General features: G+C 37.5%; 1 non-coding gene across 1 annotated transcript; it reads right to left on the bottom strand.

Moving 5' to 3' along the window:
* Window positions 1-34,328: 34,328 nt before the first annotated feature.
* On the bottom strand, window positions 34,329-34,435 carry LOC127116274 (small nucleolar RNA R71). The gene has a single exon (XR_007801233.1). It is a non-coding gene; the product is annotated as a small nucleolar RNA R71 (small nucleolar RNA).
* Window positions 34,436-72,089: the final 37,654 nt, after the last annotated feature.

The following is a 72,089-nucleotide window of genomic DNA, read 5'->3' as shown; positions in this document are numbered from 1 at the left end:
CCTTCGACATCTCATATCTAATACCTGAATTTCAAATGTGATTGTTCCTGTGTTCAAGACCTTTGAGCGGGTAGTGATCCAATTTGATAGTAGCAACAGTAACATTGTTAATAGATCGGTATCACTGTTGGTAATATGGTTAGTGGGCCCTGTTCCATATACATCCGATAAAGTTGTACCTTATTAGTATAATGCCACCATGGTGGAGAATGGTCAAGAGATTCCTTTACCCATAGCATATTTCATGGTGAATATAGTTGATATTACAAAGGTGACCAGTAGTGGTCGTGTCTTCCATCCGGTGTTTCTGAAGGAGGTAGAGGATTTTACAACTAATAAGAAGGTGGATATGCCAGTGGTAAATCCAGTTAGTACTCTAGTGTGTCAGTCTGGAATCCAGCAAGATGAAGACTAATGATGATGATGATGAAGTTTTGAGGTTAATAAAGAAGAGTGAGTTCAATGTGGTGGAGCAACTGCTCCAAACCCCGTCAAAGATTTCGGTGTTGTCTCTGCTGATAAGTTCTGAGGCACATAGAGAGGTGTTGCAGAAATTGCTAGAACAAGCTTATGTTGAGCACGATGTTACCGTGGATCAGTTCGACCACATTGTTGCTAACATCACTTCTTACAATAATTTGAGTTTTTGTAATGAAGAGCTTCCTGAGGAAGGTAGAAATCACAATTTGGCGCTCCATATTTCTATGAACTGCAAGGAGGACACTATGTCCCACGTATTGGTCGACACTGCTTCGTCTTTGAATGTGCTTCCGAAGTCAACTTTGTCCAGACTTTCTTATCAAGGCATCCCTATGAGGTACAGTGGTATGATTGTCAAAGCGTTCAATGGTTCTCGTAAAACCGTCATTGGTGAAGTGGACCTTCCAGTTAAGATAGGTTCGAGTGATTTCCAAATTACTTTTCAAGTGATGGATATCAACCCGGCCTTTAGATGCTTATTGGGAAGGCCATGGATTCATGAGGCTGGAGCAGTGACATCTACTTTACACCATAAGCTTAAACTTGTGAAGAACGACAAGCTTGTCAATGTTGGTGGAGAGAAGGCGCTTTTAGTGAGCCATCTGTCATCCTTTTCTTATGTTGAAGCTGATGAGGAGGTTGGAACTCTATTCCAAGCCTTGTCTATTGCTGAAGTGAAGAAAACTGGGGTGCCCATGTTTTCTTTCAAGGATGCTCAAAAAGCTATTGAGACTGGCTGCACTGATCAGTAGTGTCGTGTGATAGAGATTGCTGAAAACAAAAATAGGTCCGGATTGGGATTTCAACTAGGGTCGTTCAAAGTCAAAGTTGAAGATGTTCAACCGAGTTTCCACAGTGGAAGGTTCATTCATGGTAATGATCAATACTCTAAGACCCCAATTTTGACCATAAGATACCTCATGTTATCTCATCATATGCATTGGCATTGGGATCACATCTTGGCATCCTCCTTACCCCTCATTCATTGAGTTTGCATTAGGAGAGATCATCAAGCACCATTTTTATTATATAATACTTTGTATTTTATCATCTTTACTAACCAAAATACCAAAAATATGTCTTTATATGCACTAACTCTGTTTAGGTAGGGCATGTGCTCACCTTTAATTCATCAAGCTCACATCTAGGGTTTAAGACCCTCATTTCAAGGAGCTCAATCAAGAAGTGGTTTATTATGGCTCTAGACATCATATATTAAACCCCATGAGCTTCACATGTTATTTTGATCAAGAGTTCATCAAGAGTTTGGAATTGGTTTGCCTTGGGAACCCTAATTCATCTGGGTATCTTGTGTAACTTCTTCAACAAGCTTCTTCAACAATTGATCAAATAATTCAAGGGATACTTGAAATTTCATTATCTTATGATTATATGATCTTCCATGGCTCCCAAAAGTCAAGAGAATTGCAAGTTAGCAAGTTGGTTAATGGTGGTTGACCAGAGAAATTCATCTGATTAAAGTTGGGTTCCCTAGACCCTGTCTTCTACAATTTTTGTCATATAAAAATGATTATAAGAGAAACATTACTCTAAATGACATTCCAAACAACTTTCATGTTGAGGTCTAGAGCTAGTTTTGCTTGGAAAATCATTTGTTATGGTGAAAGATTATAGGTCATTTTGTCTAAACCCTAATTTGGAGGTCAACTTCCAAGGTCATAACTTGCTCAATTTTTATGATATGAAAGATTTACAAGTTGCAAAATAAAATTCAAGATGTCTACTTCAACCTTTATCTTTGGAGGAAGATCTAATTAAACTTTTATGTGCATGTGATATGAGGATACATTATAGGTCATTTTGGACCAATGCCATTGAACAAGTGATTTTCCACAACTTCAAAAATGCATAACGCCTTCGTATTAAATCCAAATGAGGTCAAACTTGTGACCATTTTGAAGGACTTTTATAGATATACAAGTTTGATGAAGGAACCTTTCTAATTTGAAGCTCACATAAAAAGTTAGCCAAGGTGGAATAAGTGAACATATGGCTTGACACTTAGAAAATGTTTTGACATGTTTGATTTTCCCGACTTCCACCTTATAATTCCTCATGATCCATGCTTCAAATGAAAAAGTGTCCAACATGAAAGTTGTTCCTCTTGATCTAAACTTTCCAAAAAGTATAATTTCATCCATTTTGGACAAGATTTGAATGGGATGTGCATGGCTTGATCATTGGATCATCATTTGGCAAGATTGAACTTTAACATTCCATACACCATTGCCTAGCATTCCAACATGATCTCAGCATTTCTTGTACTCAATTATGGATCAGAAGAAGTGATTTCATGGGCCTGTACACGCCCATGCACCCTTCCAAATACACATTGTTATTTTTGGATTCCATTTCAAGTGTGCAAATATCAATCCATTTGGCTATAAATAGAGCCCTCTATGCTCAGAAATAAGGACCATGTGCGCCAGCTTTGCTTCCAAACGTTCAAACCCTTTCATTTCAGAGGATGATCTTGATAATTTCCATTGGAAATTGGGTTTGAATCTCATTGTTTTGTTATTCAAATCTCCAAGGATCTTGAACCTTTTGATCATTCAATTCTACTCCTCCAAGTGTCCTGAGCAAGATCAAGCACAAGAAAGAGAAAGATCAATCAAATTCAGACCTATATTGAAGGTATTTTCAAGAATTTTTCATCTCTTCGATTCTCACTAAAATCTCCATAATTCTCTTGGATCCTTGGTTGTCTGAAGTCCTACCAATGTTGACAACAAGATTGAGTTGCTTTGAGGTCAAATCAAAGCAACTCAGATCGTGCACCTCAAATTTCAACTCCGTGTATCTCTCAATATTCTTGGAGTTAGGATAAATTGAGGCCAGATTCGAGCTCAGTGGCATTTTTACTTTAAATTCATGTCCTTATTTTTAATTTTGGTGATGGTTGTGACTGAACTAGTCTGGTGAAGCTCACCAGAGAAGGAGACCGGAGCTTTGACTCCGGTGGTGAGTTGGCAGTCATCAGAGCCACATGATCCATTTGAATTAATCTAATCCCGCACGTTGGTTTGGGTTACAACTTGTGTTACACATTAACTCGTGACTATGGTGGAGAGCGCGCTAGCAACCACTTGATCTGCCACCTCAATTAATGAGGGAGATCAAGTGGTCCACGTTTTTTCTATTTTTTGATTTTTCCTTTTATTTGGTCTATTTTCATTAATTCATATTAATTTTAATATTGATCCAAAAAATATGAGAGTTTCACCAAAAAAATTTAAATAAATTCCTCTTTCATTTTCTGAATTAAAATTATGTTTTGGATCATTATTAATGTTTTTCATGATATAATTGATTTGGTGAATATTTTTAATTGTTTAAAAATACTTTTAAGTTTCCAAAAATGATGAAGTTTTTAATCCAAGTTCCTATGACCTTGTTTGTCCTATGATAAATCTCATGGCCATTTCTTTGGTGTTTTGATGAGGTTTTAGGAATTTGACAAACCATAATTTAATTTAATGCATTATTTAATTGAATTTAATTGTTTAATTGCAAAATAACTCATGTTGAGCATTTGATATTGACTTGTTGAGTTTGACTTATGTTGTTGGGCCTTGGTCAAGGTTGATTTGACTTTGTTGAGTTAAAATCATTGGATTTAGGGGATTGGTGAAATGTACATTTCATCTCCCAAAATGAATGAATGGTTTTAATTCGGTAAAAGTCCTCCTTTGACCAATTTGTGTTGATTCCATTTCCCCCTCCCTCTTCATCTTAATCCCATTCTTTTCTCATTCATTTCATGGACCTATGATATCTCTATATCCTAAGGCTAGTTGATTGCAAAATCAACATAAGTATGGATGAGATTAGGTCCACTTTCTTTTGCCTATTCTGTTTGTGTGTGGTATGTTTTAGGAGCATAGTTCACTATACTATGTCTCTAACATGCATTAACACCAAAAAATATATGGCCCGACCTCAAATAGTTGTGACTTCTACATAAGTTCAATTACGATTGCTTAACATAATGCTAAAATTGTGACACAAAAAGGCATAGCCTTCTAGTAAGTGAGATTGTAAGTCTCCCCTCTTTCATGGTATTGTGTGGAAACTTGACATTTTTTCCTTGCTTTGGAAGATATCTTGGTTCAAGGATCCATGATTGTGACAAGTGGGTTGAGTGTTCTCCAAAGAATGACTTAAACAAAACAAAAGAAAAAGCAATACTAATTTCTAATCAACTAACAACTAACATTTGATTTCAAGCCATTTACTTTTATGAACTTTAATTTTGAGCCTTTATTCATTTGCCATTATTCATACCATTTAACTTGTTTACTTTAATGTCATTTTCACTTTGCTTATCTGATCCATATCTTGTGTTTATATTGTGTTTGTATATACTTCTTTGTTTTTGTGGTCTTTTGACCTTAATGTACATAATAACAACAAAAACCCTAAAAGACACTTTGTGTGGACTGTTGGTTTGCTCTGAGACATTGGAGTTAAAATTAGGCAACATTCCCTATGCAAAAAGACTTGGACAATGCAAACTTTCATGGATCCAAGTGCTTTTGAATTGAAACTTCATCTGAAGCAAGTATTATGATCCCATTTGAATTCATCTGCTACATGGTCTTTTAGAGCTGTTACTTTGAACCTGTGCCTAGTGCCCATCTTTGAGTTCACCTGATGCATGGGAAATTATGAAGAAGATCATGAAGTTGCTAAGCTTGGATGTGGCTATCTTTATTTGATGCCTTGCTCTTTATCTTTCTATTTGTGTATTGATATTGCTTGATTCTAATGTCCAAGGGAATTTTGAGTTTCTATATGACATCCTTGTCTATTGGATTGCAGCCCATTGGTCAGATCTTTTCAACTCTTAACTTTCAAATTTGTGCTTAGGATTAGTCTCTTCATCTCCTTACCCATTTATTTAATTGAAAATCTCTCCCTCCTTTTAAAAAATCTTCTTTGCTTGTGTTTCTTTTCTAAACTTAGACCATTTCGCAAATTAGAAACTTTGGCCTTATGCCGTTACATTTTTAAACCCTTTTATTAATCAAACCTGTAAATGAACTTAATCATACTTGACATAAAATTTCAAAATCCAAAAAAGAACTAACACTCATTCAAACCATTTTAGGCCTCTTTTGCCTTTGTTAAACTTGAATTTTTGTTAAAAGCAATGCACTCATTTTGAAATTGTTACCACGAACTACGAGGTTTTGATCCCTGATTTTATGTTGGTACGTAGGCACACGTCCGAAGGTCTTGTTAAATACAAAAATATAATTAATGAATTCTTTTCTCATCCCTCCACTCCATTTATTGCAAACATCATTTTGTAGAAAAACACATATGCACACAAAAAGGGCTCCGTAGGAGTACCTAGGACACTTTGGGTGCTAACACCTTCCCTCTGTGTAACCAACCCCCTTACTTGTAATCTCTGCCATTTTATTACTTTTGATTTGAAAACTTCTTATCTTTTGGGGTTTGTTTGTACTTTTCCCCTTTCCCTTGGAAACAATAAAAGCACGGTGGCAACTCCGGTTTAATTGACGTCTAGCTTATCCATAGCTTGATGGTCATGAATTTACCACTACAGAAATTAAGTGGCGACTCTGCTAGGGAGTAGTCTCCAGTGGGTTTAGCCTACTTTTTTATCTGTATATATTTGTATATTTGATGTATGTATATTTGTTTGTATGATAGAATCTGCTTGTTGTGCTTGGTGATCTTTGAGTGGTGAGATAAGTTCTAACTCGAACTTGAGTGCAATTAAGATAGGAGGATGGTATAGTCATGTTCGACTTGTGTGGAGTAGTCCTGAACAAGTTGGCTTGAGACTCATCTACTCAGTGGAGACCTTTTTGGAGTTATGAATGTTACACAAGTTATTTGTGGTTAGGCATTACTTTCTCTGATTTGGGGTCCGAGAAGTTGAGGATTGTAGAACATTTAACCCCTCTTTTCCTATTTAGGACGTAGTGTGGAGACTGTTCAAGTGTAGACTTGATAACAATTGTTATGCGATATTACACTCAGACGAGTTTCTCTTGAGAATATTATGGGTTGATGAACCAGTCATCCTAACCTATAATATATGATAGATGGAATTAAGACTCTGGGAACTTTTTAGAACATGATCTATAGGTTTTTAACCTTAGTTCACTCCTTTGGAATGGTTCTTACCCAGACTCCATGCTCATGACTCACAACAAACCCTTGATTCTTGGGTGATCCAATCAAGTCTTGTCAATATCAATGGAACTTGGGTGTTAATAAGGTGAAAGCCATAATCCACCAAAATAGATGATTGATCTTGACAATGACTTGATTCATCCCTTGAGCTTTGTGTGTTTGCCTTGTGTGTGATCCCTTATTTGTGATTGTTGCATTCATGCATTCATGCGCATCATAACATTCATCACACCGATTTTTTTTTCAAGGAATTGAGGTCTTATTGGCAAATATTTTCAGACCATAGATTATGGATAAAGGAACACTAAGAAGTACAATTTCAGATGTCCGGACTTGAAAGATTTAAGGAAGCTGTCATCTTTTGTATTAGATCGCTTGGACTTCAAGCATTGTCATGGGAAGCTTCTGTCTATCTTGTCTGCTTATGTGGTTGAAGACTCTTAAGTGTGTTGGTTTAGTTTTATGATCCTCTCTATCGTTGCTTCAGTTTTTTGGATTATCAGCTTGTGCCTACGTTGGAGGAGTATGCCCATCTCTTGGGAATACCTGTTTCTTACAAAGTGCCCTTTAGTGGATTGGAAGAGATTCTCAGATCTCATATCATAGCTGAAGCTCTTCACTTGAATAAGTCTGAGATAGAGGCTCATTGGGTGAAGAAAGGAGGATTGTTTGGATTGACTTTTGAGTTCCTCATCAAAGAAGCTACTGCCTTTGTTAAGGCCGGTATTGTGGATGCTTTCGAAGCTATCTTTGTGTTGCTCATATATGGTTTAGCCTCGTTCCCCAACATTGACGGTTTTATTGATGTTAACACCATTAGAATTTTCTTGATTGGGAATCTTGTGCCTACTTTGTTGGGTGATATGTACTTCTCTTTGCATCTAAGGAATTCTAAAGGTGGTGGAACTATTGTGTAATGTATTCCTCTTCTATACAAGTGGTTTATTTCAAACTTGCCTCAGATGTCTACTTTTGTGAAGAACAAACAATGTCTACGGTGGTATCAGAGACTCATGTCTCTCACTAATGACGATATAGTTTGGTATGATTCTTCATTGAGTAGTTTGGACATTATTGATTGTTATGGTGAATTCTCTAATGTGCCTCTCATTGGTACACAAGGAGGAATCAACTACAGTCCTGCTTTGGCCCGTCGTCAACATGGGTTCCCCTTGAGAGACAAACCTGATAACACTTTGTTAGAAGGTCTTTTTTTATCAAGACGGTAAAGATCCACAATACTTGAAGCAGAAGTTTGTGCATGCTTGGAATAATGTGCGTTGGAAACGAAGATCCGAGCTTGGTCCGTGCAATTGTGTAGCTTTGGAAGCTTACACTTCTTTGATGAAGAAGAGAGCTTTGGAGTTGAAGATGTCGTATGCTTATGTGAGACCTATGTCTATGGTTATGGTTGAGCCATCAACTCCACCTAACCAAGATGTAGAGGAGTTGGAAGACGCGCTCGCCAAGATAAAGCAAGAAAAGGATATGTGGGAAGATCGTTTCCATGCTTTGAGCAGAAAGCATGAGGAGTTGCAGCTTGAGTCTAAGGACAAAGATGCACTTATTGAGATTCTTGAAGACCGAGTAGTGAAGAGACAAGAGAGCCAGATGTTTCATCTTCCTCTAGTATGCCTCAAACTTCCATTGCTTGGAAGAATATTATTGATCAACTTGTCCTCGAGAAGACGCAGATGAAGACTTCTTTTGAGTTCGAGATTCGACGCATCCGAAGGAAGTATGCGCCTGCAGCTAGATCTTCTGACATTGTTATTAGGGATCCTTAAGATGACTAGTCTCCCTTTATCTTGTATTTTTTGTACTTTGGTTTCTGAAATTGTACTCAGTGTAATCCTTCCAATTATATAAATAAAAGTGATTTTTTATGGTCATATAAAATTGTTGAAATTGTTGTTATAAATATATATATATATATATATATATATATATATATATATATATATACATATATATATATATATATATATATATATATATATATATATATATATATATATATATATATATTTGCAAATAAAATTGTAAGTTCCTTAAAAATAAAAACAATCAAGCATTGCATTTCATGCATCATTTGCATACATGTTTCTCTTTTGCCAAATGTCTTATTGGTATTTCTTTTGTGCTTCAGCCAAGCTGACTCATCGATACCATACCCGCGCCAATCACTCAAGAATTATGGAACATCTAGAGCAAGAGAACAAAGATTTTAAGGATGAGATTGCCCCTCTGACTGCCATAATGGAGTCAATGTTAGCTGCTCAGAGTCAATCGTCTCCAACGCATGCAACTCCTCCTCCTCAGAGGACAGTAATTTCAAAGGTTGCTACCTCTACCATTCCTGCTACTACTTCTCACTTCGCGCCTGCCATGCCTGCCAGAATCCCGTGGGGAATGCCGCCTAATTTCATGCCTAAATGTTTTACGCCTACTTTCGCTTCCATGTCGGCATCTAACCTGGTCATGTCTGTGCCACCACCGATTGTTCACACTCTGCCTCGTGCTGAGGACACCATTTATCATTCTGAGCCGTCTAAAGGCCCTGATGTTTATGAGAAGATGGACGAAATGAAAGACCAATTCCTTGAGCTGCGAAAGGAGTTGGAGACCTTAAGGGGAAATGATTTATTCGGTAAGAGTGCTGCGGAACTTTGCTTGGTTCTTAATTTGAAAATCCCGATGAAGTTCAAAGTCCTTGACTTTGAAAAGTATTAGGGGAATACTTGTCCACTCAGTCATCTCGTCATGTATGCTAGAAAGATGTCGATGCAAACTGATAATGATCAGTTATTGATTCATTATTTTCAAGATTGTCTGACTGGTGCCGTTCTGAGGTGGTATATGGGTTTGGATAGTGCGAGTTTTCGCACGTTCAATGATTTGGGTGAAGTATCCGTAAAATCGTACAAATATAATATGGATATGGCGTCGGATAGAGACCAGTTAAGATCATTGTCTCAGAAGGATAAGGAGACGTTTAAAGAATATGCTCAGCGATGGAGAGAATTTGCCACTCATATTAACCCTCCTTTGGAAGAAAAGGAGAAGACCAAGGTTTTTCTCAAGACCCATAGCTCATTTTACTATGAGCGCATGATTTCCATTGCCCCTAGTGATTTTACCAAAATGGTAAACATGGGGATGAGGTTAGAAGAAGGTGTCTGAGAGGGATGATTGTCTAAAGAGGAGGTTTCGTCTAGCAAGAAGTATGGCAGTGGGTTTGCCAGAAAGAAAGAGAAAGAGACCAATGCAATATTTGTTGGGAGGAAGAGGAGGCCTCATGTTAGAAGGAATCCACAACCCCGTCAACATCATCATCAAGTATCATCTGTAATTCCGGTATTTTCTAAGAATCAGTCAACACCAATTCAACAACAACGTCAACAACACCCACCACAAAGAACAAACACCTACAACAACAACAATCCCAACAATCATCAACAACCACAAAATTTTAAGAAGAAGAAGGTCTCTTTTGACCCAGTTCCTATGACTTAGGCTGAATTGTATCCATCTCTGGTTCTCAAGAACCTTTTGCAACCAAGAAATACTCCACAGATTCCTCAACCACTTCCATGGTGGTACAAACCAGAACTTCGCTGTGCCTTTCACCAAGGAGCTCCCGGTCATGATATTGAGAACTGTTACCCCCTGAAGTATGAAGTCCAAAAGTTGATAAAGAGTGGGATGGTGTCCTTTGAGGACCGTGCACCTAATGTCAAAGCTAATCCACTGCCTGCTCATGGTAACCCTTTTGTCAACATGGTAGATGGTTGTCCTGGGGAGTTCAAGGTATTTGATGTCCGATTTATTAGAAGGTCCTTGGGGACGATGCATAAGGATATCTATTTGGTGAGTGATTGTGAGCATGACCATAATGGTTGTGCAATCTGCAGTGTCAACCCCCAAGGTTGTGTGGTTGTGAAGAGAGACATCCAGAGGTTGATGGATGAAGGCATCATCCAAATTCTCTAGTCTTGTCACGTGGATGACAATGTGAATGTAATAGGTCATGTGTTCAAGGCACCTGAGAGAGTGGTGATTCAATTTTGCAGCAGCATCCGTAATAATGTCATCAACAGATTGGTATCGTCGTTGGTAATACAGTTAGCGGGTCCAGTCCCGTATACATTCGATAAAGTTGTTTTGTATCAGTACAATGCAACCATTTTAGAGAATGGTCAAGAGGTTCCTTTATCTACGACTAGTTCTGTTATGAGCATAACTGATGATACAAAGGTGACCCGTAGTGGTCGAGTTTTTGGGCTGGTGTTCCCAAAGAATGTGGAAGACTGTTCAGTTGGTAAGAAGGTGGAAGTGCCTTCTGTAGATCCAACTAGTGCTCCAAAGCATCAGTATGGTGAATCCAGTAGTTTGAAGCCTAGTGATGATGATGAGGTACTCCGATTGATTAAGAAAAGTGAATTCAATATGGTGGAGCAGTTGCTCCAAACTCCTTCAAAAATTTCAGTGTTGTCTCTGCTTATGAACTCTGAAGCGCACAGAGAAGTATTGAAAAAGGTATTGGAGCAAGCATATATTGAGCATGATGTTACGGTGGATCAATTTGATCATATTGTGGCTAACATCACTTCCTGTAACAATTTGAGCTTCTGCGATGAGGAACTTCCTGAGGAAGGTAGAAATCACAATCTAGCATTGCACATTTTAATGAATTGCAAGGAGGATGCTCTGTCGAATGTGTTGGTCGACACTGGCTCTTCATTTAATGTACTTCCAAATCAACTCTGTCAAGATTGTCGTATCAAGGAGCTCCAATAAGATATAGTGGCGTGATCGTCAAAGCATTTGATGGTTCTCGCAAGACCGTGATCGGTGAAGTGGACCTTCTTGTGAAGATAGGTCCGAGTGATTTCCAAATTACTTTCCAGGTAATGGATATCCACCCGGCCTATAGCTGCTTGTTAGGAATACCATGGATACATGAGGCAAGAGTCGTTACTTCAACGTTGCATCAGAAATTAAAGTTTGTCAAGAATGGTAAGCTGGTTATTGTCGGTGGGGAGAAAGATTTATTAGTAAGCCACTTGTCGTCTTTCTCTTATGTAGAAGTTGAGGATGAGATTGGAACTCCGTTCCAGGTCTTATCTATTGCTGAGGAAAAGAGAGATGGGGCACCTATGTCCTCATTCAAGGATGCGCAGAAGATTGTCGAAGATGGTAGTTCTGATCAGTGGGGCCAGATGGTAGAGGTCGCCAACAACAAGAGTAGAGCTGGTTTGGGATTCAACCGAGGTTCATTCATGGTAATGAACAAAACTTAGTTTCTGTTATCGAGGGTGATGAAGATGAAGACTGCACCAATTTTGTGACGTATGGAAAAGCTTGCAACAATTAGACTGCTGTTGATGTCCCCATTATTGTGCATCGATCTAAGTAATTACTTTTATTTGTTTTTGAAAATCCTCCTCATATTCCTAAGGGAGAAGTGAACATTGTTAGGCATTTCAAATTTGATCATCAATAAAATTCAATTCTATTCATCCACGTCTATGATATTTTACTTTTACTTTTTGCTTTTTCTGGAAAATGGTAATCACAAAAAACATAAATCAATAAATAATAATTGTCCATCTGCATAATATTTGGTCATAATTCACTTCTCTAAAATCAAAATATCAAATCATTATGTAGGTTTGTTTCTAAACCCATTTAATACAATGATCTTACTCCTTCTCCAAATTTTGAATTCCTTTTGTTTGAGGCTGAGGAGGAAAGTGATTAAGATGTATCTGATGAATTGTCTCGTCTACTTGAGCACGAGGAAAAATCCATTCAGCCGTTCGAAGAGAAGATTGAGTTAGTCAACTAGGGTTCCGAAGATGATGTGAAGGAAGTTAAGATTGGGTCTCGACTGTGCCCGGAGGTTAAGAAGGAGTTGATTGATCTTCTCCGAGAGTATTCAGATGTGTTTGCTTGGTCCTATCAAGATATGCCTGGTTTGGATTCGGAGATTGTGGAGTATAAATTGCCGTTGAAGCCAGAATGTCCGCCAGTCAAGCAGAAATTGAGGAGAACTCATCCTGATATGGCAGTGAAGATCAAAGAGGAAGTGCAGAAGCAGATTGGTGTTGGTTTCCTTATTACTGCTGAGTATCCGCAGTTGGTGGCCAATATTATGCATGTTCCTAAGAAGGACGGAAAATTCCTTATGTGCGTTGATTATAGAGATTTGAATAAAGCCAGTCCGAAAGATGATTTCCCTCTGCCACACATTGATATGTTGGTACACAATACAACTAAATTCAAAGTCTTTTCTTTTATGGACGGATTTTTCGGATATAATTAGATCAAGATGGCACCCGAGGATATGGAGATGACCACATTCATTACACCCTGGGGAACATTCTATTATAGAGTGATGCCTTTCGGTTTGAAGAATGCTGGTGCAACTTACCAGAGTGCAATGACTACTCTTTTTCAGGATATGATGCATAAAGCGATATAAGTCTATCTTGAAGATATGATTGCCAAATCCATTGATGAAGAGGAACACGTTGATCATTTGTTGAAGTTATTCCAGCGTTTGAGGAAGTATAAACTTCGCTTGAATCCCAATAAGTGTACATTTGGTGTTCGTTTTGGTAAATTGTTGGGCTTTATTGACAGTGAGAAGGGTATTGAAGTTGATCCTGCCAAGGTCAAAGCAATACAAGAGATGCCTGTGCCCAAAACTGAGAAGCAAGTCAGAGGTTTTCTCGGCCGCTTGAATTATATCTCGAGATTCATTTCACACATGAATGCCACATGTGCGCCTATATTCAAGCTTCTTTAGAAAGATCAATCTTATGATTGGACCGAAGATTGCCAGAAAGCTTTTGACAGTATCAAAGAGTATCTGCTTGAGCCTCCGATTTTGTCTCCGCTTGTTGAAGGATGAACGTTAATCATGTATTTGACTATGCTTGAAGAGAGTATGAGCTGTATTCTTTGTCAGCAAGATGAGACTGGAAAGAAATAATTTGCTATTTACTACCTCAGTAAGAAATTCACTGATTGTGAGACTCGGTATTTTATGCTTGAAAAGACTTGTTGTGCATTTGCTGGGGCTGTTAAGTGTCTGCGCCAGTATATGTTGAATCATACTACCTGGTTGATATCCAAAATGGATCCAATCAAGTATATTTTTTTGAGAATCCTACTTTAACAAGAAGGATTTCCCGTTGGTAGATGTTGTTATCAGAGTATGATATTGAATACCAATCTCAAAAAGCAATCAAAGGTAGTGTCTTGGCTGACCCTTTGGCTCACCAACCGAATGAAGATTACTAGTCAGTGCAGTATCATTTTCCTGATGAACAGATTTTGTACTTGAAAATGAAAGATTGTGATGAACCATTGCTTGAAGAAGGGCCAAAACCTGGTTCCCGTTGGGGCATGGTATTTGATGGAGCTATTAATCAATATAGTAATAGAATTGGGGCAGTAATAATTACTCCTCAAGGCACGTATTTTCCGTTTACAACTAGATTGACTTTCAAGTGCACAAATAACATGGCTGAATATGAAGCTTGCATTATGGGGCTTGAAGAGGCCATCGATCTCAGAATCAAGTATCTGGACATCTATAGAGATTCAACTTTGGTTGTGAATCATATCAAAGGTGAATGGCAGACAAATCAACCCGGTTTGATACCATATAAAGATTATGCAAGGAGGATTTCAACTTTCTTTACAAAGATTGAATTTCATCATATCCCTCGAGATGAGAACCGGATGGCAGATGCTCTTGAAACATTGGCTTTAATGATTATGGTGAAGTTTTGGAATGAGGTTCCCAATTTAACTATGATGCGTCTTAATAGGCCAGCTCATGTGTTTGCTGTCGAAGAGGCTAAAATGAGAAGTTGTGGTATTTTGATATCAAGTGTTTCCTCCTAAGTCAGATTTACCCGCCCGGGGCATCTTTGAAAGATAAGAAGACTTTGAGACGATTAGTCGGTAATTTCTACCTAAATGGTGATGTATTGTACAAGAGAAACATCGATATGGTTCTGCTTAGATGTGTGGATAGACACGAGTGTCAAATGTATGCAGATAAGATTCATGTTCCTTCGACACTATTGAACATCACTTCCTGCCCATCGCCCTTCTCCATGTGGGGAATTGATATGATTGGCATGATTGAGCCTAAAGCATCGAATGGACATCGTTTCATTTTCGTGGTAATTAACTACTTCACAAAGTGGGTCGAAGCGGTATCGTACGCGAATGTAACCAAGCAATTTGTTGTGAGGTTCATCAAAAATCAGATCATATGTCGATATGGTGTGCCAAGTAAGATCATTACCGATAATGGATCGAACTTGAATAATAACATGGTGGAAGCTATTTGAAAAGACTTCAAAATTGCACATCATAATTCTTCTCCCTACAGACCTAAAATGAATGGGGCTTTTGAAGGTGAAAACAAGAACATAAAGAAGATCATCCAGAAGATGGTTGTAACGTACAAGGATTGGCATGAGATGCTCCCATTTGCTTTGCATGGGTATCATACATCCATCCGCACTTCAACAGGGCAACTCGTTTCTCACTTGTTTATTGCATGGAAGTTGTGCTCTTAGTAGAGGTGAAGATCCCATCATTGGGTGTGTTGATGGAAGCCAAGTTGGCTGAGGTTGAATGGTGTCAAATCAGGTATGATAAGCTGAATTTAATCAAAGAGAAGAGGTTGATGTAAGAACAAAGCTAGTTCTACAATATATCTCTAAGATTTTGATGATAACAAAGGATGAAACCAAAAATAACACTCTAACAAGAATTTTCTTAGTGTGTAGGACTCTGAACATTTATGCAGGATTCTGACCATACATCAGATACAAAATCACATCGGATATAAAGTATTAAATGATCAGATGCCACTCAGAAAGAAATACATCCAGAAAGGTTCTGATTCTGATCAAAGCAGATACCAGCGCAATAGTAAGAAGTCAGAAGCTCCGACAAAAGACTATTGGATTCAGACTCTGATACTTAAGAAATCTATAGCACTAAGAAGCTTTGATGAAGTCAGACATAATCAGCCTCTGAAGACAAACTCTGGTATATCAAGACTCTGATGCAGACTCACCAGTCCAGAACGCGTAACTGAAAAGAATCTCATTATGGAAAGAAAGTATTTAAAGAAAGGAATAATGAGGCAGACACAATGGTTTTAGAAAGAAACAATAGAAGTAATGACATTAATTATTCTTCAATGACCAAGATTCTGTCATCACTCTAACGGTCCTTCACAACGACTATATAAAGGACGAACTACTTCTCTAGAGAGACACACCTGAGACACACAAAAATATCATTCATTCTCTCTCTTTTTTACGAGCTGCTGCTCTTACTTGAAAAGCTTTTGCTCTCATATTTTCTATAATACTTGCTTGTTAGAAGCACTTTACATTACAATTTACTTTTGCTTAAACTATTTCCTCAAGTGACTCTGCGCAGTCTGAATACTTGAGAGGGCTAAGAGATTGTTCTCTTAGACGATTGGTTGTGTAATCTTTCAAGATTAGTGGATTAAGTCCTTTTTGAAGGCGAAATCACCTTGGCCGGGTGGACTGGAGTAGCTTTGATTTTCAAGTGAACTAGTATAAAATTCTGTGTGTGCTTTGATTACTGAAAAAGTTTTTATTTCCAAAACAATTCAAACCCCTCTTTCTTGTTTTTCTCAACCTTCAGTTGGTATCAGAGCTTCGACTATGTTATTGATTTTATAATCAAACACCTAACAATGTAGAGAGATCCAGCGTGAGAAAAACTATGGCCAACACCAATGAAAGAGATAGTTACAATGCTAAGCCTCCAATCTTTGATGGAGACAAATTTGATTATTGGAAAGATAGAATTGAAAGTTTCTTTCTGGGCTACGATGTTGATCTCTGGGATATTGTCACAATTGGCTACACACCACCTATGACAGACCCTGGAGTTTCTATTCCCAGAAGCAAAATGTCAGATGATCAGAAGCGAGAATTCAAGAACCATCACAAACCTAGAACGACACTACTCAATGTTATTTCCTACAATGAATATGAAAAGATCACCAACAGGGGAACATCTAAAGAAATACTTGACTCCCTGAGGATGACTCACGAAGGAAATTCTCAAGTCAAAGAAACAGAGGCTCTGGCTCTAATCCAGAAATATGAAGCCTTCAAAATGGAGGACGATGAAGCTGTAGAGGTAATGTTTTCTAGATTTCAAACTTTAATTGCATGACTCGAAGTGCTAGATAAAGGATATACAACTGTGGATCATGTCAAAAAGATTGTTAGAAGCTTGCCCAAGAAATGGAGACCTATGGTCACAACCTTAAAGCTATCAAAAGATCTGAACAGTATCAGCCTTGAGGAACTCGTCAGTTCACTCAGAAGCCACGAGATAGAACTGGAGGAAGATGAACCTCAAAAGAAGATCAAATCGGTAGCACTAAAGTCCAAATCTAAAAGACACAAACCAGATAGAAACAAAGCCTTCCAGGCTGAAGAAGAAGACATTGATGAATCTGAAAAGGAAGATTCTGACGACGAAGAAGAATGATCCCTTTTAACCAAAAGAGTAAAACAACTCTGGAGAAAAAAGAATAATAACTTCAGAAGACCAAGACCCAAGGGAGATCGATCAGAATCAACTTCCAGAGATAAATTTAACAAAGATATAACATGTTATGAATGTAAGGAAACAGGTTATTACAGAAACGAATGTCCCAAGTTGAAGAAAGAAAGCTCTAAAAGAGAAAATTTCAAGAAAAGTTCCTTCAGAACCAAAAAGGGACTAATGGCCACCTCAAACCCAACTTCTCAGCATAATTAAGCGGAACAAACAAATGTGTTCAGTGTCAATAATAACAATCAAAGGAATACTATTTATTAATTCTCTGTATTTGCGATTGGCAATAATTTTGGTAAAACTAACTTAGCAGTAACATGTTGAACAAGATATCCTAACATCTGGATCTGATATCTTGTCTGATACATGTCTACTCTTGGTAACAGTTGGTTGATTAACAGATTATTGAATATTCTTGGAATATTAAGTAATCCTATGTGGCGTCCAAGATTTAGGAATCAAATATTCTATTTAAATTTAAAGTTATTCTGTTTTTCTAAATGTTGAGACATTTTATGAAACTCTTGATTGAAGACCTAATTTTATGCAGACTTTTAGAAACTGCCTTGCTGCGCTTTTGAAGCCCAAATCTAGTCCAGACTTTGGTTATAAATAGAATGCAACAAACCTAATTTAAGGGAAGAAACTCTCTGGTATCTGCATACCAGAATTTCAATTGGTATCAGAGCAGGAATCCTACTCTATTTCTGGGTGAGATTCAGGGAAGAAACTCTCTGGTACAATGGACAAGGAAGGAGGATTTGTGAACATACCACCCATTATTGATGGAACCAACTATGACTACTAGAAAGCTCGTATGATGGCCTTTATTAAATCCATGGACAACAACAAGGCTTGGAAATATGTGGTCAAGGGATGGGATCCACCAATGAATAGAGATAAAGATTGTAAGATTACTGATGTGCTGAAGGTTGAGGAAGACTAGGATAATGAAGATGATAAATTAGCTTAGGGAAACTCCAAAGCATTGAATGCCCTGTTCAATGGAATGGACAAGAACATCTTTAGACTGATAAATAACCGTATTGTTGCTAAAGATTCTTGGGAGATCTTGAAGACTGCTCATGAGGGAACCTAAGGTGAAGATGTTAAGCCTTCAACTTCTTACCACCAAGTTTGAGAACTTAAGAATGAAGGAGGATGAGAGCATTCATGACTTTCACATAAATATTAACATAGCCTTTGTTTCTAATTTTTAAGACTTAGAAGATGAATGTGACATGGATACAAATGAAGGGATATCTAATTCTATTGTATTACTTGGAAGCGAAAGACAATTTAACAAAGTGATGAAGAAGATAGACTGGAAGACAAGGCCAAATGTCAAGAACAAGTCATTTGACATCAAACAAAATTAGGATTTTGGGAGAAGGCCTAAAATTGAAGAAAAAACTAACCAAGGAAAAGGAATTCAATGTCATGGATGTGAAAGGTTTGGACACATAAGAGTTGAGTGTCCCACTTATCTCAAGAAGCAGAAAAAGGGTTTGTTTGTGTCATGGTCATAAGATGATTCTGAAAGTGATCCTGAAGTGGAACCTGCCAAACAGGTTACTTCCTTAACTAGAATTTGTGATTCTGATGAAGAATAAGATTGTGAAGAACTCACTTTTGAGGAACTTGTTGATTCTTACAAGGAGTTGTGCCTCAGAAGTGAAGAAGTGTGTCAACTAGGAGAAGATCAAAAGAAAGTCATTGCTCAACTACAAGTTGAAAAACTGGAGCATTTGTCTATCATCTCTGATCTGAAGGATGAAGTTGTATTGCACAACTCAAAACTTGACAATGTCACTAAGTCTGTAAGAATGCTTAACAGTAGTTCTGGTGTGCTAGATGAGATTCTTCAAACTGGTAAGAATGCTGGAAATGTTAAAGGTCTTGGTTATGATAATCAAGTTGTGATGAACAAAGGAAAAGGGTCTGCAATGAATTTTGTTCATCCTAAAAGAAAACAGGAACAAAATATGTCAAACCAAATGTCCCAACATCAGCAAAGACATCAGGATGATTACTCAGAAAGTAAGACCCAACGATGGAAATGTCATCATTGTGGGAGGTTTGGTCCCATAAAACCCTACTGTTACAAACTATATGGCTATCCCAAACCTGCTTCGCAACCTGGAAGAAAACAAACTATTGTTAAAGCAAAGATATAGTGGATTCCCAAAAATGGCACTTCTGGACTCATAGCTCACACCTCCCTCAGAGCCTCTGCTAGAGTGGACTAGTATTTTGATAGTGGTTGTTCTAGACACATGACTGGTGTCAAGAAATTCTTGGTGGATATTAAAATATATTCCACTAGCCATGTCACCTTTGGAGATGGATCAAAAGGAGAAATAAAGGGTGTTGGAAAGCTGGACTATCCTGGACTGTCGAGTCTTGATGATGTATTTTTTTTAAAGGGCTAACGACTAATTTGATAAGTATTAGTCAACTATGTGACCAAGGTCTCAAAGTTAACTTTACTAAATCTGAATTCCTGGTACCAAATGAGAAGAATGAAGTTATTATGAAAGGATCCAGATTAAAAGATAACTTCTATCTGTGGACTCCTCAAGAAACAGATTGTTTGTCCACATGCTTAATGTCAAAAGAAGATGAGGCTAACCTATGGCATCAAAAACTTGGTCACTTACATCTAAAAGGTATGAATAAAGTTTTGTCAAAGGAAGCAGTCAGTGGTATTCCCAAGCTGAAAATTGATGAATGAAGAATTTGTGGTGAATGTCAAATTTGGAAGCAAACAAAGATGTCACATAAGAAACTCCAACATCTGACCACTTCAAAAGTTCTGGAGCTACATCATATGGACTTGATGGGACCTATGCAGGTTGAAAGTCTTGGAGGAAAGTGGTATGCCTATGTTGTTGTTGATGACTTCTCAAGGTTAACTTGGGTGAATTTCATCAAGCAGAAGTCTAAAGTGTTTGAAGTATTTAAAGAACTCTGTCAATTCAAAGAGAGAAGGATTGTGGTATTGCTAGAATTATAAGTAACCGTGAGAAGGAATTTAAAAATAGAAAATTTGAAGAATTCTGCACTTCTGAAGGGATTAGTCATGAGTTCTCTTCACCCATCACCCCTCAACATAATGGTGTGGTTCAACGTAAGAATAGGACTATTCAAGAATGTTCCAGGGTCATGCTTCATGCTAAGAAACTACCATATCATTTTTGGGCTGAAGCCATGAACATTGCCTGCTATATCCTTGATAGAGTAACTATCAGATCTGGTACATTTGCTACACATTATGAACTATGGAAAGGAAGAAAGCTAACTGTGAAGTATTTCCATGTATTTGGAAGTAAATGTTATATTTTGGCCGATCGTGAGCAGAGGAGAAAAATGGATCCTAAAAGTGATGAGGGAATTTTTCTGGGATAATATACAAACAATAGAGCATATAGAGTATTCATCTCCAGAACCAAGGTGATGATGGAATCCATAAATATTGTTGTTGATGACTCAACTAAAGAAGTTGATTTCACAGAGGAGGTTGGAACACTTATGAATGATGTTTCTGAAGATGTTCCAGACTCAAGTGCTAATACTAAACCTATAGAGACTGAGTCAATTGACAAAGGACCTTCCATTAGAATTTAGAAATATCATCCTAAGGAGCTTATAATAGGAAATCTAAATGAAGGGATAATTACTAGATCAAGGGAGGTTTTGTCAAATGCCTGTTTTGTTTCTAAATTTGAACCCAAGAATATCAATGAGGCCTTGACTGATGAGTTCTAGATTAATGCTATGCAAGATAAACTTGGCCAATTCAAAAGAAATGAGGTTTGGGATTTGGTACCAAGACCTGAAGGGAGAAATGTTATTGGTACTAGATGGTTGTATAAGAACAAGTCTGATGAACACGGTGTTGTTACCAGAAACAAAGCCAGACTTGTTGCTCAAGGATACACTCAAATGGAAGGAGTGAACTTTGATGAAACATTTTCTCCTGTGGCTCGCTTGGAATCTATCAGATTGTTACTTGGAATGGCATGTATTTTAAATTCAAGTTGTTCCAAATGGATGTCAAAAATGCCTTTTTAAATGGCTATTTAAATGAAGATGTGTATGTTGAACAACCAAAAGTATTTGTTGATCCTACATTCCCAAATCATGTGTTCAAACTAAAGAAGACATTGTATGGTTTAAAACAAGCTGCAAGAGCTTGGTATGAAAGGTTGACTAAGTTTCTCATCAACCATGGATATAGAAAGGGTGGAATTGATAAGACTCTTTTTGTCAAAGAGAAGGATGGAAAACTTATAATAGCTCAGATCTATGTGGATGATATTGTATTTTGAGGGGTGTTAGATGAGATGGTCCAAGTCAAACAGATGGAAGACTCCATCTTTCTTTGTCAAAGCAAATATGCAAAGAATATTGTAAATAAATATGGATTGGAGAATGTTAGTCACAAAAGAACTCCTACTCCTACTCACTTGAAGTTATCTAAAGATGAAAATGGCATTAGTGTTGATCAAAGTTTATATAGAAGCATGATTGGTAGTCTTCTATACCTTACAACAATGAGACCAAATATAACTTTTGCTATTGGATTTTGTGCTAGATATCAAGTAGAACCCAAAGTAAGTCATATCAATCAAGTAAAAAGGATTTTGAAGTATGTGAATGGTACATGTGATTATGGAATGTTTTATTCTCATTATTCAAATTCCATGTTAGTGGGGCATTGTGATGCTGATTGGGGAAGAATTTTGATTTATTGGTTCATCAAGAAACACAATTGTGCATCCCTTTCTACTACTGAAGTTGAGTACATAATAGCAGATAGCAACTGCTCTCAACTAATGTGGATGAAACATATGTTGACTGAATATAATGTCACACAAGATGTCATGACATTATTCCGTGACAACTTGAGTGCTATTAATATCTCCAAAAATCCTATTAAGCACAGTAGGACTAAACACATTGACATCATGCATCATTTTATTAGAGAACTTGTTGAAGACAAAGTCATAATATTTGAGCATGTTAGCACTGAAAATCAACTTGCTGACATTTGCCTTAGATGTAGTTCAATTTGAAATATTAAGAGGAAAACTTGGGGTTTGTGTTAATGAGCATTTATAGCAATTACTACTATTTAAGTGTGTCAGACAAGTTTTTAACTCTCATCATTACACACGACACGCTTCTCTAAGCCATTACTCCAATGTGTATTCTTTTGGATAAAACCACGCTACCCATTTCATTCAAACACTTCGTTCCTATCCAGAAATATGTGCTCACCTTATCTCACGTGTTTTCCCCATTCTATCTGTGTCAAGTGTTACCTAAGATGTCAAAACAATCTTCACCCAAGCACATACATGTCTCAATTGAAACCAGTGGATCATCATCTCCAACTGCTAGGGTAGATGAACCATTCCAAATGATCAATATGTTTGATATTATATTGGATATTGCTCCCTTATCCATGATTCATTCATTCACTCAAAAGAAAGCAGAGCTATCTGTTACAAAGAATGTCAAGATTTCTGGTAAGTCTTCTATTTTGGAGCCTACAATCCCTATTAAAGATAAGACTATTGTTGAAGAGGGTTCTAGGTCTAAAGGTTATGAGATGAGAAACCCTACTAAGCATATTGGTGTCACTGAGAATCAAACTAAAGCGGAAATGATTGCCATTGATAAGGAACTTCATAAGTTTATTACCTCTGTGTTGAAGGAAGTGGATTCAGATGTTTTGCTAGATGTTAAAACATCTTTGGCAAAAGAAACTAGCCCCGATGGTGATTCTAGTTAAAAGGATGATGAATGTATCCCTGAGCAAGCTGCACATGAAAGAAGGAGTAAGAAGAAGGCTGATGAATGTGTCCTTGAGAAAGCTGCTCATGAAAGAAGGAGTAAGAAGAAGGGTGATCTTATTGTCAATGTTGATGACCTAACAACTGATGAGAAACCTCTTACCAACATCTTGGCTCTTCGAATAGCCAAGAGACTTCAGAGAAGAAAAGGAAAGGCTGTGATGTTTCAAGATTCTCATTCTAAGGAGATAAAAAGAAAATCTGGTGGTATGAAAAGCACTCTCTTTAGAAGTTCCATAGGAAAACTCCTATTGGTCCTGCTAGATCATGGAGTAAAGTTGTTACTCCTACGAGGAAGAGGAAATTTGTCTCTTCAAGTGATTCTAAGTTTGAGGTCGAAGAGGTTGTCGAGGACATCACTCCTGTGAGAAGATTTGCTATAAAGAAGCCTCATGTTGCTGCGCCCGAGGCTCCACTGGACAATGTGTCTTTACATTATGTGAAGAATGATGAAAGATGGAAGTATGTTATTTAAAGAAGGATAACTTTGGAGAGGGAATTGGGTAAGGATGCCCTAAAACGTAAGGAGATTGTGGAGCTTATAAAGGCTGTTGATTTGATGAAGACTGTCACAAAATTTAGTCCTTGCTAAAGTCTAGTCAGGAGTTTATGGTGACCATTCCTGATGGGTGTGATGATGTGAATAGTGTAGACTATAGGAAGGTGTAGGTTAGAGGAAATGTCGTGACACTTTCTCCTGCTATGATCAACAAGTTTCTGGGAAGAACTGAAGAACCTCAGGTTAAGCTAGAGGTTATAAACGACCAAGTGTGCAAGGACATAACTGCCAAACAGGTGAAACACTGGCCAAACATAGGAATGTTGTCAACTGGGAAGCTGAGTGTCAAGTATGCAATCCTTCATAGGATTGGGAATGTTAATTGGGTGCCTACAAATCACATTTCAATCATCTCTATTGGGCTTGGGAAGTTTATATATGCTATTGGAATAAGAAAAGCTTTTGATTTTGGGAAGTACATCTTTGAACAAATTCTGAAGCAGGCCTTGTCAACTGCTGTGAAGATGCCTATTTGCTTTTTCTCACTCATCTATGGGATAATCCTGAACCAACATCCTGGAATCCTATTGCGTATTGATAGTGTGAAGAAAAGGGAATCTCCTTTATCCCTCCACTACAAACTGTTTGCTAAAACACATGTTCCAGATATTGTCATGACTTCTTCTCAGGTACCTGGACCTACCACTTCCAAGAAGAGCATTATTGCATAACTGAAGGAGACATGTAAATAGTTGGATGATTCGGTCCGGTCTAGCACTACTACAAATATAAATATTGAAAAATTAATTAAGGCTTTGATGGATGAAGAGGAAAAGGAAGTTGAACACGGCGATGATAACAATGTTGGAGCAGATGTATAGGACAATGTTGGTGGCAATGATGAAGATAAAGAAGCTAAAGGAGAAGAGTATGATACTGTAGACTCAGATAGTCAGATAGATATCTGAGTGTCATCTTGTTTTTTGTTGGTTTCATTTTGTTTTGTGGTCTTTGACAAGGATTTCTAGCACCTTTGTGTGCACTTTTGTTTGTGATACTTAACTTTTTATGCTATTGTGGTTTCTTTGTTTTGGTTAGCTGCTTACCTTTGTCATATTATGGCTACCAAGGGGGAGTAATGTCTATGTGCTCTAACCACTAACCACTAACTATTGGCTGCTTTTCAGGGGGAGTTCCTGTTCTGAAACATTTGGACTACTGTGAAGAGATGTCAGACAAGATGTCCTAACATCAATTTGTCTGAGTATTTATTTTCTGTGTAAGGCTTATTTTTCTACTGCTGCATATGCCTATGATGTTTGGACTTGGACAAGTTATATTAATTTGGATGTTCCCTTGAGGGGGAATCCCGATTATGTGTGACAGGGGGAGTATATAACATGTTTGTTATATTCTGCATGTTTACCTCTAATGTGTGTGTGTGTGTGTGTGATCTTTTTGTTTTCAAACCTATGTAGTTCTGTTGTAACCTGGATTATGATGCTTGTGTGCAAGGGGTACTTGGTTGTTTTAGCCAAAATTTGCCAAAAGGGGAGATTGTTAATTTTATGTATTTGTGATTGACAGTAATTTTGGTAAAACTAACTTAGTACCAATATGTTGAATAAGATGTCCTAACAGGTGGATCCGACATCTTGTCTGATACAGGTATACTCTTGGTAACAGTTGGTTGATTAATATATTACTGAATATTCTGAGAATATTAAGTAATCCTATGTGGCGTCCAAGATTGAGGAATCAAAGATTGTATTTGAATTTTAAGTTATTTTGTTTTTCTAAATGTTAAGACATTTTAGGAAACTCTTTATTGAAGACCTAATCTTATGCAGACTTTTAGCAGTTGCCTTGCTGTGTTTTTGAAGCCCAAATCCAGTCCAGACTTTGGTTATAAATAGAATGTAACAAACCTAATTTAAGGACGAATCAAATATATGTTTAACTGAGTTGTTAGGGTTTTTGTGTTCATATTAATTGTGAGCCTCTCTAATATCATCTTGATATAAGAGTAGGACTGTCTCTATTGAGTTGTAAGTTCTGTCAATCACTCTTAAGCTTTTAAGCATTGAGTGATTGTGTGTTTTTGAAGTGTAACTTCTGAATCTTTCAATATTGTATTGTTTCATCATTGTTGTGATTGAAAGGGAAGTGAAGGGGTCTCATACCTATGTGTGTCTTAGGTAGAAGTTAAGCACGGGTAGTGATTAGGGAGTAGATTGTAAACTGGAGATAATTTGCTGAAGGTCTACAAACTGATACTATTTAGTGGATTTGCTCCCTGGCCTGGTACCCCCCAGATGTAGGCGTTATTCTACGCCAAACTGGGTTAACAACTCTGTGTGTTTTGTTATTTTCTGTACTCTTAACTGTATGTTATATTGTCATTATGTTTTGATCAGATATCAGTGTCTCGACATCTCTTAGGACATCTGATATCTGCATACCATGATTTCACTATTTATAAAACATGTACCTTAAATCAAACAGTCAACACTAGTAGTCTATATCCCAGACAAATGAAAGACTTTCCCTCCCGACTGTACTTTCTTTGGCTTTTGACAATTGGTACTAATATGACCCTTTTTGCCATAGTTATAAAAAATCGACCCACCATTCCTACAATCTACAACATAGTGACCTGTCTTACCATACTTAAAGCCCCCCAAGACATTTTTCTTGCACCCATTAGCTTGGTGGCCCGAATTTCCACACTTGAAACACTGACAAAAGCGAGAGTCCCTCCTCACTTAATTTTTTCTCATTTGTAGCCCTCTGCTTACCTTTTTCAGCTGGAGTATTGCATGATTTTCCCTTAAACAAATTCTTTCCTTTCCTCTCACTAACACTCTTGTAGTGAGTAGAACGAGCCCTGTAGTCCTCATCATAAACTTACACTTGTTCACTAGAGTAGGAAACCTACGAATCTCCTAGTAGTTAATACTCTGCTTAATCTCAAGTCGCACTCTGTTCTCAAACTTAATGTACTTGGATCCCTCCACAGTTTGCACCATTGTAATAAGAGCAAAACTTCAATAGTTCCCCAAACTTGGCGGCATACTCAGCAACCGTCATGTTTCCTTGCTTAAGTTCAATAAATTCAATATCCTTCTTGCTACACACTTCTTTAGGAAAGTACTTCTCAAGGAATTGCACCCTGAACACAGCCTAAGTGATCTCATCACTAACAACTTCTAGTCTTTGGCGAGTGTTATCCCACCAGTCCTCAGCTTCCTCAAACAACATGTGAGTACCAAGAAATACCTTATATTCTTCAGTACATTCCATTACTCAGAAGATCTTCTCGATGTCTTTGAGCCACACCTGAGAACCCTCCGGAACATACCTTCCCTTGAAATCAATGGGTTATTCCTCTGAAATTTTCTCGAACCACGAAACTCATCACATGCCTGATTCTGCTGTCCATGTATTTCCTGGGCCACTAACTCTAAAGCATCAGCAATAGTGCAATCGTTTCTTCCAGCCATTTTGCATGCCGTCAAATAAGTGTTATAAGAAACAATGCATCGATAATGCACACACACATGTCCCATATTAGGGACTCCACTACATTATAAAACCTGGCCGGACGAGTCGACATGCTCTGATACGACTATGTAACACCCTAAACCACGCATACAATTTAACGCATAATTTAATAAAAATTACAACCACATAGGGTGTCACTCACATCAAACATGTCCTTCTCCGTAACACGGGTTACAAAATGTCACATAAAACTCGTCATCGCATGCTCACCTTCACTTAGGTAATCATCACAACATAATCATAATTAAATCAATTAAACAAAATAATTTCAACTCATGGCGTTTAGTGTCATAAACTTCAACTTTCATAACGCAACAAAAAGAGTTGTATTATTCAACTCGCCAACTTTAAATATGATCAAAACATAAATAGCAACTTCAACAAAACAAAAGAAGTGAAATCAAATGTTCCCAGCCCGATCAGAGCAAGACCATACTAAAGAAAATGACAAAATATTGGAAGGAACTCCAAGAGCTACATTCTACTTACTTCACCAATGCTACTCCTGAGTACCTGCACGATGCCCATGTAAAGGCAACATTCAAACATAAGGGGTGAGAATAACAAACCAATATAAATAGTGTAAAGAATGCTAAGGTAGAGAATACATATCAAGTACACATTCATACACAACTATCAACAACATGTTCTCACACCCAATTCACGACAACATTCACATAATCACATCTAATCATAAATGTCATGTAAAATCAATAACATATGCAATCATACATGCAAATGTACTCCAAATCTGAATCAATATGCATGTAGTACCATTCATGAACACTCAGGTTCATCTCACTCCCGATCCCCGCCATAGGACTAGAGCACACCAAATTGTTACCACAACCATACGTAACACCGATTCCCACTTGAAACCGGCTACTCACTCCCGTTCCCCACCATAGGATCAGAGCACATGAAAAATGGACCGAAGCTCGTACACCATGATGCATGACTCTCAACAACATGCATTATCACCACAAGGTTCACTAAAAGGATCTCTATACACATCTCACCATTTATGCATCACATCATTTATCATGCATAATCATCAATTCATGTTACAACTTCAATAACATCAACAAACAACAACAAATCATCAAACATGATTCCATAGATATTCATTCATGTTATTTCACTAAAACAACAACGCATCATCGTATAAACATAATGATTCGCTAACCAATGATACAAGTCATAACAAACATCTCTACAATAGATAATTGACTATAACTCAAATGTTTCACCAAGCACTACCATGAGGTAGCTCTGTACGTTAGCTTTCTAACACTTCAATTGACATGTTATTTAGACCTACAGATCAAAAGATACAACTAAGATCGCCGGACAACACAAAAAAGGTAAAACAAAATTTTTCACAAAATTGGCCTATGAAAATCAATTTTCATAGGATGACAATCGATTGTTTCCAAAAGGATTTCACTACTAACTTCTTAAAACATGCAAGAAATCGATTGTCAAAAAGGTGCAATCGATTGTAATGTTAATTGTTTTCAAAATTTTAACTAGTGCAATCGATTGTCATATGGTGACAATCGATTGTCATTGAAGCTTTTTCCAAAATTCCCAGTTTTCACACATATTCATCTTTTCCTTCCTCCCTATATCACCACACATGAACCCAACCAATTTTTCCCTAAAATTTATCAACTCCAACACAAATTAAACACTAAAATCATGTTATCACTACCATCAAATGTTACAACACTTATTTGCATCATGATTCATGGTTATCCATCAACAATTTGAACAACAATTTCATCATCAATCATGAACACAGCTCAAGCATTCAAAAATTCATCAATGGTAGAAATTTATACTGGCACGTTCATGATATTTGATACACAGATTCGAACATAGAAACACATATACACACAAGATCAACCAACAAATTTCAAAAATTCATCATGTAACAATTCAGCAAAGGAAAACCTAAAACCCTAATGAGATTAAGGACTTCTCATCACTACTCCATCATGCAATACACCTAATTGGTAGCCCTTTCTCCCTCTTACTTGATTTCTAGCAAAAACACCTTTGATCCTTAGAGTTCTTCCTCAACCTCAAGCCATTGCTTTCCCTCTTTTGCTCCAACTCTCCAAAAATACGTACTGACATTCTCAAGTTCTCCAAATCCCTATTTCATTCCAAAACCTATTTCCTTTCAATTAGGCTTTCCTTTTTTACCCCTAACTTATCCTTGTATTCCCTTCCTATCCTCCATATTTTCCTTAATTCCAACCTTGCCTCAATTTCTCTACACATCTTATTTTCTAATTATTTTATTAATAAATCTAATATTCCTTATTTTTTTATCACCCATGCTATTTTAATCATTCACCTCATAATTCTATTTATTTAGTTAATCCAAATAAAAATACTATTTACTCTAATAATTAATTAAAATTCCAATTAACTTTTAAGCAAGTATGCCCAACTCTTACTCTCTCTATACTTCTACTTCAAGGATACTTACCCCAACAATCACACAACAAATAACTTAAAACACCAATTAATCAAATAAAATTCTAAATAATTAAATAAAATAAATTAATTGAATTCAGGATGTTAAAATAATTGCTTACCATAAGCCACTTTACTTTCAAAGATAAATCATCTAAAGAAGTTATGAAATTATTTTTAATTCTTTCACCTTTAAGTTTTACCTCATGGGTAACTTCATCTTCAATTAAGCATTCGTCTTTGGTGAACTTGATTTTGAAGCCTTTGCGCAAATTTGGCTTATGCTAAGAAGATTTTGCTTTAGTCATTCTACATAAAGAACACCTTCAATAGCTGTGAAAGGTGGTGCTCTAACTTTGCCTATGCCAAGAATTTTTTCTTTGTTGTTGTCCTCGTATGTGACATATCCTTTGTCCTTTATAACTAGAGATGAAAATTTGTTTATATCTCCCGTCATATGCTTAGAATAACCACTATTAAGATACCATGTATTTGTAGTGGTCTTCAAGCAAACCTACAAAATAAATTAAGATTTGTTAGGTACCCAACTTTCCTTGGGTCCTTGATAATTATTTCTTTTCTTGATCCATACATAATAGCCACTAACAACACTAGAATTCCTTACATAACAAGAATTAGGTGTGTGACCTATATTTTACCGTAATAAAAACATGTAGGAACATAATATTTTTTTCTTAACAATTTTTTTCTTAGGGTGATGATGGATATTTTGCACTTTTTTCACTTTGTCTTTATTGGACTGGTCACTCGCTTGGACAAAGATAGTTTTACTATTACTTGGATTATCAAATTTTGAACAACCAAGTCCACTTTTATCATTTGAATATCTTTGTCTACTCAGAATACCTTCCAATTCAATTTTTCATTTTTCATATCTTTCAATAACTCTTTTTTAATTGGACAATTTTGAAAGAGAGTGAACTATACTCATTTCATGTAAAATTATGCTTTTCTTTATCAAAATAATTATGTTTTTCTTTATCAAAGTCTTTTTGCATAGTGTCAATTTTCTCTTAAAGAGATAAAATTTGTTTCTTTTGAGTTGACACAGTTTTGTACAAAATTTTACACTCATTGAGTAATTCGTCTATTGCTCATTGTGCATCATTATCATAAGAAAGTTTTTCATTACTAACCTCTTATTCTTCATCATCGGAATTGTGTGATACCATCAATTCAAGATTAGCACTTTCATCGCTTTTCGAATCAGATGATGAACTCACTCCATTATCATCCCATGCAACATAGGCCTTTTTAGAGTTTGATTCCTTTCTTCCTTTGTGACCATTTTTCTTGGCTAGTTTTGGACAATCCACCTATGTGTCATTCCTTTCCATATTCAAAGCAAGTATAATTTTATTTTGACGTAGAGGCTTATTTCTTCCTGAAAAATTTCTTTCTTTTTGCAAAGTTTATAGATTTATCATTATTGAAAAACTTACCTAGCCTTTTTACAAGAAGCATGAAGTCTCATATTCATCCGGATCATATTATTCTAATTCTTCCATTGAGTCAACTTTTAAAGTAATGCCTTTGGATTTCTTCTCTTGAGACTCATACTTTTCTAGTCTCCAAAGTTCAATTTCACGCTCTTGAAGTTTGTCGAATAAATATGCGGATGACATATTGGATAGACTAATCTTTTTAGAAATTCCCGTTACCTTTGATTTTCATTCCCTGGTTAAAGATATAAGCACTTTAAGATTAAGTTCATCATTAGTAAAAGTCTTACCGAGAGCAATCAAGTGATTGGTCAAGTGTGTAAGACCCTAATTTTTACCCTAAGATCCCCCATGCCATCTCATTAACTTGACATTTGCATTGGGATCACACATTGGTATCCTCCTCACCTATCATTCATTGGGTTTGCATTAGGATGGATCACCAAGCATGTTTGATTGTATCATACTTTATTTTTCTTTGTTTAACTAACTAAAATACCAAAAATATGTCTAGTGTAGTATTATTTCTTTTGTAGGTAGTATGTGCATCCACTTATGCCTCATCAAGATCACATCTAGGGTTTGAGACCCTCAGTGCAAGATATTAATCAAATAAAGGTTCAAATTGGTTCTAAGCATAATATATGGATCCCCATGTTCTTTATTTGTCATTTTGATCAAGATTTCATCAAGAGTTGGAAGCTTGTTGATAACATGAAATAATATCACATTTTTTGACTCGATTTAATTATATTATATTATTATTTGATTCGATTTATTTTATATTATTCGATATTACTTGGTATTTTCCTTCTATTCATTTCAGGTAACATAAACTGAAGCATGTGTGAAAAGGAAAGAAAAGGGGTGCAAAAAGAAGAGTATCTAGGAAAAGCATTTCACCAAGCCCAGCCCACGCCAACTACAAGGGAAATGGCCTGTGACGACCGCCACGCATGTTGTGACGAGCGTCACGCCCCTTTGCTTAGTGTTACGAGCGTAACACATGGTGTGACGGACGTCACACCCCCACTCCTATTTTTCAGCCTTTGACGCGCGTAACAGAAGCGCTTCTCACCTATTTCTCCGCTGGACTCGTTGACGCTTTGAAAAACCTACTGAAGAGACTTTGGAAAAAACGGTTACTTTATGGAGGCATATAAATACACCTCAAGGGATCCAATTGAAGCTTTCCTCTCTTTCCAGATTTCCACGCCGTGCATTATTTTTTACAGCATTATATTTTTTCCTAGCATTCCATATTTTCTTCAGCAGTTTATTCCCTTAGCATTTTTACTTCCTTTTTCTTTGTTAGCTTAATTTTTTTGGCATTCAATTAATTTTCTCACAATAGTTTCTACACCAGAAACTATTGTGTAACTTTCACTGGATCTAACCTTACGTTAGATCATAGTATTTTAATTCTTTGTTTTTATTTTCCTGTCTGCTCAAGAATTGTGAAGAACAAATCCAACCGGTTTGTGGTGGAGTGTTCAAGCATCGAAGCTAGGGAACAACCAAGATTTCTATTAATTTTACAGGTTCATTAATTTATTGTTTTAACTTATATATGCTATGTGCTGCTATTTATCTATATTGTTTGTCCGATAGGGCTGTATTTAAGCATAATAATTGTTTAGGCCTGTTTAGCATGTCCGGCTAATTAATTTAGATATCGGTATGTAAAGTAAGCGGAATAAAGGAATCAAAACTTAGTCGGTTTAAATTTATTTAAAAATATAGTCACTCTTTTTATGGTCTCAATTTACAGAGTTAATACTAAAGTTTTTGTACGAGAGTAAAAGACATAAAGAAGTTGAAATCAATAGAACGACAGTTTGAGCTTTTAACTGGACAGTGTAAATTGGACATTAACTTTAAATCAGGGCGAAAGCAATTTTTAGAGTTAATTAAATTCTAATCATTTTCAAAAAGTATTTTTAAAGGTTAAATGTGAGGACGAGAGTTAAGCATTTAAGTTTAATCATATAATCTAAGTCAACAGAGCGAGAGTTTGAGACGAGGGTGTTTAAAGGGTTAGTATTTTATAAAAAGAGTTTCTATAGATTCTATTGTTTTCAAAAAGTGATTTTAGTTTTAACTAAATAGTGAGAGCGTACGTTAAGGTAAAATCATAGTCTGATTCAACAGAGCGAGAGTTTGAGAAAAGACTTTTAATCAATAGTGTCTACTGAGAAGACTTATTTTAAAACTAAGAAACCAACGAAGATTTGATTCCCTATTACGACGAACTACATACCGATATCCGCGTTATTTGATATTTAATCTAGATCCAATTTTAGTTCTACTTTTCCCCATAATCATCAAAGTATCATCCGCCTTAGCTTTACGAAGTAACCCTAGAAAAACGGTATATCGATTCATTAAGTCCCTGTGGGATCGATATCTTTTAAAACTACGCGATTAGACTATGCACTTGTAGTTAATACCCCAATAGACTCATAAAGTCACGATCAAGTTTTTGGCGCCGTTGTCGGGGACTTTTATTTAGTCGATATCGTAACTCTTCTGTTACGCTGTAGAGACTAAGGCAATTTTTGTTTTTCCTTTTGTCTTTCGTTGATTTGTATTCCACACACTCGTTCACAAGGCGAACCGTATTACTTACGAATCAACGACGTTGAACGATATCTTCAAGTCTTACGACGAATTCGGGAGTATCGTGTTGCAAACAATCTTCCTCCAATCGAAATTCCTGATCTCAAAAATCTTCTTCCTTCGCCGATACCCGAGATGGCAGAACCAGCTCATGCTCTTCGAGATTACGCTGTTCCATCGCAAGATGAGCCGCATTCGAGTATTGCTCCACCCGCAATCGAAGCAAACAACTTCGAACTTAAACCTTCACTGTTGCAGGCAGTGCAACAGAACCAATTTTCTGGAAATCCTATCGAGGATCCAAACCTTCATTTTTCCGTATTTGTTCAATACGCTAATACTGTTAAAGCTAATGGTGTCACTTCAGAGGCAATTTGACTTTGTCTCTTTCCTTTCTCGTTAAGAGATAAAGCTAGAAGATGGCTTCAGTCTCTTCCTTCCAACTCAGTCACCACATGGAATGAGTTGAAGAAAGTCTTTCTTGCCCGACATTTTCCTCCAAGCAAAACAGGTATGTTAAGAGCCCAGATAAATGGATTTAAGCAGAAAGATAACGAGTCTCTCTTCGAAGCATGGGAAAGATACAAAGACATGATCAGACTTTGCCTACACCATGGTTTAGAGGACTGGTTAGTAATTCACACCTTCTATAATGGTCTCTTGTACAACACAAGATTAACAATAGACGCCGCCACAGGTGGTGCGCTTATGGATAAACCTTACGCTGACGCTTATCAAATTATTGAGAGGATGGTCCAAAACCATTATCAGTGGGGAAGCGACCGAACAATGGTAGAAAAACCTCAAACGAAAACTGGCATGTACGAGATAAGTAGCCTTGATCATGTTAATGCAAAAGTGGAGGCTCTTGCCCAGAAAATTAAAAGTTTAAATGTATCACCTCCAGCCACCGTGGTTGCCGTAACTCAAAATTGCGAAGTCTGTGGAATTCAAGGTCACACTCCTACAGATTGTCAACTCCTAACAGGAATCCAAGCAGAGCAGGTGAACTATGCTCAAGGAAATCCTTACTCGCATACCTATAACTCAAACTGGAAGAACCATCCTAATTTTTCATATAAGAGTAACAACGCTTTATAGCACCAGGACAAGCTCCCAGTCAAGCCCCAGCTATACCTCCTGGATATCAAAAGCCGACCCCATCTACACCTAACAATAACGTTCCTAGAAAATCCAATTTGGAAATCATGATGGAGAACTTCATAGCTTCTCAACAGCAAACCAATAAAGAGTTCTTAAACCAGAATGTACACACTAACGAACAAATTAAACAACTAGCAAGTAAAGTAGATGCCCTGGCTACCCATAACAAAATGCTGGAAACACAAATCTCGCAAGTAGCTCAACAACAAGCGCCTACTGCTTCCCCAACTGGTACCTTTCCTGGACAGCCCCAACCAAATCCGAAAAGCCACGCTCATGCAATTATATTAAGAAGTGGAATAGAGGTGGAAGGACCGTCTAACCCAAGGTTTGATAACCAAAACTCTAAAAAGTCAACTGAGGAAGAAAGTAAACCTAAGGAAAAGGAAGAGTGTAATAAGGAAACCGTAGAAAACAAAGAACTTTATGTACCTCCGCCGCCTTACAAACCACCTATCCCTTATCCTCAAAGGCTAATTAAAACCAAAGACGCGGGCCAATTTAAAAAATTTGTTGACCTACTGAAATAATTAAACGTCACCATTCCTTTTACAGAAGCTATTACACAAATGCCTTCATATGCTAAGTTCTTAAAAGAAATTCTATCTAATAAAAGGAAACTTGAAGAGAGCGAAACCGTTACACTCACTGCTGAGTGTAGCGCAATAATCCAGAACATGCCTCCTAAACTTAAAGACCCTGGTAGTTTCTCTATACCCTGTCATATAGGAAAATTTGTTATAGACAAAGCTTTATGCGATTTAGGAGCCGGTATTAGTGTTATGCCCTTGTCCATATGCGAGAGACTTGAAATGGGAGAATTAAGACCAACTAAAATGTCTGTGCAATTAGCAGATCGTTCTGTTAGATATCCCGTAGGAATTCTTGAAAACATTCCCGTGCGCATAGGTCAATTCTACATTCCCACCGATTTTATAATTATGGACATAAGAGAAGATGAAGTTACACCCATTATACTGGGAAGACCCTTCTTAGCAACCGCCGGTGCTATCATAGACATAAAACGAGGACGACTCACTTTCGAAGTAGGAGAAGAGAAGATTGAGTTTATTCTTACCAAATTTTTGAAAGCACCTGCAATAGAAGACACATGTTACTTCATGGATATCATCGATGAATGCATAAAAGAAACAGAATTAGAAAATGACGATTTGCCCGACTATCGTGTAGAAGACAGACTGAATCAATGTTTAGCAATAACATCAGATCCTACGCAATGCCTTAAGAAACCAACCCTCGACCTGAAAACACTTCCCAAAAATCTGAGATATGAATTCCTAGACTTAGAACTTGAACGACCCATAATAGTCAATGCAGACCTAGGAAAACTCGAAACCGAAAAACTCCTACATATCTTAAGAAAATATCCAACCGCACTAGGATACAACATCACCGATCTCAAAGGGATAAGTCCTTCTATTTGTATGCACCGCATCATGCTAGAAGAAGACTGTAAAACTTCTAGGGAACATTAGAGGAGACTAAACCCGATCCTGAGTGAGGTAGTGAAGAAGGAAGTAAGGAAGTTATTAGAGGCAGGTATCATATATCCTATATCCGATAGCAAATGGGTTAGTCCTGTACACGTAGTACCAAAGAAAGGAGGTATAACAGTGATCGAAAATGAAAAAGGAGAAACTATAACCAAACGAATTGAATCGGGATGGAGAATGTGCATTGATTATAGAAAGCTAAACAAAGCAACCCGAAAAGATCATTTTCCTTTACCATTCATAGACCAGATGTTAGAACGATTAGCCAAGCATTCTCATTTCTACTATCTAGACGGTTACTCAGGCTTCTTTCAAATACCAATTCATCCTGATGACCAAGAAAAAACAACGTTCACATGTCCTTTTGGTACCTTCGCTTATCGACGAATGCCGTTTGGCTTGTGCAATGCTCCTGCAACCTTCCAAATGTGCATGATGGCAATATTCGCCGATTTTCTCGAAAACATCATGGAAGTCTTTATGGATGACTTTTCCGTATGCGGACAAAGTTTTGAAGAATGCCTTGAAAACCTAGAAAGAGTTCTAGAACGATGTGTAAAAGTAAACCTAGTACTTAATTGGGAAAATGTCACTTTATGGTACAAGAAGGAATTGTTTTAGGACACATCATATCAAATAGAGGAATTGAAGTAGACAAAGCCAAAATAGAAGTAATCGAAAACCTTCAACCTCCGAAAACTGTGAGAGAAATACGAAGCTTCTTAGGACATGCTGGTTTTTACAGACGATTCATTAAAGATTTCTCTAAAATAACTAAACCTTTAACCGGACTATTAATGAAAGATGTTGAATTCATCTTCGACAATAAATGCTTAGAAGCATTTCAAACACTTAAACAAGCATTGATCTTCGCACCCATAATGCAGACCCCGGATTGGAATGAACCATTCGAAATAATGTGTGACGCAAGTGACTACGCCGTAGGCGCTGTTTTAGGACAACAAAAGTATAAAAAACTTCACGTCATATATTATGCGATTAGAACTCTAGATGAAGCGCAAATGAATTACACCACGACCGAGAAAGAACTTTTAGCAGTAGTATTTGCACTAGATAAATTTCGTTCCTACTTGGTCGGAGCTAAAATAATAGTTTACACTGATCACGCTGCCATTAAGTACCTCTTAACAAAAAAGGACGCTAAACCTAGACTCCTAAGGTGGATTTTGTTGCTACAAGAATTTGATTTGGAAATCAAAGATAAAAAAGGAACTGAAAACGTAGTAGCAGATCACCTCTCTAGACTTGAAAACCTGGAACCGGAAAGAACCTCTATCAACGATGATTTCTCGTACGATAAACTTATAGCTAATTTGGAAGAAAATAGAACTGATGAACAGGTAGAGACCACCTTGGTTATATGCGTTACCCCATGGTACGCTGATTTCGTCAATTATTTAGCTGCCGGAGTGGTTCCACTTGATTTATCATACCAACAAAAGAAACGATTCTTTCATGACATAAAACATTATTATTGGGACGATCCTTTACTTTTCAAAAGAGGCCCCGATGGTATTTTCCGTTGCTGTATACCTGAAGAAGAGGTAGAAAGTATAATCCAACATTGTCATTCCGCTCCTTATGGTGGACGTGCAAGTACATCCAAAACCTGCTCAAAGATCCTACAAGCCGGTCTTTATTGGCCAAGCATATGGAAGGATGTACATACCGCTGTCAGGAAATGCGATAGGTGTCAACGCACAGGAAACATATCTAGACGTGACGAAATGCCATAAAAAGGCATTTTGGAAGTAGAAATTTTTGATGTGTGGGGAATAGATTTCATGGGACCTTTCCCACCTTCTTTTGGTAACAAGTACATACTCGTAGCAGTTGACTACGTATCAAAATGGATTGAAGCTATAGCTTCTCCAACAAATGACACACGAGTAGTAATTAGACTCTTTAAAAATATAATCTTTCCAAGACTTAGTGTCCCAAGAATAGTCGTCAGTGACGGTGGATCGCATTTCATATCTAGGATACTCGAAAAATTATTGTTTAAGTATGGTGTAAAACATCGAGTAGCAACACCTTACCACCCTCAAACTAGTGGACAAGTGGAAGTGTCTAATAGAGAAATTAAACAGATATTGGAAAAAACAGTCCCTACATCAAGAAAAGACTGGTCATCAAAATTACCTGAAGCTTTATGGGCTTATCGAACCGCTTACAAAACTCCCATAGGAACAACCCCATTTAAGCTTATTTATGGTAAATCTTGCCACCTCCCGGTAGAATTAGAACATAAGGCCTATTCGGCTATTAAAAATTTAAATTTAAACTATAAGGCCGCCGGTGAAAAGCGAATTCTTGATATAAACGAATTAGAGGAACTTAGACAAGACGCCTACGAAAATGCCAGAATCTACAAGGAAAGAACGAAAAAATGGCATGATAAACGTAATTCAAGAAAAACTTTCAAACAAGGCGATGTAGTCCTATTGTTTAACTCTAGACTTAAGTTATTCCCAAGAAAGCTATGATCTAGATGGTCAGGCCCTTTCCAAATCACCAATGTCTTTCCCAATGGAGCTGTAGAAATTAAAGGAAAATCTATTGAACCATTTATCGTAAACGGGCAGCGTCTAAAACATTATCATTATGCTGAGAACAATGAAGACTCGCAAGTCCTACACTTAGACGTAATGTCTTCAGAATTTATAGATTAACATTTAATAATTTTATGTCGAGCTTGCGACATTAAACAAAGCGCTTCGTGGGAGACAACCCACAAAATTTTTATTTTTATTTCTTCTTTGATTATTCTTTTTATTTTATTTTATTTAGTTTTCATTCTTCGTATCTTATGGTGAATAACCAAGCAGTCCCAAGCGTTGTTATGCCCAACATTGCCCTTACAGATGTCACTAACCCTCTCCGATTCATCTATGATCTAAATGCTCCCGAACCTACCGAGCCTACACAAGCAAACCCGCCCCCAGACGAGTTTGAGGAAATGGCGCACGGCGATCAAGGTCCTGAACAACATTCGGTCCCACAAAATCCTTCCGATGATGTAACTGGTCCATCCTCCCGACGTCGTCGAAGAAGAAGGCCCGCAACAAATGATGATATCATGGATGCTATTGAACATCAGGCCCAGCGGCTTGATGCCATGCAGGCGCAGAATCTAGAAGTAATGCAACTGATGTGCCAGATGCAAAAACAACAACAAGAGAGGAATGCAATAACCGACCAGCGGTTCACTGACTTACTCCACAGGTTTGATGACTTAGGCGTACGTCAACGATCACCGGGTCCGAGAACAAGAGGCGGAAGGCAGAATTGAGTTTGGGTTCCATTTTCTTTTCCTTTTCTTTTGTTTTTTTTGAAACATTGGGGACAATGTTCCATTTAAGTGTAGGAGGGAAAACTTTGTTTCAGTTATATTTATTTCCCTTTCAAGTATGTTATTTCCCTTCCATATATAAAAAAAATATATATATAAATAATAATAATTTATTTTAAGTCAAGTCCCTAGTGTGAAAATTTTGTATTATCTATTCCCCTCAATTTTCTTGAGCCATAACAAAAATTTAACACTTAACACACTCGATAAGTATAAAGGTTGCTCATTTTATAAAACTTGAGTGAAATTAAGACAAAATTATTACCACCTCAACGCTCTAAAAACCTCAATATCTTAGATCAAGATAAGTACCTATTATACCAATTCCTTGCACTTTTAGTCTTATAGTAACCCCGAGTAGTTTATACGAGAAGTCGGCACCATCTTAATAGCAAACTACGTGGAGAGCCGATGAATATAAGTGAATGATTCCGAAAACAACATAAAAAAATATATCAGGAAATGCACTAATTAAGTTAGGTGATCCTTACCAGATCATTTAATCCAAAGGTTGCGGACCCTACAAAAGCATAATATGAAAGATCCATTATGAGTTGGTTCAACAGGTATCTGGTGCTGAACTTGGTAGGGCGGACTACGGTTCGATCCCCCGCAATTTGCAATGGACTAAATAATGAAGTTATCCAACTTATGTACCAGAGCTTCTAGCTAAAAGGGGATCAGAATCACTAACTGGTTACTCCACTATGTGCGCGAAACGATAAAGGGCTTAATGTAATTTCGCTAGAATGAAAACGGGTGAAATAAGAGTAAAAGAACTAGGCTAGCTATAATAGCATGACTCGAACTGGTTTGCATAAGGCGGGGTTATCTGATGTTGTGACGGTAGTTGCTGATGTTAAGACTAAACTCAGGTTATTTCTAAACAAGATTTACTTGCAACCTAGTACGAATTGATGTGTGTTTTGAAATTTCATCTGGCTAATATTATAAATCGATTTATACATTGTATCTTGCTTGAGGACAAGAAAAAGTCTAAGTATGGGGGAGTTTGATAACATGAAAAAATATCACATTTTTTGACTCGATTTAATTAAATTATATTATTATTTGATTCGATTTATTTTATACTATTCGATATTACTTGGTATTTTCCTTCTATTCATTTCAGGTAACATAAACTGAAGCATGTGTGAAAAGGAAAGAAAAGGGGTGCAAAAAGAAGAGTCTCTAGGAAAAGCATTTCACCAAGCCCAGCCCACGCCAACTACAAGGGAAATGGCCTGTGACAACCGCCACGCATGGTGTGACGAGCATCACGCCCCTTTGCTTAGTGTTACGAGCGTAACACATGGTGTGACGGACGTCACACCCCCACTCCTATTTTTCAGCCTTTGACGCGCGTAACAGAAGCGCTTCTCACCTATTTCTCCGCTGGACTCGTTGACGCTTTGAAAAACCTACTGAAGAGACTTTGGAAAAAACGGTTACTTTATGGAGGCATATAAATACACCTCAAGGGATCCAATTGAAGCTCTCCTCTCTTTTCCAGATTTCCACGCCGTGCATTATTTTTTACAGCATTATATTTTTTCCTAGCATTCCATATTTTCTTCAGCAATTTATTCCCTTAGCATTTTTACTTCCTTTTTCTTTGTTAGCTTAATTTTTTTGGCATTCAATTAATTTTCTCACAATAGTTTCTACACCAGAAACTATTGTGTAACTTTCACTGGATCTAACCTTACGTTAGATCATAGTATTTTAATTCTTTGTTTTTATTTTCCTGTCTGCTCAAGAATTGTGAAGAACAAATCCAACCGGTTTGTGGTGGAGTGTTCATGCATCGAAGCTAGGGAATAACCAAAATTTCTATTAATTTTACAGGTTCATTAATTTATTGTTTTAACTTATATATGCTTTGTGCTGCTGTTTATCTATATTGTTTGTCCGATATGGCTGTATTTAAGCATAATAATTGTTTAGGCCTGTTTAGCATGTCCGGCTAATTAATTTAGATATCGGTATGTAAAGTAAGCGGAATAATGGAATCAAAACTGAGTCGGGTTTAAATTTATTTAAAAATATAATCACTCTTTTTATGGTCTCAATTTACAGAGTTAATACTAAAGTTTTTGTACGAGAGTAAAAGACATAAAGAAGTTGAAATCAATAGAACGACAGTTTGAGCTTTTAACTGGACAGTGTAAATTGGACATTAACTTTAAATCAGGGCGAAAGCAATTTTTAGAGTTAATTAAATTCTAATCATTTTCAAAAAGTATTTTTAAAGGTTAAATGTGAGGACGAGAGTTAAGCATTTAAGTTTAATCATATAATCTAAGTCAACAGAGCGAGAGTTTGAGACGAGGGTGTTTAAAGGGTTAGTATTTTAATAAAAAGAGTTTCTATAGATTCTATTGTTTTCAAAAAGTGATTTTAGTTTTAACTAAATAGTGAGAGCGTACGTTAAGGTAAAATCATAGTCTGATTCAACAGAGCGAGAGTTTGAGAAAAGACTTTTAATCAATAGTGTCTACTGAGAAGACTTATTTTAAAACTAAGAAACTAACGAAGATTTGATTCCCTAATTACGACGAACTACATACCGATATCCGCGTTATTTGATATTTAATCTATATCCAATTTTAGTTCTACTTTTCCCCCTAATCATCAAAGTATCATCCGCCTTAGCTTTACGAAGTAACCCTAGAAAAACGGTATATCGATTCATTAAGTCCCTGTGGGATCAATATCTTTTAAAACTACGCGATTAGACTATGCACTTGCAGTTAATACCCCAATAGACTCATAAAGTCGCGATCACTTGTTTGTCAAGGAAGCCCTAATTCATATGGGTATCTTGTGTGTCTTCCTCAACAAGTTTCTTCAACAAATTGGTCATTATTATCAAGGTATTCTCCATTTTACTTCATCATAAGAATATATGATCCTCCATGAGCCCCAAAGAGCAAAATAACTTCAAGTTTGCAAGTTGGTTCAAGGAGGTTGACTAGAGAAGTCAACTAGTCAAATCTAGGGTTCCCTAGACCCTATCTCCTACAATTTTTGTCATATTAAAATGATTCCAAGATAAACTTTATTCTTTATGACATTACAAACAACTTTCATGTTGGCATAAAGAGCTAATTTGGCTTGGAAAGTCATTTGTTATGGTGAAAGGTTATAAGTTATTTTGTATGTGCCCTAGATAGAAGGTCAACTTCCAAGAACCATAACTTGCTAAATTTTTGTAATATTAAGCTAATCCTAGTTTAATGATCAATTTCAAGATGTCTTATCCAACTTTTTTTCTTTGATAAAGGTCAAATTCCACTTGCAAGGGCATGTGCCAAGAGGAAACATTATAGGTTATTTTGTGCCATCACCATTGAACAAGCATTTTTCCTCAACTTCTAAAATCCATAACTCCATCATGATAAATACAAATGGTGTCACATTTGTGACCAAATTGAATAGGATTTAAATAGATACAACTTTTAAGAAGGAACCAAAGTCATTTGAGGCTCATAGCAAAAGTTATTCAAGGTGGAAAGAGGGGCCATTTGACTTTTAACTTAGAAAATTTTCAACTATGTGTTTGATTCCTCCAACTTCCACACCAAAATTCATCACGACCCAAGCTCCAACAGGAAAAAGTTTCAACAGCAAAGATATTCCCTTTCATGCTAGCTTTCCAAAGAGTTAAAGATCAGAGCATTTGGATCAAAATTGAGGGACTTGCACATGGTTCCTTTGCATGGCCCTATTTGGTATCTTTTGAACTCAATTTTCACACACCTTTGCATAGCTTCATGAAGTGATATGAGCAACCAATGTGCCCGAATTGTGACCTTTTGCAATCATCATTTGGGCTTTAATGCATGCCCATACAACCATGCACATAAGTTGCTATTTTTAGATTTAATTTCAAATGGTGTGAATATCACTTTGCCTCGCCTATATAATGAACTCATTGGCCTCAGAATTAAGGAGGAACCTTGCCCAAGATTTGATCAACAATCCCCAAACCTCCATTGATAGAACAACCTTGAAAATTTCTTTGAAATCGAGTTTTAGTTCAAATTCTGTTTGTGAGCTAAACCTTCAAGGGTTCACATCCATTTTCATTTGAATCATCTCCTGTAAGCAAGTAGAAGAAAGGCCAGGTGAATTGGAATTGAGATCAAGCTCCAACACTCCAAATAGAAGGTGAGATTTCTCAAACTTCCCTTCTTCGATTATCTCTCATTTCTCCACCTTTTTGATTGATTTTTTGGTTGGTTGAAGTCCTACCAATGTAGGAAACAAGATTGAGTTTCTTTGAGGTCAAATCGAAGCGACTCAGTTTGCATACCTTATTTTTCAATTCCATATATCTCTTTGTATAATGAGAATTGGAAGAAATGGAGGTCAGATTCGTGTTCCTTATGATTTTCTCTTTAAAACCATGTGTGGATCTTCCATTTTCATGAAGCTTTTAGTTGGACCAGTCCGGTGAGGATCACCACAGAAGATGACCGGAACTAGGGCTCCGATGATGCGCTGGAATGGTCCAGGCCATCTGATCTGGTCCATGGCTTATAATCCTGGCCTACCATGTTGCGTAGTGACTTTGGCCCACCATGGATTGCATGGGCGTGGCCATCATATTTGCCATCTCAATTAATGAGGGAGATCTGATGGCCCTCCTTTTTTCTGATTTAATTAATTTTCATTTTCATTTTTTAAATCCCCCTTTCTTATTAAATTCATACTAAATTCAATTTTAATCCAAAAAATATGGGACTTTCACCAAAAATCTTTAAATAATTTCCTCTTCCATATTTTGATTTAAATCATTTTTTGGATTAGATTTGATATTTTTTGTGAATTTAATGTTTTTTTACTTGTTTTTGATAAATTTTAAATACTTTCGACTTTCCAAAAATTCTCAAAAGTTTTGTCTAAGGTCCTTTGACCTTATTTGACCTAGGATAAATCCCTTGGCCATTTATTTGGTGATTTGAAGGGATTTGAGGTTTTTCCCCTATTAAAATGCATTTTTATTCATTTAAAAATTGTTTTTAATTGGTTAATTATTTAAAAATTATGTTGAGACATTTGGTTGACCTCGTGACGTTTCATCTTCTGTTTGGCCTTGATCATTGTTGATTTGAACTTCCATTTGATCAATACTATTGGATTTAGGGGGGTGATGTAGTGTGAACGTCATCCCTCAAAATGAATGGATAGTATTGATCAGATGAAATTCCTCCCTTGATCAATTTGGGATTTCATTTTCTATTCCACTTCATCTCTTCATCTTTATCACTCTTCTTCCCCATTCCTTCGTTGACCAATGACTTCTCAGAAAATTAAAGGCTAGTTGACTCATCAATGACCTTGTGTCAGATGAATCAACACGAGCTTAATTGAGATAGGTTCGTCCATTTTAATTTTTTGTGTGTGGTATGCTTTAGGAGCTTGGTTCTTTGTACCATGTCTCTAGCATGCATTAACACCAATATTTTTATTGCCCGACCTCAGATAGTTGTGACTTCTACATAAGTCCAATTACAATTGCTTAACATGGAGCTAAATTTGTCCCAAAGGCATAACATTTTTTGTAAGTGAGATTGTAAGTTTCCCATTCCTCATGGTATTGTGTGAAGACTTAACCTTTTTTCCATTTGTGAGAGCTTGTGGCATACTTGTTGATTTATCCAAGTTGGAGCCCTTCTCATGGATGATGTCTTGGTTTATGTCTTCATGCTTGTGAGTGGATGGTTGAGTGTTCTCCAAATAATGACTTAAGCCATTGTTTTCTTCACTAACATTTGACTAACTTCTCTTTATTACTATTTTACTTTCAATGTCACTTACTTAATGCAATTTAAATTTTAGTACCTTTATCATTCATTGCCATTTACATTTCATGCAAGATGTTTATGTTTTAGTCTTTTTGACTTTGCCCACTTGATCCATATCTTTGTGCTTGTGATTTTGTTCTATTTGTGGTCTTAGGACCTTAAAATACCTAATAACAACAAAAAACCTAAAAAAATATGTTGGTGGACTGTTGGACATCTGCCCTTGACTTATTTTGAACTTTTGGACTTAGAGTAGGCAACATCCTCATGCTTTGAAGGACTTGGCCAATGCCATTATTTGAGACTGAGTTATTGTGGCTAATGCCATTCATCTGATAAAAAGCCTTGAGAACCCCATTGATTTACCTGTTATTTTGTCTTTGTGCTTAAGTTGTTATTTGATCTTATTATTCATATCTGATGATTGTTTCTATGAGTTTGCCACAAGGAATATTTCATCTGATACATTTGAAGACACTGAAGGCTGCTTGCTTGGATGTTGGCTATCTTTGTTTGATGCCATTTGATCTTCATATGAATTGCTTGGATGGTTATGCTTGTTGCTTGCTCAATAGTCCATAAGAAATGGGTTTCTATGTGACATTCTTGTCTTGTGGATTGCAACCCATTGGTCAGATCTTTTCAACTCTAAATTTTTAAAATTTTGTCTAGGATAGTCTCTTCATCTCCTCCCACTTCTTTAATTTCAAAATCTCTCCCTTATTTTAAAACCTTCTTTGTTTGTGTTTTCAACTTAGACTTTTGTTAATGAGTAGAAACCTTGGCCTTATGCCATTCATTTTCAAAAAATTTGTTTTCTTAATCAAACTTGTAAACAAACTTAATTCTATTGACCTTATTTTCAAGAAGACAAAAAGAACTAACAACCTCATCTAATTCTTTTGGCCATTTTATGCCTTTTGCTTTTAACTTTTTAAAAAAGAGAGCATTTAGATTTGAGTTATCTTTGGTTGAGATATAATTCTCCCATTCCATGATATATTGATTACAAGTCTTTCCATTTATTAAGGGCTATTGGCATACTTGTTGATTGAATCCAAGTTGGAGCCCTCCCTTTTAAATGTTGTAAATCTTTCATTATCGGTGGATGTTTGGTTGAGTATTCTCCCATTGATAACAAAAGATCTTTAAGCTTTTGTTAAAATTAATCCACCAATTTCTTTGAAATTTCTACCACGAACTACGGGGTTTTGATCCCTCATTTTTTTATGTTGGTACGTAGGCATGAGACCGAAGGTCTTGCCAAACACAAAAAATATAATTAAATGAATTCTTTTTCTCATCCCCTCATTCTATTTTTTTAGCAAACATCATTTCCAACTAAAACACTTGCACATAAAAAAGGGCTCCCCAGGATTACCTAGGACACTTTGGGTGCTAATACCTTCCCTCTGTGTAACCAACCCCCTCACTTGTAATTTCTGACATTTTATTAGTTTTGATTTGAAAACTTCTTATCTTTGGGTTTTGTTCGTACTTTTCCCTTTTCTTTTGGAAACAATAAAAGCGCGGTGGCGAATCTGGTTTTATTGACGTTGAGTTAACCAATAGCTCAATAGTCATGAATTTACCGCTACAGAAATAAAATGGCGACTCTTCTAGGGAGTAGTCCTTAGTGGGTTTAGCCTACTTTTTTATGTGTGTATTATATTTGTAGATTATTGATGTTCGCGTATTTGTATATATTGTATGTGTGATACTCTCTGTCTGTTGTGCTTGGTGATCTCTCAGTGGTGATATAAGTTCTAACCCGAACTTTAGTGCAATTAAGATCGGAGGATGGTATAGTCATGTTTGACTCATGTGGAGTAGTCCTTAACGAGTTGGCTTGAGATCCATCTACTAAGTAGAGACCCCCTTGGAATTATTGATGTCACACGAGTGAGTCGTGGATTGATATTACTTTTTTCGACCTGAGAGTCCAGGAAGTTGAGGACCGTAGAACATTTAACCCAACTTGGCCTATCTAGGACATAGTGTGGAGACTGTTCAAGTGTAGACTTGATAATAGTTGTTACGCGATACTACACTCAGACGAGTTTCTCTTGAGAATACTATGGGTTGATGAGTCAATCATCCTAACCTATAGTATCTGATATATGGGATCACGACTCTGCGAACTTCTTAGAACATGCTCTGCAGGTTGTTATCCTTAGTCTACTCCTTTGGGATGGGTCTTAACCTGACTCCATGCTAGTGACTCACAATAAACCCATTGATTCTCGGTTGATCCGATCGGTTTCGTCAAAATCAATGGATCTTGGATGCTGATAAGGTGAAAAAACCATAATCCACCAAAATGGATGATTGATCTTGATGATGACTTGATCCATCCTGTGACCTTTGTTTGTGTTTGCCTTGTGTGTGATCCATTGTGTGTGACTGATACGTTCATGCATTCATGTGCATCATAACATTCATCACAGTAATAATTCTCTAGGAACTAAGGTCATATTTGTAAATATTTTCAGACCATGGATTATGGACGAAGGAAGACTAAGAAGTATAGTTTCAGATGTCCTGACTTGAAAATTTTAAGGTAGCTATCATCTTTTGTATTAGATCCCTTGGATTTCAAGCGACATCATAGGAAGCTTCTATCCGTCCTGTCTAGTGAAGTTGTGGAATGACTCTTGAGTGTCTTGGTCCAGTTCTATGATCCTCTTTATCGGTGCTTCACTTTTCCTGATTATCAGCTTGTGCCCATGTTCGAAGAGTATGCCCATCTCTTGGGTATACCTGTGTCTAACAAGGCGCCCTTCAGTGGATTAGAAGAGGTTATGAGGTCTCAAGTCATAGTCGAGGCTCTTCATTTGAAGAAAATCTGAGATTGATGCTAATATGATGAAGAAATGAGGGATTCTAGGGTTGAATTATGAGTTTCTCCTTGGTAAAGCTACTGCTTTTGCTCAAGCTGGTAGCATGGACACTTTTGAAGCCATCTTTGTCTTGCTCATCTATGGTTTGGCTTTGTTCCCTAACATTGATAGCTTCGTTGATGTTAATGTCGTTAGGATATTCTTGATTGGGAATCATATTCCAACTTTGTTACGGGACACGTATTTCTCTTTAAATTTAAGGAATTCTAAAGGTGGCAGAATCATTGTGCGTTGCGTTCCTCTTCTGTACAAGTGGTTTATTTTGCACTTGCCGCAGACACCAGTCTTTTTGGAGAACAAGCAATGTCTATGGTGGTCTCAGAGACTTATGTCTCTCACTAATGATGATATTGTTTGGTATGATTCTGCTTTGGGTGGCTTGGAGATTATTGACGGTTGTGGTGATTTCTCTAATGTGTCTCTCATTGGTACACAAGGGGGAATTCACTATAACCCTACTTTGGCCCATCGTCAGCTTGGGTTCCCCTTGAGAGATAAACCTAATAAAATTTTGTTAGAAGGTCTATTCTATCAAGAGGGTAAAGATCCCCAAAGTTTTAAGAGTAGAATGGTGCGTGCTTGGCATAATGTTCATAGAAATGGAAGAGCCGAGCTTGGTCCATGCAATTGTGTAGCCTTTGAAGCTTACATTACTTGGGTGAAGAAGAGAGCCTTGGAGCTTAAGATGTCGTACGCTTGAGAAAGACCTATGTCTATGGTTATGGATGAGCTATCAACTCTCCCTAACCAAGATATAGAAGAGTTGGAAGATGAAATTACCAAGATGAAGCAAGAGAGGGACCTGTGGAAGAAAGGTTTCTTGCTTTGAACTGAAAGCATGTGGAATTGCAACTTGAGTCGAAAGACAAAGACGCACTCATTGAGGTTCTTGAAGAGCGTGCAGTGAAGAGATAGAGAGAGCCAGGAGATTTATTTTCCTATAGTATTCCTCAGCCTTCCGGTGCTTGGAAGAAGATTGTTGATCGGCTCGTCCTCGAGAAGGCTCAGATGAAGACAACTTTTGAGTCAGAGATCCGATGCGTCCGAAGGAAGTACACACCCTTGGTTAGTTTAGTTGATTCAGTTACTAGGGATCCTTAGGATGATACTTTCCTTTTCTCTTGTATTTGTACTATTTGGTTTCTGAAATTGTACTCAGTGTAATCCTTCCAAAAATTTATGAATAAAAGGATATTTTTATGGTCAAATTGTTATTATTAATTGAAATATTTGCAAATAGGACTTTGTATGTTCATGGAAATTAAAAACAATAAAAAGCATTGCATTTCATGCATCATTTGCATAGCAGGTTTCTTGAGTTCCAGACTTCGGTCAGATGTCTTATGGTTCTTCTTCTTTGTATCAGACAAGCTGACTCATCACTATAATACTCAAGTTAATCTCTAGAGAAGAATGGAGCATCTAGAACAAGAGAACCGAGAGCTCAAGGAAGAGATTGCGAGACTCACTTCTTTGATGGAATTTGTCATTTTTGCTCAGAATCAACCATCTCCGACTCCTGCAACTCCTCCTCAAAGGACTGTTATCTCTGAAGTTGTTTCTTCACCGGTGTCTGTAGTTCCTACTAGCCAATCTGTGCCAGCTATGCCTGCCGGGTTCCCGTGGGGGATGCCTCCAAATTTTGTGCCTGAAGGATATGCTCCAACTTTTTCTCCTCTACGGCATCTAGCCTGGTCATGTTTGTACCTCATCCTGTTGTGCATACTTTGCCCCGTGTTGAGGAAAACATATATCATTCTGAGTCGTCTGAGGTCCCTGATGTTTATGAGAAGATGGACGAGATGAAAGACTAATTTCTTGAGCTGAGAAAGGAATTGAAGACCTTGAGGGATAAAGACCTGTTTGGTAAAAGTGTTGTTGAGTTATGTTTAGTGCCCAACGTTAAAATCCCTGTCAAATTCAAGGTCCCAGACTTCGCGAAGTATAAGGGAAATACCTATCCTCTGAGTTATCTTGTAATGTATGCCTGCAAGATGTCTACTCAGACAGACAATGATCAACTACTAATCCACTACTTCCAAGACAATTTAACTGGTGCTGCACTTCAGTGGTATATGGGTTTGGATAGTGCTAGTGTCCATACTTTAATGACTTGGGCAAGGCTTTCGTCAAGCAATACAAGTACAATGTTGATATGGTTCCCGATCGTGATCAGTTATGGTTAATGTATCAGAAAGATAAGGAGACATTCAAGGAGTACACCCAGAGATAGAGGGAGCTCGCTGCTAAAATCAGCCCACCCTTGGAGGAGAAAGAGATTACCAAGATCTTTTTAAAGACTCTGAGTTCATTTTATTATGAACGCATGATTTCCAGTGCTCCCAATGTTTTCACTAAAATGGTGAACATGGGGACGTGATTAGAGGAAGGTGTCAAAGAAGGTCGATTGTCTAAAGATGAAGCATCTTCAATCAAGAAATATGGTAGTAATTTCTCCAAAAGGAAAGAAGGGGAAACCAATGCAGTGTCTGTAGGGAGGCAGAAGAGGCCTCATGTGAGAAAGAATTCCCAATCTCACCAGCAGCATCATCAGGTATCATCAATTATTCCTGTTTTTACCAATAATTCAGCAAATCAATCGGTTCCCATTCAGAAACAACATCAGCAACAACCATAACAACATACCCACAATAACTACAACAACAATCAGCAAAATTTTGAGAGGAAGAATGTCACTTTTGATCCTATTCCAATGAATTACGCGTAATTATATCCTTCTTTGGTTGTCAATAATCTGATTCAACCAAGAAATCCTCCACATACTCTTGAACCTTTACCATGGTGGTTCAAGCCAGATCTTCATTGTGCCTTTCATCAGGGAGCTCCCGACCATGACATTCAAAATTGTTATCCTCTAAAGCATGAGGTCCAGAAGTTGATCAAGATTGGTATGGTGTCCTTCGAGGACCGCGCGCCTAATGTCAAAGATAATTTGTTGCCCGCTCATGGTAATGCTTCTATGAATATGGTAGTTGTCTGTCCTGGGAATTTCAAGGTTTTAGATGTTCGTCATATTCGCCAATCTTTGGTAGAGATCCATAGAACTCTGTGCTTGATCAGTGATTGTGAACATGACCATGATGGTCGTGTTATCTACAATGTCAAACCTAGAGGATATGTAATTGTCAAGAGGGACATTCATAAATTGATAAATGAATGTGTAATTTAGAGTCAATAATCCAGACATATGGGGAATGATATGAATGTTATTGTACCAGTATTCAAGATTCCGGAGCGAGTAGTTATCCAATATGACAGCAGCAAGATTGACAATACATCGGTATCACCGTTGGTAATACGGTTAGCAGGCCCAGTCCCGTATTCATCCGACAAAGTTATACCTTATATATAATGCTATTATGATTGAGAATGGGCAAGAGGTTCATATTCCTAATGCAAATTCAATAGTCAGCATTGTAGATGTCGTCAAGGTGACCCGTAACAGTCGTGTATTTGGCCCAATATCTCCTAAGGTTGTGGAAGATGGTGGTAAGAAGGAAGATGTTCTTTCTGTTGATATTGTTAACGCTCCAATTTGTCAGTCTGGTGAATCCAGAGGGTTGAAGGTTAAAGATGATGATAATGATGAAGTTTTGAGTTTAATCAAGAAAAGTGAGTTCAACATTGTGGAGCAGCTGCTCCAAACACCATCAAAGATTTATGTGTTATCTTTATTAATAAACTCTAAAGCATATAGAGAGGCTTTGCAGAAAGTGTTAGAGCAGGAATATGTTGAATATGATGTCACAGTAGATCAGTTTGATCATATTGTCGCCAATATCACTTCACGTAACAATTTGAGCTTTTATGATGAAGAGCTTCCCGAGGAAGGTAAAAATCACAACTTGGCACTCTACATATCCATGAATTGCAAAAAGGACGCTCTGTCCAATGTTTTCGGGATACCGGTTCGTCATTGAATATGCTATGGTGGTAAAAGCGTTTGACGATTCCTAAAAAACTGTCATTGGAGAGGTGGACCTTCCAGTCAAGATTGGTCAGAGTGAATTTCAGATTACTTTCCAAGTAATGGACATTCATCTGGCCTACAACTGTTTACTGGGAAGGCCATGGATTCATGAGGCAGGTTTTGTATCATCGACGCTGCATCAGAAGCTGAAATTTGTTAAGAACGAAAAACTCGTCGTTATTGGTGGAGAGAAAGCGCTTTTGGTGAGCCATCTATCATCCTTCACCTATGTGGAAGCTGAAGAAGAAGTTGGAACGTCGTTCCAAGATTTACCTATTGCTGAAGAGGTTTAGAAGACTGGGGCAACAATGTCTTCTCTGAAAGATGCAAGAGAAATTATTCAGGCTGGTGGCACCGACAAGTGGGGTCGCGTTGTAGAAGTCGTCGAGAACAAGAACATAGTTGGTTTGAGATTTCAACAAGGGTCATTAAAAGGCAACGTCAAGGCTATGCAACAAGTTTTCCATAGTGGAGAGTTCATTCATGGATATGAACAACACTCATTTGTAGTTATTGAAGATGACGATGAAGATGAAGCTTGTGCCAAATTTGTAACACATGGCCAAACTTGCACAAATTGGGTTGCTGTAGATGTTCCAGTCATTGTACATCGTTCAAAGTAATTTTATTTATTATTAAAAGAAAAATCCTTCTCCTATGCCTAAGGGAGAAGTGAAACATTGTTGAGCATTTTCAAATTTATCATCAATAAAAATACAATTTTATTCATCCACATCTATGATATTTGTTTTTACTTTTTGCTTTTACTAAAAAATGGTAATCACAAAAACCATAAATGAGTAATAATTATTCCCATATCTGCATAATATTTGTTTGCACTTCATTTCTCTAAAAACAAATCATCAAATCATTATGTAGGTTGCTTCTCAAACCCATTGAATATAATGATTATACTCCCTCTCTAAACTTTGATTTCCCTGTGTTTGAAGTTGAGGAAGAGAATGATGATAAAGAAGTGCCTGATGAGTTATCTTGTTTGCTTGAGCATGAGGAAAGAGCCATTCAACCGTTTGAAGAGCAGATTGAGTTAGTCAACTTAGGTTCTGAAGATGATGTCAAGGAAGTCAAGATTGGGTCGCAGCTTTGTCCAGAGGTTTAGAAGGGGTTGGTTGATCTTCTCTAAGAATATTTTGATGTGCTTGCTTGTTCTTATCAAGATATACAAGGTCTTGATACCGATATTGTGGAGCATATATTTCCATTAAATCCAGAATACCCGTCAGTCAAGCAGAAGTTGAGAAGAACTCATCCTGATATGGCAGTGAATATTAAGGAGGAAGTGCAGAAGCAGATTGATACTGGTTTCCTTGTTACCTCTGAGTATTCACAGTGGGTGGCTAACATTGTGCCTGTTCCTAAGAGGACGAAAAAGTTCGTATGTGTGTTTATTATAGAGATTTAAATAAATCCAGTCCGAAAGATGATTTTCCTCTACCACACATTGATATGTTAGTAGACAATACATCTAAATTCAAAGTCTTCTCTTTTATGGATGGATTTTCCGGTTATGATCAGATCAAGATGGCACCTGAAGATATGGAGAAGACCACGTTCATTATGCCTTGGGGAACATTTTGTTATCGAGTGATGCCCTTCGGTTTAAAGAATGTTGGTGCAACGTACCGGAGAGCCATGACTACTCTTTTCCATGATATGATGCATAAAGAGATTAAGGTCTATGTTGATCATATGATTGCCAAATCGAAGACTGAAGAAGAGCATGTTGAACATTTGTTGAAGCTATTCCGACGTTTGAGGAAGTATAAACTCTGCTTGAATCCCAATAAGTATACATTTGGTGTTCACTCTGGTAAGTTTTGGGCTTTATTGTTAGCAGGAAGGGTATTGAAGTTGATCCTGCCAAGGTCAAAGCAATATAAGAGATGCTTGCACCCAAAACTGAGAAGCAAGTCAGAGTTTTTCTTGTCCGCTTGAACTATATCTCAAGATTTATATCGCATATGACTGCCACATGTGCGCCTATATTTAAGCTCATTCAGAAAGATCAGTCTTGTGATTGGACTGAGGATTGCCAGGATGCTTTTGACAGTATCAAAGAATATCTGCTTGAGCCTCCGATTTTGTGTCTGCCTGTTGAAGGAAGACCGTTGATCATGTATTTGACTATGCTTAATGAGAGTATGGACTGTGTTCTTGGTCAGCAAGATGAATCTGGTAAGAAATAATATGCAATTTACTACCTCAGTAAGAAGTTCACCTATTGTGAGTCTTGGTATTCCGTGCTTGAGAAGACATGACGTGCTTTAACTTGGGCTGCTAAACGTCTGCGCCAGTATATGTTGAATCATACTACTTGGTTGGTATCCAAATTGGATCCAATCAAGTACATTTTTGAGAAGCATGCTTTAACTGGGAGGATTGCCCATTGGTAGATGTTGTTATCTGAGTATGATATTGAATACCGAGCTCAAAAAGCAATTAAAGGTAATGTCTTGGCTGACCATTTGGCTCACCAACCTATTGATGATTATCAGTCAGTGCAGTATGATTTCTTTGACAAAGAGATTTTGTATTTGAAGATGAAAGATTGTGATGAACCATTGCTTGAAGAAGGGTCATAACCTGGTTCCCGTTAGGGCATGGTATTTGATGGAGTTGTTAATTCGTATGGTAATGGCATTGTGGCAGTGATTATTACTCCTCAAGGCACCCATTGTCCATTTACAGCTAGATTGACCTTCAAATGTACAAACAATATGGTTGAGTATGAAGCTTGCATTATAGGGCTCGAAGAAGCCATTGATCTCAGAATCAAATATCTTGACGTCTATGGAGATTAAGCTTTGGTAGTTAATTAGATCAAAGGTGAATGGGAGACAAACCAACCCGGTTTGATACCGTATAGAGATTTCGTGAGGAGGATATCAACTTTCTTTACAAAGGTTGAGTTTCATCGTATTCCTCGAGATGAAAACCGGATGGCAGATGCTCTTGCAACGTTGGCTTCCATGATCATGGTGAAGTTTTGGAATGAAGTTCCCAATCTGGTTGTGATGCATCTTGATAGGCCAGCTCATTTATTCGTTGTTGAAGAAGTCAAGGATGATAAGCCGTGGTATTATGATATCAAATGTTTCCTCCAAAGTCAGATTTACCCACCTGGGGCATCTTTAAAAGATAAGAAGACTTTGAAAAGGTTAGCTGGCAACTTCTACCTGAATGGTGATGTGCTTTATAAGAGGAATTTCGATATGGTTTTGCTTAGATGCGTGGATAGACACGAAGCAAACATATTGATGACTAAATTCCATGAAGGTTCCTTTGGTACTCATTCCGACGGGCATGCTATGGCAAAGAAGATGTTGAGAGCAGGTTACTATTAGCTGATAATGGAATCTGACTGTTGCAAGTTTGTGAAGAAATGCCACAAGTGTCAAATATATGCGGATAAGATTCATGTTCCTCCGACATTGTTGAATGTCATTTCCTCTCCATGGCCCTTCTCCATATGGGGAATTGATATGATTGGCATGATTGAGCCCAAAGCTTCGAACGGACATCGTTTCATTTTGGTGGCTATTGTTTACTTCACAAAGTGGGTTGAAGCGACATCGTATGGAAATGTAACCAAGTAAGTTGTTTTGAGGTTTATCAAGAATCAGATTATATGTCATTATGGTGTGCCAAGTAAGATCGTTACTGATAATAGACCGAACTTGAATAATAATATGGTGGAAGATCTTTGCAAAGACTTCAAGATCGCACATTATAATTCTTCTCCCTACAGACCCAAGATGAATGACGTTGTTGAAGCTGCAAACAAGAATGTCAAGAAGATTATCCAAAAGATGGTTGTGACGTACAGAGATTGGCATGATATGCTCCCATTTGCTTTGCATGGGTATCGTACACCCGTCCTCACTTCCATAGGGGCAACCCTTTTCTCTCTTGTTTATGGCATGGAAATTGTGCTCCCTGTAGAGGTTGAGATCCCGTCAATGTGTATCTTGATGGAAGCCAAGTTGACAGAAGTTGAATGGTGTCAGACTAGGTTTGATCAACTCAATTTGATTGAAGGGAAGAGATTGACTGCCATGTGTCATGGTCAGTTATATCAACGGTGTAAGACCCCAATTTTGGGCCCTAAGATCCCTCATGGCCCATATCATTCATATCATAACCTCAAGGATCAATGCATGCCTTTGCTTTCCCCTTAGTGGATAGATTGCCTTGTGGGTTTGTTTCTTGATCATCAAGCATACTTTGCATTTGTATATTTTTGCTTTTCATATGTTTATCATTCAAAAAGTACAAAAATATTGTCAGTCTAACCTTTTGCTTGCAGTTGAGGTAATCATCAGCAATTAGGTCAAAGTCAGTCATTGATCAGTCAAAGCAATGGATGATGGCCATTCTTGTGGAATTTGGGCATCATGATCAATAATCAAAGGTTCATACATCTTGAGACATCATTTGAAGTCAAGTTCTCAAGGAATTAGGGTTTGGAAATCATCAGAAGAGGATCAGTCAGTCCAAAACCCTAGAAAAGTCAAACTTGGTCAACAGTTGATTTAATCAGAGATTTGATGGATAGAATTGATTTGAAGGAGTTCATTCATGCTTGTATAAGCCTCATCTATCATGTTCAACCTCATCATGGAAGAAAATCAAGCCAATCAGAAAATTTCCAGAAATAGCAAGTGGACCTGTAATTTCAACAGCCAAAAATGGAAACTTCTTGATCTCAAACTTACATCATGATACAAGCTTCAAATGAATTTTTGCCCAACATGAAAGTTGAAGATCTTGTCTTCCCATTTTCAAAAAGTCCAAGAACTCTCAAATCCCATGTGTGGTTGTCAAGATATGATCAAATCATTTTCACCAATTTTTGAACTTCAACAAGCCATATCTCTCAAACCATAAGGCCAAATTTGGTGGGGTTTTTTCCTACAAACCACATTTTTCATCCTCTTTCCAAAAATACAAATTTCATGACCTAAAACCTTACCATTCAAAATGGCATTTTTGGACCTTTTTTCATTTAAAATCAAGTTTGACTCAAGTTTGACTTTTTGAGTTTTTGACTTTTTCTTAAATTGGCCAATTGGGAATTGTTCTAAATCATATTTGAAACTTGCTCCAATCCCAAATTCATGTCCATACCATGTCCATACCCTAATTTTGGCAAAAATGCAAAGTTGGCAAATAAAGCAATTACTTCATTTTGGACAAAACACAGTACAGCAGTACATGAGCAACATCAAATAGCATAAGCAAAGGTCTTTCTGCAGCCTTTTCACAAGCCCACTCGTACAGCATTACACCCTCCATTCCATGTATGGGAAAATTAGCAAAATGCAAATGAGCTCATTACAACTAAACAAGTTTAACATTTGATTAGTAGAGGTAAAGCAGTCATATATAAGCATTTCTTCTGGACATTTGAACCCTAGTTTTTCAGCCTACCACACAGAAAAAAGACATATTCTCTCATTTGCATTTTTGGCTCAAGTGAACTTTTCTGCCAAACCCTTGAAAACCCTCGAATGACCTTGATTCCTCCATCATCTAAACATCATTTGGGATTGTTTTTGCACATCATTTCTCAACTGTAACCCTCTTTCAAGCTCTGCATCTTCAAAGCATCTCCAATGGCAACTTTGAATTTGAGGAGGTCCAAGCAAGTTTGAGCTGAGCAAGCTTCATCACCTTTCATTACCAAGCATAAGCATCACCTGTGTGCACCCCTATCATCAAAAGGATCACTGTTTCAACATTTTCTTCCAAAACAAGTAAGCAATTCGACTTCCTCCTTTTACCATGCCATGATGTGATTTGGATAGTTTGTTTGATGCTGATTCAAATGATTGTTGGCTTGCTTGAAATGGTTATGTCATGGCCAAGAAATCTGGATTTCATGTTGTGTGTCCAAACTTATTTCTGTTCGATTCACCTTGCTTGCTTTGATTCCTTAAAATGTGATGCTATATTATTGTTCCTTGATGGTTAGTGATGCTGTTGGTATGCTAGATTTTGGATTTAGGGCATTTTGAAAATTCGACCTGCTGTAGATTGATGATGTTTTTATGAACATGCTAAAACCCTGCTGTTATGATGAATGCTGCTGTTTTGATCCCTTGTCATGTCCAGAAATCCACCTTGGTTCATGTGCTGTTGTTTGTTGTGCTTGATTTGGTGATGGACATTGGATGATGAATACCTTTGCTGCTGTTAAACTACTTGCTATGCCCAAAAATCTTTTTGTCATGTTTGTGTTGTTTTGGTGTTTATGACATGAAGCACATTGAAGTTTTCTGTTTGCTTGATGCCTACATGTTGATTGCATGATGTTGCTTGGTCGAAATTGGCATGATGTTGACTGCTTGAATGTTGCAAATACCAGGCTGTTGTTGAAACACTAGTGACTTTCCAGCAAACTTGCCCTGTTCACATACTGCTATTGTTGCCTGTTATTGTTGTTTGTATTTGCTGTTATGTTGAATTTCAACTGATTATGATTGATTTCCATGCTCTGCTGTTCAAACCTGACCCTGCCTAGAAAATCTATGTTACATGTTCAATACCATATGGCTGCTGTGTTTAAACCTCAGATTTTACCAAGATTTCGCATGAACTGTTGCTTGATTTGTTGATGAGCTTGTTTTGTTGATGAGCTTGTTTTGTTTTGAACTACCCTTGATTTGTTTGTTTTGCCTTACTACTACCATGTTGGGTTGGATGAATGAGAAACATTAATGTTCAAGGCTATGCTGCTATATGCTTTTGTTTATTGTTGCTGTTGTACTTGGTGATGTTTGGTCAATAACATGATACCATTACTATGCTGTTGTCTGTTTTGTTTGGATGCTAATGAACACATCATACCATGCTGCTAAAGTCCTGCTGCAGTTTTGATAAATATTGAATGATGCTTAACCATGCTGTTAATACCCTGCTGTCATCGCAACCTTGAACATGCTCAGAAATCCATATTGATTCATATTCTGTTTGTGTTAGTATGCCAGCTGAATACTGTTACCTTACTTTTGAAATGTTGGTCGAATGATGATGATTGATGAACATTTATTTGCCCTGCTGTTGTTTGTGTTGGAAGCATGAGAATACATGATACATGTCATTGCTGCATATGCCCTGCTGATGGACAACTTCAAACTTGCTCATAATATCCATGCTGTTGTATGCTGTCATGTACTGTTGTTTGGTTTGATATGATGCTGATGAACACATGCTGTAATACATACCCTGCTGCTGTTTTGCAAAACTACCCTGTCCAGGATTTTTCCCATGTTTATGTGTGGTATGCTGACTGATTACTTGCTGCTACACATTGCCAAATTCGATGCTTACAATGCTGAAACCATGTTGCTGCTTGTTTGAAACTCTAGGAATATGTCCCGAAATCCACCTTGATTCATATTATGTTTGCTTGTGTTGAATGCTGTTTGTTTATTTCATTTGGTTACATGATTGATGATTACACGATGCCATGCCGTTGCCTTGCTGCTGTTTGAAACCTCATGACCATGTGAAGCATTTTGTATGCTGTTGTTTGGTTGCAGTATGAGTATTCCCAATGCCATGTTATTGTGTGATGTTGCTTGAAGTTCGTTTTTATGATGATGAACTCATACCTTTCCCATATTGTCTTGTTGGTTGCTGTTGTTCTATGCTGCATGAATACCACATTTGTGTTACCATGTTGGTCTGTGTGATTTTGCTTGAGGTTTGTTGGCCATGATAATCAATTGAAGATGAGCATTTTGAGCTGCCCTGCTGTATGTTAAACCCTAGGGTTTCTAAAACCAGAAGGCTGAATTTCGATTGGTTGTTGTTGTTGTTTGCCTTGCCTGTGTACTGTTACATTGGAAGCTAGCCAATTAGAACATTTCGCTTGGCCCTTCAAAACTCTGCCGTTTTGTTAAGTGATGCGTGTATTTACACTTATGCCATGCGCTGACTTTAGTTTGACCCATTAGTTCATGTCTTTTGTTCATGTTGCTTCAATTATTCATCAATCTTCACAAATTAATTTCTCATTCATTTTTATTCCAAAAATTGTGAAATTTTTTCCATCATAATCACAATTGAGTCTACTATTTTATGGTGAATTTTAATTATTTTTCCATTGGTTGGTTTTTTAAATGATAATTGATTTTTCAACATGTATGCCAAAATGATATCTCTTACCATTTCAATTGTGAAATTGTCATATTGCATCCAATGAGCTTGAAATTTTTTGTGGTGAAACTAGACACATTGATCTTCATTTCCATATAAAGTTTGTACATTTATCATTTGTGGATTGATAGTTATGATTTTTTGAAGTTGTGTGTTGCATTTGGTGCTATACCATGATCATGCATTTTCTCTAATTTTGTTCACACACTTCCCTACATCCAAATCACTTGAAATTTTGCATGAATGATCCCTTGTATGTCTAGTTGATGTATGAATTTTCTTGGAATTAATCTTGCTGTTTTCCATTTGATTGAGAATTTGCTTCCATATGTGGTCATTTGTTGACTTTTTGTGCTATGCCTTGCCAAATCTTTTGTGAAATTCTCAAATCTTATTGTATGACCATGAAATTTCATATGTGATAACTAGACATCTCAAGCTTTGCATTGGTGTTAATCTCATTCATTTCTCTTCTGTTTTCAAATTGATATGATTTTTTGAAGTTGACCCATGCTTGTTGACTTTCACCATGCTTACTTGAATTTGATTTGAATTCATGATTTTACTTGATTGCCTTCCTCTCATCCAAATGCCATGAAATTTTACATGTATACCATGTTAGATGTTAGGATTGAGTGTGATTTATTTCATGATTTTTGAAAATGTTTGAGTTGACTTTTGAATGAAGTCTTTGCTGTTGACTTTTGTATGCTTCTCTTGCCATGCTTTGCATCCTTTTGCATATGAAATGACCATGATGCATGATATAAGTTTGAATCCAATTGTGTTTGCTTTTTACATGATTGATGTTGACTTTGATTGAATATTGCTTGCTGCCTTGGCCTTTTTCTTTCATCTTTGACCCTAGGCTAGTCCTAGTGGTCTTGTAAGCTTACAATTGAGCTGTTTGTTTCAGGTTGAACACCAATGCCCCAAAGACCTTTCAATTTTGATTGAGTTGGTTTGTTTATCATGTGCTAACATTTGTTTTGTAGGTGACTCATATGCTTGAGTCTTTGTGCTTTGCACAATTGGTCCCTCTGTGGTTGACTTTTGGTTCATTTCTCTTTGTTTTAATTGTTGAACTGTTTACTAATTGGTTTGACTTTTGCAGGTGCTTTAGTTGCTTAAGTTCTTTGAACTTGCTTGCTTGCTTTGCTTTTTAGCATTTGCTTTGAGGTATAAATACTTCTTCATGTAGTCTGGAGACCCGGTCTGTTATTTGACCGGGCAAACTGTCTGAAGTCCTCCTTAAGAGGCAATGCCTGTGTTTGTTTATATTTGTCCTAAGCAGGAAAAGTCCTTCAAGTAAGGCAATTGGTGGAAGGTAGGGATAAGTAATCTATCCCCCACTATTCAGTGTGTCCTCTCTCTGCTCCCATTACATGGTTGAAGCAATGAGATAAATACCCAAGATCTAATCGAGTCAATAATGTGGAGAGAGTTCCTACTTTCTGAACTCCCACACTTTCTTTGATGCTCTCTCTGATATGAGATAGAAGCAATGAGGCATACTCCTCATCTCCTTTTCATCTGCTTCACCTGAGCCCCTCAATGGCCAGGTTAAGAGCGATCTTTACCCATTACAGTGGACTTTTAAAGTCAAACCCTCTTGTGTGAGCCCCATTTGTTTGGCTATAGAGTGTGCTATTTGATATTCATTGCTTGATTGATTGTTTCATATGCACTTGTTTGCCTGTATGCTATGCATTTATCATCATCATCAATTGCCATTAATGCATGATCATCTCATTTGTTTTGTGATGTTATCATTGTTGCTTGCCCATTGAGGACAATTGTAAGTCCATCTCTTTTGGCCTTTGCTCCTGTGATATAGAAGGATAGAGTGTAAGACCTCATTGGTCACTCATATCTTCTGTTATCTGTTTGTATGTGAGGATACAGTTATAAGTCCCTGTAAGTTGGCATCTGTTATCCTGTGATCATAATTTGATCTGTTTGATTTGTATGTGAGGTTGCAGTTATAAGTCCCTGTAAGTTGGCATCTGTTATCCTGTGATCATAATTTGATCTGTTTGATTTGTATGTGAGGTTGCAGTTATAAGTCCCTGTAAGTTGGCATCTGTTATCCTGTGATCATAATTTGATCTGTTTGATTTGTATGTGAGGTTGCAGTTATAAGTCCCTGTAAGTTGGCATCTGCTTTCCTGTGATCATAGTTTGTTTTATCTGTTTGTATGTGAGGTTGCAATTATAAGTCCCTGTAAGTTGGCATTTGCATTCCTGTGATCATATTGTTGCTTCTGTACTTGTATGTGAGGATCCATTGTAAGTCCCTGTGATGTGGCATTGGATTTCCTGTGAGCATACTGTGGAGTTAACCTAAGTCCAGATAGATTGGCAGTTGACTTCCATAGTTCATCTTTATTTTCTTTGCCTGTGGAGATTAGTGTAAGTCCATTGAGTGGCATCTGATATCCCATTTTGTTTTAGGAGATTGGTATAAGACCATTGATTGGCATCCGATATCCGCTTTGGCTTGCTTTGTTTGTCTGTTATTGTTAATCGCTATTCCAAAGGACACTCTTGAATCATCTGCTATATGATTTCAAGAAGTGAACCTTCTAAGAAGTTTTACTATCCATCTCATCCATTCATCATTCATTACGTCTTAGAACCTTTTCACACTTTATCTTTTAAACTTGACATAAGTGTTGTGCAAACATTTTCATGTTTTTCTAACTAAAAACCTGGACTCAAGTCCTTGACCTTTTTTTTCAAACTTCATTTCATAATACTTATTTGAATTGATCTTAATCATACTTTGACTTCATTTCCATAATCATAATCAGTAACTCCACTCATTCACTTGTTTTGGCTTTGTCCATTAATCTTTTCATACATGAGCTATAGGTTTGATTTATCTTAGTGGTTGATGTTAATCTCACCTTCTGTCTTTAGTGATTGAATTGTAAGTCTTCCTCGCCTATTATAGGGTTAACCCCTCTCTGGCCAGTTGAAGCTGTTCTCACATGGTGGACGTTGTTGTCTGTATAAGGTTGAGTTTTCTCCCGTGGATAACGTAAGACCTAGGGTTTGTGTTTAAAATTGAACCTAACCCACTTTTGGAAATCTTTTAGCCGAACTACGGCGTTCTGATCCTTACCTTTGATGGAAGGTACGTAGGCAACGGGTTCATCCGTTCGAACCCAATACCCAATAATAATAAAAACTCGTATATTCTTTTCTCATCATCCCAATCATGTTTGCACAATCTTTATGTCATAACAAATAATAATTTAGCATAACAAGTGTGAAAAGGGCTCCCTAGGAGTACCTAGGACGTAGTGGGTGCCTAACACCTTCCCATTGCGTAATTTACCCCTTACCCCGAATCTCTGATCTTTTTATTAGTTTTCTACGTGTAAAACTTCTTAGGCTTTTGTTCGCTTTTTAGCCAATCCTTTGGATAAATAAAAGTGCGGTGGCGACTCGAAATTTTCAACGTATCTCTTAGCTTATGATTTAATCGATAGATCATATAGCGACGAATACACCGCTACAGAAAAGTGGCGACTCTGCTGGGGAAACATCGAATCCCTGGTGGTATTGCCTACTTTTCGCCCTTGTTGTGCTATATTATTATTTGTTCTCTGACATATTTTTGTACAATTTGGGATGAATGTATTGATTGTAATGTGTGAATTGCTTGATATACATTTGCTTGTGTGCTTTGGTGATCTGTGAGATGAGTTCTGTACCCGAACTCGAGTGCACTCTAGGATAGGAGAATGGCATAGTCTTGTTGACTGGTGTGGAGTAGTCCTTAGCCAGTTGACTTGCGAGTCCATTCACTTGGTGGAGGTCATGTTGAACTAATAATGTCACACAAGTTATTTGTGGTTAGGCATTATTCTTTCAATCATGTGCCGCAGAAGCCAAGGACCTTAGTTTACCAAACCCATCTTGGCCTGTTTTTAGGACCGTAGTGCGGAGGTCGTTCAGATGTCAGTTCTGATACGATTGTTACGCGATACTACACTCATAAGAGTTTCTCTTGAGAATATTCTTGGAATACGAGTATTCGTTCCTCCGAAAATATTCGAAAGATGGAACGATGATTATGGGAACCTCTGATAGAACATGTCTGGCAGGTTTAAACCCTAGTACACTCCCTTTGGGTGGTTCTTAACCGAGACTCCATGCTCGTGATTCTCAACAAACCCTTGATTCGTGGTTGAGTCGTTCAAGCATTGTTAATATCAATGGATCCCGGATCAGGTGTAAAACCTAAATCCATCAAAGCGGCTGGTTGATATTAGGAATGTTTGAGCCGGTTCATGTACCGTTAATATCAATGGAACTTGGGTGTCGATAAGGTGAAAACCTAAATCCACCAAAATGGATGATTGATATTAGGGATACATAGAGCTTTCCCACGACCTTTGTTTGGTGTGCTTTGCTTGATCCTTGAGTGTGTTTGTTGCATTCATGCATTCACGCATTCATCTGCATCCATATCATCAGAGAAAAAGAAAATTTTCAAGGAACTCAAAGGAGTTTATTTGCAAAAAATTTCAAAACATGAAAAAACCGGAAAAAAATTTTCACCTGATATATCTGATGAGATATTCTCATGTATGATCAAAATGCTTAAATCTTTCAAAGTTTGCAAATAAAACCCTCGGGTTCCTTTGATATAAAAACAAGCATATGCACAAACACTTCATGCATCATTTGCATAAGCAGGTGTTTTGTTCCGGTCTCCCGTCCAGTGGTCTGACCCTGCGATCTTCATTTATTTTGAAGACGCATTTTGCCGGTATTATACCAAAGCCACCTCTGCCAGATTGATGGATCATCCTGAGCAAGAGAATTGTAAACTCAGAGGAGGATTTGCCAGCCTTAGTGCTTTTATTGGATTTAGTCCTGTTGATGGATTTATTCCTGTTGATGGATTTATTCCTGTTGATGGATTTATTCCTGGTTAATAGATCCCGGGCTGGCATTGGCTACTGTTCTGGGGCATTCAATGAGCAAGGTTAGTTCACAAGTGGAGGATTCATCCATAACGATCAACCTGAAGAAGAAGCTGCTGCTATCTTGGAAGTATATGCAGAAGATCTGAACAGTTTCATCATTCCTGGTGGTGTCTGCCACAATTGGGTCGCTGTGGATGTTCCTACGGTCATTCATAAATCAGCATGATTTGTTCACTTTGTTTAAAACCCTTCTCCTGTGCCAAAAGGAGAAGTGATAACATTGTTGGCAGCATTTAATACAATGATGTTTTCATTCAATTGAGGCATTGTCAAACATTTGTTTTTCCATTTGTTTTCACTTTTTGCTTTTGCATGAAATCAGTGATCACAAAAAACCGTGAAAAACAATAAAACAGCTTTTTCATCTGCATAAATGATTTGCTTGTTTAAAAATTCAAAAGCTTTTCATTATCCAGAATCATTATGCAGGGATTTCTAAACCCATTGAACATAATGATCTAACGCCATCTCCCAATCTTGAAGTCCTTGTATCTGAGGCAGAGGAAGATGATGTTGAAGGGGATTCCTGATGAGATTACCCGCCTTCTTGAGCACGAAAGAAGCTCATTCAGCTGTATCATGAGAATCAGCAAAACAGTTAAACTGGGGCATTCAAAAAAAATCAAAAAAAAACAAAAAAACAAAAAAAGAAACAAAAAAAAAAGGAAAAAAAAGAGGGTGAAAAAGATGAAAAATCAAAAATCAGCAAAAATTTTTTCAAAATTTTTTCAAAAGAAAAAAGAAAAGTATACCCTCAAGTCCCTAGTTGACTGATGCTGAATGGATTCAGAGTCGATACGACCAGTTGAATTTAATTGAAGAAAAGCGTTTAACTGCCATGTGTCATGGTCAGTTGTATCAACAGAGAATGAAGAAAGCATTCGACAAGAAGGTCAAGCCTCGTGTGTTCCGAGAAGGTGACCTCGTGCTCAAGAAAGTTTTGTCTTTCGCGCCCGATTCCAGGGGCAAGTGGACTCCAAACTACGAGGGTCCATATGTTGTTAAGAGAGCCTTTTCAGGCGGTGCTTTGATGCTTACAACAATGGATGGGGAGGATTTCACTCGTCCTGTGAATTCAGATGCAGTTAAGAGATACTTTGCCTAAAAAAAAAAAAAAGAAAAAAAAGTATATGCAAATAAAAAAAAAAAAAAAAGAGAATGAAAAAACAGAATAGCTCGCTAAGTTGAAAACCCGAAAGGGCGGCTTAGGCAAAAATGAGCGTCTCGGTGGAGAACCCGCAAGGGTAATCCAGGCAAAAATTAGAGACTTGAAAAAAGTAATATATTTGCATCCCGCTAGATTGAGTACCTCACTCTGGGGCAATCTAGGCAAAAAATTAGGGATTTGGCAAGTAACTGCATCCTGACAAGACTTTCTGGTTTATCAGTCGTCATTTCGTCAGAAGATTCTCGATTCGTCGTCAACTGAAGCTTCGGATACATCGAGATTCAAATTGGTAGAGAAAGGATCATTATGTTCAATGTAGCCCTCTTCCAATATACATCACTGATTTCCAATTTGTACAGATCTATGGAGTCTTGCCATTTGCAGACTACCATTCCATCAAATCAATTTGAGCTTTTTATCCAATTATTTGCACTCTTATTTGTTTCAATTCAACAAATGTTTTGCATGTTTTAAATTGATAAAATGTCATTGTTTTAAACAAATCAAATTTTTCAAAATTGTTGTTTTAAACAAAGTGAACATTCACAAGATTGAAAGGATACTCAAGAATGTCTCAGTGCTCTCTCGAGGGTAGCATGATTTCCAACAGGTAAGACATTGGTTCATATTCCTGGTTTGGTGGTATCTTCTTTCTTCAAATCCTTGTTGGGGTTGTTCCCCAGTACAGTCGCAAGTGATGTGTCGTTGAAGACTTTGTTTTCTCCAGCAACAGTTTTCCCCTAGCATGGGTGTTTTCTTGTGAAGTTTCGGCGGTTGATGGTTTGTCATCCTGGTGCCCCGTCACTCTCTCCAGTGGGTCGTATTCCCCAGACTTTATTTGTCTCCTCAGCGCAGTCATGGATATAACTGACTGATTGATACTCCTCTCGGAGTCGCGAGTATAGCTGTTATTAATATCCCCACCAGGGTTGCAAGTGGAGTTGTTACCTCTTTTCCCCATGCAGTGTGCCAGTAGGATTTGTCTGTTTCCTCAGCACGTTCGTTTTCTTCTGAAGACTCGGTAAGTCAGTGGTTTGATACCTGGTACTTTACCTTTTCCCCGACGAAGTCGTCTGTGGAATTGTTGCTATCTCTCCATCAGAGTTTTCTCTTCAGCAGAGCAGGATTTATTTTCCTACTCAGTGGTTGACTTGGGTTGACATCCCAGTTTTGCAACTATCTTTTCCTCAGCATAGTCTGCAGAATGTTTGTTGTGGCAGTTTTCGCCTGTTGAATACTCCTTCAATCCCCAATACGGTCGGATGATGGCTTCAGCCTCCAGTGAACGGATGGATTTCCTGACTATTTGTGATCCCCAGTAGAGTGGCTTATATTGCAGAATCTACTTGTTGTGATCAGTTTGCTGTATGTTCTCCCCAAGTGGAGTGGTTTGTTGCAGAATATATTTGTTTGATCTGTCCTCCCTCAGTGGTTTGTTCCCAAGAGAGTAGCCGACAGTTTTCCCCAGTAGAATTGCTTATACAGTCAGATTCTATTTGGATGATATTATTCTCCCTCAGTGGGTTATGCCCCAGTGGAGTTGTGTGGATTTGCTTCTACAGCAGTTCGTGCTTACGCATCTTTTGTTTCTCAGTTGACACTGGGATCCCCTGCAGATATACTTTGGGATTTCTCTTGTTCCCTTACAGATTCGTCTTGGTGGCTGTTTCGCCCGTTGTGACTTTCTGTACCCTGGATTGGTTATTTCCTGATATATCTGATTCTCTGCTTCTTCAGCAGTACTTGCAGATCTTTGCTTTACAGCATGTAGATCTCCGCAGATTGGCTCTCCAGCTGGTTTTTCCCCTGGAAGTATAATACCGGACGTTTGGTTCCTGGACCTGTTTGTGTTAGAATTGTCTGTTTTGTCAGCATTCATCAAACATAAATCACGCATATTCATGCATATTCATAAACATTCAGATATTCATGTTGCATTTTTTGCCATATATCTTTTGTTTGTCGTGTCTCCTGCTATGGTGATATATATCTCTTTACAGATCTCCCCAAGCAGATGTCGGGTGTTTATAAATCTCTCCATATAGAGTCAACCCCATAAGCAGAAAACGATGTCTTTTCTTCTGCAGTTCCCCACTGAGATATATCCTCGTGGATGACGGTTTTTTCCGTTTCCTCCCAACACATATATTGGGATGGATTTTCCTATTTGAGTTATATCCTCATTAGGACGTGTCTTTATTCAGTCTGTCTTTTCGGATTATTCCCGAATTGGCTATTTGTCAGATATCTTATGCTTCCCAGTGGGTTGTTCCCCAGCGGAATGTTTTTTGGGCCTCTACCCAGTAACCGGTAGTTGTAAGTCCTATCTTTCCTGGCTTTCTTAACAGAATTTGTGGTTATACACCTTTTATTCTCCAGCCAGAGTTTTTGGTTTTCTACCTCATCCCGGTATTTGTAAATCCTATTTTCCTGCTTTTCAGCAGTTTGTGGTTTGTTATAAACCCTATTTTGGTTTCCCGTGCGGATTTGTGATTTGTTCTATCCCCACGCGGAGTTTGTTGGTCTTCTACCCCGTATTCGGTAGATGTAAACCCTAATTGTGTGGTTATCTTCATTCAATATTTGATGATGATTTTCCTTTGCTTGTATAAGTTGCTCAGATCAGCACTTATACCCTCAGCAAGTCTTTTGTGGATAATTGCCGTATGCTAGCAATTTCATCCCCAGTGGGTCTTTTCACCGTATGCTAGTGATTTGTTCCCCGGATCTTTGGTTATTTACCAGTGCATCCCCAGCTAGTCTTCTGTTGATAATTGCCGGATGCTTGCAATTTATCCTCAGCAGATCGCCTTTCATTTACCCTTTTGTTGGTAATGTCTGTCGCTCCTTTTGATTGGTTATCATTATATACCTAATTTGGTATCCCGATGCCTTTCTGTTCGGTTGATTTATCCTTTGTTAACCCAGTAAACGGTTGTGGATAATCTTCCATACGAGTATATTATTCACGGTCTGCCGGTAATGAATAGTATATCTCATGCACTCTTCAGTCGAAGCCTTTTGTGTTTCCCCGGTCGAGTAAGATTCGTTTTTCCCTTTGCGGAGTCGAATATTCTTGTTGTTGGATAATTGCCGGATGCTTGCAATTTATCCTTTGAGTTGTCTTTCGTTTACCCGTTTGCTTGGTATCGATTGTCTCTCTTTTTGGTTAGTCACCTATTATATACCCAGTAACCGGTATCTTTGGTGTCTTTTCCTTTCGAGCGTATTATTCACGGTCTGCCGGTAATGGATAATATATCTCATGCGCTCTATAGTTGGAATCCTTTGTTGATTTTCCCCAACTGAGCAAGATTCGTATTCTTTGTAGAATCGAATAGCCATCCTTTAACCAGTTTGTGTTTTGGATGATGAGTGTCTTGGAAGTGGAATCCAATTCACGTTTTCGGTAGATCACCTATTATATACCCAGTAACCGGTATCTCTGGTGTTTCTTACCATGCGAGTTTATTATCTACGTTCTGACGGTAATAGATAATATATCTCATGCGAGTATCTTATCCACGGTCTGCCGGTAATGGATATTGTATCTCATGCGCTCTTTGGGTTTGTGTCCCCAGTTGAGTAAGATTCGTTTCCCCGTTGTGGATTCGAATGCCCATCCTGTAAGTCGATTTGCTTTTTCAAGCCCTCCTTTCGGATGATGAGTGTTTTGGAAGTGAAAACCAATTCACGTCTTCGGATTTTTATCCTATAAACAACCCAGTAACCGGGTCAGGATAATTTTCCTTTCGAGTATATTATTCACGGTCTGCCGGTAATGAATAATATGTCTCATCTGAGTATTCTATCCACGTTCTGACGGTAATGGATATTATATCTCGTGCGCTCTTGAGTCAATCTTTTGATTGTTTTCCCCTCAGAGTAAGATTCATTTTCCTTGTGGAATTGAATGTCCATCCTATAAACAAGTTTGCTTTTCTAGCTTCTTCAGGATGATGAGTGTTTTGGAAGTGGAATCCAATTCACGCTTTGGTCGGTCACCTATTATATACCCAGTAACCGGTATCCTTGGTGTTCCCTCCTTTCTGCTCCCTATTATGACCTCGGTCCCCCTGTGGAGTCAGATTTTCCTGAGTTTGTTACCCGTATGCCTGGTAACATCTCCTTTTGCTTTGTTACTTCCCCAGTGGAGTTTTCTTTTGCTTCTCCTCAGGAGTCAGCTTGTGTCTCTCCAATGGATTTATTTTCCTTTGGAATTCCTTTCCCCAATATGAGTTCTTCACTCCCCAGTGAGTTCTCCTGTCTGTTTTCTGTTTTCCTAATCAGAGTCGTGTTTTGTTCACGTTGTGTCAGTTTTGTTTTTTCCCCAGTTTGGAGTCGTTTATTGTTCACACATTCCTTTCTCTTTTATTATCCCCATAGAGTCTTATTAGAGTCTCTGTTCCTGGCGAGTATATTACTCCGATGGGTCGTCTTTTCTTCTGTGTGAATCATATTCCCCACAGAATTTGTGTCTTTTGCACGCATACATCTGCATCATGAGGTCTCTTAGGGACCAAAATTTGTCTCATTACTGTTATTTAAGTCCATTCTACCGCGTCGAGATGAAGATTTCTAAACTTCACTTCTCCGGCTAGAATGACCTTAAATAGGGGCATCTGTAAGACCCCAATTTTGGGCCCTAAGATCCCTCATGGCCCATATCATTCATATCATAACCTCAAGGATCAATGCATGCCTTTGCTTTCCCCTTAGTGGATAGATTGCCTTGTGGGTTTGTTTCTTGATCATCAAGCATACTTTGCATTTGTATATTTTTGCTTTTCATATGTTTATCATTCAAAAAGTACAAAAATATTGTCAGTCTAACCTTTTGCTTGCAGTTGAGGTAATCATCAGCAATTAGGTCAAAGTCAGTCATTGATCAGTCAAAGCAATGGATGATGGCCATTCTTGTGGAATTTGGGCATCATGATCAATAATCAAAGGTTCATACATCTTGAGACATCATTTGAAGTCAAGTTCTCAAGGAATTAGGGTTTGGAAATCATCAGAAGAGGATCAGTCAGTCCAAAACCCTAGAAAAGTCAAACTTGGTCAACAGTTGATTTAATCAGAGATTTGATGGATAGAATTGATTTGAAGGAGTTCATTCATGCTTGTATAAGCCTCATCTATCATGTTCAACCTCATCATGGAA

Source organism: Lathyrus oleraceus, chromosome 1 (assembly GCF_024323335.1).
Source record: "Lathyrus oleraceus cultivar Zhongwan6 chromosome 1, CAAS_Psat_ZW6_1.0, whole genome shotgun sequence".
NCBI lineage: Eukaryota > Viridiplantae > Streptophyta > Magnoliopsida > Fabales > Fabaceae > Lathyrus > Lathyrus oleraceus.
Note: the sequence above shows the minus strand (reverse complement) of the source record. Positions and strands in the feature narration are given on the sequence as shown.